The sequence below is a fragment of the Xiphias gladius genome, chromosome 15 (assembly GCF_016859285.1).
Source record: "Xiphias gladius isolate SHS-SW01 ecotype Sanya breed wild chromosome 15, ASM1685928v1, whole genome shotgun sequence".
Classification (NCBI taxonomy): domain Eukaryota; kingdom Metazoa; phylum Chordata; class Actinopteri; order Istiophoriformes; family Xiphiidae; genus Xiphias; species Xiphias gladius.
The window spans coordinates 29642345-29703292 of record NC_053414.1 but is presented as its reverse complement, the minus strand read 5'-3'; the positions used below and the strand labels follow the sequence as shown (position 1 = coordinate 29703292).

Here is a 60948-nt window from a genome sequence, read left to right as displayed (position 1 = left end):
TATATTTTCAGGTAGGCTACATAGAGACAAATACTGGTCGGTTTGCATGCCTCTTTCATAATTCAGATTATTTTGTGTGTAATTTTAATGCATTTCCAAGATCAAAAAGGCACTGTCTTGAATATGCTGTACATATCAGAGGGATATGCTATTATAAACACAGACGTTTGAATAACTTCTGATGAGCAGTTATATTTGAGATATATACAGTATTTAGAATGTAGGCCTACAACACTTAGTTTTCAGCTAATTAATGTCGTTTTATGCTCATGTCTTTTGAACTGTTTGTAAATCCCCATTTTTGTTGATGAGGACCTCTGGGCAGAGCTCAGAGCTAGAGAGAGCTACAGATGTTGGCATTGTCCCCAGAGGTTTTCTTGCAATAAACTGGTATCCATACGCATATCGTTTTCCCATGTCTTTATGAGCTGTGCTGGACGGATGAATGAATGCTTTGTTTAATTTAAAGCAACTTAACCCAATGGTAAAGTGAGACACGTATAGTATACCCAGCATAGTTTTCATTACTTATTGAAGAGGCTGAAAAATCCTATTTTATCTAAACACTTTTCATTATAGATTTATATGGTACCAATAATGATCTTTGCCATCATAGTCATAGTTGAAAATAATAGTGATTCAACCTTGGTATCACTTTCTAATAAGGCATCATTTGTAAAGTCTTTATAAGCTGTAACTTAGGTTTCTCATAACAGTTATTAAATGCTACTGCTTCATAGACAAGATGGATGTAATGAATCACTGGAGGCTCTTCCTGATGAGCTAAGAAAAAGAAACAAGTGCCATGTTTCAAAGGGTCAAATATCAACCATTTTTCACAATATGGCCCCCTGAAACTTGGTCTTGTTAATTCTTTTTTTTTTTATATCAACACTGGGTCACATGACTCCGTCAAAGAGGTCCTTCATAATCATGTACCCAAAGAGAATTATCACTCAGTTCTTCGTCCCTCTGCTCTACTCATTTTCAGCATCCTTCAGCTCGTTGTTTTGGTTTTTCTGGTTGTGGTTCAAGCCCACTGCTGTTAATGATTTCTTCTCCAGTTACAGCAGGCAGCTGTTCAGCTGCAATAAAGGCAGCAATAAAGCTCGAGTAAAAACCCACTCTATACTACCGGCTCAGCACCAAATGGCGAACAAGGTTAGCAACTAGCTTTTGGCCACAGTGAAGCATTTAGCAGCCGAAGCGTCGACGTTTGCCCAGGAATTGGTGAGTCCGGCCAAAACAGAGCTAAAAGGAGGGTTAATACTGGACTTGCACTACTTCAAATACTGTAAATGCTAATGTTGCCGCATGTACTGCTGAGTGTGTGGGCAACAAGTTACGCCATGACAACTTTATAATGTGGTAGAGCTGTGTTTACAGCTTGTTCGGTTGCCCCCAAGTGGCCAGAAAATTCATTAATACGCTTTAAAGTTTTAGGCATTTTTTTAAATTTCCATGAATAAACCCATTGGTTACGACTTACACATTTTTAGAAGTCAGAAATTATTAAGTGTCTGACTTTAGTCCTCAAATAAGGTAACCTAAGCTTACCTTTAGTGTGTCAACCCACAACAGTTCACATATATTCATATTTGTTCAATATTTAATATTAACATTACTTATATTTAACATGATACTGTACATTTCTAACATTTCTATAGAAGGCCTATCATCAGACTTTTTGCACAATAAAAGTTGAGCTGTATTTGTAGCCTGGTTTTTAAAATAATAGTTAAGAACAGTGACAAACTCTCTGAAGCTCTGCAAACTCTGAATGTCAACATTTCATGACGGAATTAAAAGTAAAGGTGAACATCGCCATCACCTCCTCAGCCAATCAGGCAGAGGCGTCATATTACCGCAGCCTCCCTCCTCCTCCTCCTCCTCCTCCTCCCTCAGTGTGTCTCACACCTCAGTGATCTGATCCGAAGCCGGCGTCTTTTGTCTCTGTGCTTGCAGTTAAACCATGTAATCCGCCGTGTACGGGGACATTGAGGCTCCTCGGTGTCTCCCGAAAAAAACCGAGCGAAACGGCAGCAACGCAGCGCGGCGCAGCGGCCGTGAGGTTTCCCCATGGAGCACGACCGCAGGAGTTCCGAAGTTCCGACTTAGTGGCGCCGAAGGAAACGACTGACGAGGCGGGTGAAGCCGTCTTTCCGCTGCGGTGGACGGGGTGTCTGCGGACCGCTCTCCAGCTTTTACGGCAGGAAATGCCCGATATTTTTAGACATGCCGACTCCTGCTCTGGCGAAAGTCTCTTCCAAGTGACCCATCGGAGGATCGTCCATTGTCTCTCTCAGCGAGGAGAGTGAACTGATCGGAAGAAAGGTAAAGGTGGGTGTTTATTCTGTTACTGAACAAAAAAAAAAAAAAAAAAAGTAACATAGAGCTGGAAGTCTTGCACAGCCTCAGCGCGGCACAGAGGAGCAGGTACAGCCCCACAGAGGTGGATAAAGAAGGTGACTGTGCTGGGACATGGCTGGTTGATGCTCTGGACTCATGAAAAAAAAAAAAAAAAAAGCCAGCTGTGCTTTCCCCTCTCCAGCTGTAAGCGGTGGGAGTTTTTCTTCATGCTGACTGATACAGTTTGAAGCCTAAAGTTGAGTTATACCCCTCTAATCTGTCGCAAGTCTATTTGTTTAGCGGCGTTTGCCGGAACCGACGTGCAGTTCGGCTGCTTTTTCACACCAGTCAGCCGCTCCGTTCCTCCCGCAGAGGCATTTGAACGTTGCACTTGGCTCGATCCTATCACAACAGCATATTTTTAAAGTTCAGGTTTAAAGGTCAAGCAAGACTTTGCCACTTATTTGGCCCAGATACCTCAAGCATTAACTGTTTACATAAAGCGTCTGGTAAGTAAGTACGTGTGCATGGCTACATAACCATCTTAGTCTTTACCTATATTGTTTAAAGTAATGCATTATTCTTCGAAATACGACTTCCATATGATACAACCCCGAGGGTATCATCGTTTGGTGTCATTTAAGGGTCTGTAAAAATGATAGGACTGGGGAGGGGGAAGACTAAACCACTGCACACTACCTTCACTTTTACATACAGCATCACCCTCCATGTTACTTTCTTTGCATCGAAGATACAAAAAATGTACAAAAAATCAAAAAATAAGATTACTGCCACTAGATTTTATAATAAAGAGCCTCGAAGTAAACGGTTATCACTGTCACTAAATTAATGAACTGACAGACTCGGTGGCTGCTGATGGACTCGAGCAGTGAAACGTTTTTGTCCCGACCCCTGGATTCCAAATCATAAAATAACAATAATAACGATGATTTAAAAAAAATGAAATAAAATACTACCCCTGCTCTTCCAAAAGTCAGCAAAAAGAGAAAAATGCACAACCTTCTACCAATTCTGCCCCTGCCCTTTCCCCTCTGACAATCTTGGTACAGTCCCTTTTTCTTTTGTTTGACAGGTTTGATTTTGAACTATCAGCGCCAAAAATTCGAATAACTTCTGAAACTATGCAGTGGCAGCAAGTCCCAGATTCTCCAGTTTCTCCAAACATGTAAGACCTGCCTGAACCTGACTGAACATCACGCATCTCATGCTCTCATTCTGCTGCTCAACTCTGCCTAGTCCCTCCGATTTTTCTAAATGAGCAGTTAGCTGAGGTTTATCAATATAATAAAGGGGCCAATTTGCTTATTTAAGCTTCTTCGGAATGTGTTTAAGAGATTAGCTTCAAAGCAAATCCAAGGGTTTTTGGCACAGAGAGCCCTAGTTACTTACTGCTGCGGGAAATGAATCAGCAGAAAGGTATTTTAATGAAAAATAACTTGCAGCTTCTCGGTGCTTGATTATGGTTATGAAACTGATATTTTTTCTTGTCTGCAGTGACCTTAAAGACACAGTGTTGCTGTCTGCCACCTTTCAGGTGCTTTTTGCTCTTATCATCCTAGAGAGATGGTTCTGATTGATATGCTTTAGGTGCCTGTGACTCATTTTGATGTTGGATTTTAAAGTCCTGTTGTACCAGTTTTTCCTGCAACTTCAAGACAAAACCGAGAACGCCACAGGTTTATGAAAAATGATGTCATCTTTGGTGGACAGGGGAGCCGCAACTCGGGTTACCGGTGTGAGAATAAACCGTCCTTGTGGGGGATGTTAACGCTGAACGCTTTCACAGGAGCAACATTGTCTGCTGTAAGCCTGCAGCAGGGCATGAAATCAAACACTCAGTTTAGCTGCAGAAGCCTCAGACTGGAGCGCTGGTTTTCCTATTAATGAACTGAATATCAGCTGTACACATGAATTCAGACTCAGATAGATGTGAGTGAGTTTTGTAGCCACCTAAACCTCATTATTGCCTAACCATAGTTTGTTTGGACAATATGGTTTCTGCTAATCCTGTCACATTTCAGGATTCAACGTAAGAGTAGAGGCCAGCTTATACGTCTGCGTAGAATCTGCTTAGCCGTGTACCCTATGCCGTAGCCTGACGTGCAGCTCCCTAGAAATGTAGCTACACGTTGTGGCGAAGCAGACCGCAACAACTGTGATTGGTCCGCTTGGTAGCATCGCATTTCCAGCTGGTCCCTCTTCTCCACCGGACAGAAAATTCACTCTCCTTCTGCCTCAGTGGGTTCAGTGGTTGTACACACCGTCTCCTCCGACCTCTTTTCAGTAAAAGTCAGTAAAAAGTTCAGCACTTATTAGCTCCAACTCCAACATGATTCGCTCAGTTTCAGGCGCCATTGTGTGAAGCGCACAAAGGAACTCAACACAATGCCGTAGAAAGCCCACCGCCAACCAGCTTTTTGGCAGTGTAATTGCAGAGCGAAAAAGACACACCACCACACAAGTATAAATCCTCAAAACAGCAATTTATACTTTATACTCACTGGAATACTACTCCAACCCAGGTTTGGTTGTGTCAGTGTTGTAATGTGATAAACGCTATCTGTTTAGAAATGATGCACCATATGTAATATCAGGAGAAATAATGTATGCGTAGGTATTTAAACTAGACCCCAGAAATGTAGGAGCCCTTAAGCAAGGGTGATTGAAGAACCCACAAGGCTGTTTAACAACACTTACAGCTTTTCTGGGGTATTCCTCAAACTCTTCTAACCATCTGGATGAAAAACGTTCCATCCGCTTTGCGATAAAAACCTTTAAGTTTCAACTTTATTCTTGATCCAAACAAATATGGTAGCCATATATGACATATATCCTTGCTCAATCTGTTCAGCTTTACCACTAAGTTAAAGTTTTGTTATGAGTTATATTTGTCTATGTTGATGTTGTATTTTAGTACAGAATGATGCATTTAAAGTCTTTCCCTTTATAAAACCAATAAATACTGTTTGAAAACACTCCAGACAATAAATAAATCCCTTTGTGTTGCTTGTCCAAGTTTTTTTTTTTTTTCCCCCCAAAGTGTAGAACGGGCTCGTTGTTGCCCCTTGTGGCCATTGGGGGAAAAACATCCGCTACAGCTGCCGTTCTCACCAACTGTCAAGCACCCGTGGGTGTTTTTCACCCCTCAGGCCTTAGAGGGCACTAATGAGCCCATCACCGCTTGGAAGACGCGGTACTACAAAACTTACTTGGACAAGTGACGCAAAGGTAAGCTTTCTGCTTTATCAGAAGTGTCGTCAAAGAGTGTTTCTTGGTTTTATAAGTGAAAAGACGTAAAGGATGAAGTCCCAATGAAGGCTCGCTGTAACCATGGATGTACCGACATTGATTACTGGATTACTTCTGATGCCGGAGAAAAAGCCTAAACCTTGCATCAGGTAATTTTGTGTTCAAGTTCAACTGGATTGTTGCTGTGAGACCAGTAATTACTCGTCCTGAAGTTATTACTTTTCTTGGAGTCTCCACTGGTTACCTGGCAACTGGTCCCGACCAAGAAATGACCCCCCCCAAAAAAAAACAGTGATTGAAAAAACTTGCTTGTGTTTGGAATAAACAAACGGGATGCAACTTGTTAATTACTGAGCTGTAGAGATGCTGGTGAGCAGATTTTGTTGCCTTTGGAAAGAGCCAGGCTAGCTGTTTCCCCCTGTTTTCAGTCTTTATGCTAAGCTAAGCTAAGTAGCTGATGTTAAACTTTTTATTTAACTGTTGTAAAGGAAGCAAAATGTTCAACTTGTCCTTTAAGGCCCTAAGCATTTTTGTTAAATAATTTTTTTGTTTTTGTGCATATTCAAAAAGAAAGTTACAATAAATTAAAATAGGACAGTTTAATTGCCACACAGTGAACCTGGGGATTTGGGGCCCCGAGGGTCTGGCGCCACAGGACAGTTGCCCACGATGCCTAGTTGGTAATCAAGCCAGGCTTTGGCTGCAGGAATTTAAATCCACTTTCCGGTGTATGTTTATTCTTTGCTTGTCTTCCATAGCACCTTCGTGACTCAATAATAACAAGCGCTGGTGTAATCATGGTAATTAAAATGCTTTCTGTCCATCTAGAAGTTCCCATTCTGTCTGTCCCTTCTTCTACTTCCTGCTCTTCTTTAAAATGTAAAAAGTAGAGACATGTCCCACATAGATCCCTGACTTGATCCAGTGTGCCTGGGACTAATTTAAAGGGGCGTAGCCCAGAGAAAACAGCCCAGGCTTTTCTCAGCTGACCTTTAGTGTGGAAAGTTGTTGCTGGGCGGCTCTGTTGCCGGGCACACTTTCTGACCATGATTTTAGTCCAGTGACTCTTATTATATGTGATGTTTGATTTGTTTGATGGTGTTTTTTTTTTTTTTTTAACTTGTGCATGTTGCTATTGCGAGACTCATAAAGCTGTGATTAGAGGTCGGGCTGTTGGTCATGTTGGTGTTTGAGTGACAGAACGTGCATAAACATTTCATTGGGAAAATGGATGTAATCCTAGCCTTCAGTCCTCGAGTCAAAAAAGCTGTGAGTTATCAGATTCCTGTATGTTATAAAAAGCCCAAAGACCATCCTCTCTGACTTACACAACATGGGCCGGTCAGTCGGTTCAGCCGAGCTCAACAAGAACCACTGACCCAAATTCTGCTCTGCGGCCACACACACACACACACACACACACACACACACACATACACGCACGCACGCACACACACCACACACACACACACACACCATCATCTGGCTTACCTCAGGGCAATAACATGGTGCACGTGTGGGAGTTCTTAACAGCAGTGGGTTTATACAGCTGCTTGCAGCCCCCTCCTCGAGCCCTGTTAGCGTAACAACACTCTTCACTGGATCTCACAACTGACACACGAAGCAGCACTTCATGTTGTCCTGACAGGTCAAACAAATAACAGTTAGGTTTGTGGATGTATTTTCACGAAGTGGGACAGAGAGACTGTTGGGGAAATTGAGAAATATTAGTTATATTAGTTTGGTGTTAGTTTTGAAGGACAATGTGTTTGTGCTGGTTTTTAAGGGGAATATCACTCAGTTTAAAGGGAAACAGAAAAATAGTAAGAGTATTCTGTGGATTATCTATAGTAATGGGGACAAAACTTAGCCAAACTATCTGCATGGCTCCCACCACAGTACACAAATGAACACAAAAAAAAAATGCATGAGAGCAATAATCGCCGATTGAAATGAAGGTTTTGCATAAAATTACACTCTATTTAGATGTCATGTTCATTTAAGACATGAATCCAGTACATATTGATCTTTTATTAAATATTAGTAAAGGAAAATTCCATGATTTGACTTCTGGCCTTAGCCTGGTCGTCTGGTCTTTTGACAGTAGGATAACATTTACACATTACACAGTGACAATGTTAGCCATAAAAACAGTTTGTCTATTTGTCTGCAGTACATTTCCTCACCCTTTTGCAACCATTGTGCTGAAAAAATGTGCTAACAGCGATGTAAACTATGATGTGCTGCCAATTAGAGATTGATTGCTGAAGTCTGGTCATAGTGTGCCCTCCACAATGAAGTAATATGGGACTGACATTTATGTTGAGGCAGTGGGGTACTGTTTCAGTTTTTAGCATATGCTAATACAGTGCTACAGAAGAAATGAGTTGAATGGTTTTTTTTTTGGGTGTAATTTGCAGAAAAATAAACATTAAAGGAATAGTTTGGACAATAAGATTGATTCCACTCTCATCACTGTATGTTCAACATGAATTTACAGCCAGCAGCCAGTTAGCTTAGCATAAAGACTATAAGAGAGGCTCACTGATCTTCTCATCTAACTTTATAAAGGGTTTAGAAGCTGTAACTGATGCCTTTATTAATGGTTAATACAACATTAACCATCTCAGTAGTTCTCCAGGAATATCCCTTATTCATGACTTATTAACATTTATAACTATTAGAATGTGAGAAATTCACGACCCACTTTTAAATGTTGGTCATATATGAATAGATATTCATGGGTTTCTCGCTTTCTAATAAGCCGCCAAGTCTGGATGTATAAGACATTAGTAATCAAGGGTTTTTGCATCAGTTCCTCAAGTCTGCAGTTACAATTGTTAATAAAGTGATACATAAATGGATTCTAAATAAATGTTCTTTTTTTAGAAGGCAATTGAATTTATTTTGACGGAACATCAAATGTAAGAATGATGCTGAAACAATGCCACTAAAACCACATATTCACAAATGTACCACATCCAGGTCCATCAAACACTGAAGCTATTCATTAGCTCTGATATAGGACAGCACAGCCTCACAGCTAGCCTGACACCCACTGGGAGAAAATTAGGGTCCCACCATCAGATTGGGCTTTAAAACAAAAATACCAAAGAGCTTAATGAAGTCCCTCTGTGGTTCTTTTTTTTAATTGTCATTATGTAAAACACAATGAAGTCTGTGTATGTATGGGGGGGTGTCTGGTTCTCTTACTGTGTCTCTTTATGGAGAATTTGCGAGAACGGGAAAATTTGTTAACGTGTGTTTGCATGTTTTATAGACATACAGTATGTGTGCACGTATGTGTGTTTACCTTAGGAACAGTGTTTCTCTGTGCTTCAGTGCCAAAGGGCTTGTCGGTGGGAGGGGCAGACACTCAGATGTGTCTTTGTTTACTTGCAGCTGAGGCTCTTACATTCACACTCCCACACACATATATACAACACACACAGAGTCACAGTGGTCCGTGTGCACTCAGTGAGGAAAACACTCTGACATTAGTGAATAGTTTTTGTTGGGGGGGTGGGGTTGGCACTGTCACCAGTAGAAGATCTTTTACAGAATCAACAGCAGAAGGAAACAAAGAGTCATCACTAGCTGATTTACTGGAAAACTATTCTGTAAAATTCATCTTTTAATTTTCCCTTTGTGCTTGCAGGCCCTCTGTTTGTTTGTTTCTGCACTTTCCTCTGTTTGTGGAAATGAAACCATCATACCAGACTATCAGCTCTACTTTTAGACAGTCAGGAAACGGGTACAGTCTCTGTCCAGGTCACCAGATCTGTAGATAAGTCAGCATATACTGTAGTTGACTTCACTGACTTTGTTGCTTTTTGTTAGGGCTGCGACCAAGGATGAAGTTTTTCTTGAGTAATAGATTAATCATTTAGTTTTCAGTCATTCTCTCGGGTGGCTCTAGGGATGGGAATGTCGGTCTATCCACCACTTTGGTCCAAACTGAAATATCTCAACAACTATTGGATGGATTGGCATGACGTTTGGTACAGATATCCACCATGCTTTGCTGATCCCTTGACTTATCATCTAGTGCCAACCAGCAAGTTAATGTGTGGTTTATGAGTGAAATAACTTGACAACTATTGGATGGAATTGGCATGAATTTTGGGAAACACATTCAATTCACATTCATATAAAGACTTTGGTGATCACTTGACCTTTCTGACTAGTACCATCATCAGTTCAATATTTAATACTTTGGTTTATGACTAGATACCTGCAAAACTAAAGACATCCTCATCATCCTCAGCTGTATTTTGTGTTCAGTGCTAATCAGCAAATGTTAGCATGAGAGCAAGCTTAACGCAGATGATGGACATGGTGAACTTTCTTCCTGCTAAACTTCAACATTTTAGCATTGTCATTGTGCAGTATGTTAGCATCCTGACAGCAGCATTTAGCCCAAAGCACTGCGACACCTAAGTACAGTGTCACAGAGCTGCTAGTCCGGCTTAAGACTCTTAGTCTTGTTCAAATGTTAGAAAATATAGAAAAAAATCCCCATCAGATTTTTCTTAAGTCCAACGTGACATCTTTGAATCACTTGTTTTGCACAACCAACAGTCCAAAACACTAAGATATTGAATTTACCTAGTTATAAAACAGAAAAAAGCAAATCCTTAGATTTGAAAAGCTGGAACCACAGAATATTTGGTTCTATTGCTTGATAAACAACTTAAATGATTCATCAGTTATCAGAATCGTTGTTGTTTTTTTTCATTTTATAATTATTAGGTAATTGATTATTTGACTAATCATTTCAGAACTACAGGTATAACAACTGTTGTTACATTACATGCCTTCAACAATTTATCACAGCCAAGGCTTGATTCACCAATGGGGCAAGGTGAACAGCCCGGGGCCCCAAAAGCCCAAGGTTCATTATGTGTCATTTATTTTTGGATAATTTGATTACTTGCAAGTTTGTTTCAAAAGTTGTATTTCATAAAATTACCGCAAACTAACACACACACAGAAAACCTGCAATCAAGTAGTATTCCAGTATAGGAGTACTGGCTGTTCCATTCTGTTCTGAGTCTCTGTCCATAATATAATGAGACCGCCATTTACACTGTATGAGAGTTGATGGAGACTTGAAGGAAACAGAGGCCGGAACGCAAATTTTCGCCCCACGACCCTACACAGGTTAATCTGGCCATGGCCACAGCTGGAAACATGAGACTCTGAAACACCCAAAGGACTCTGTATTATTTCAAGGGCCTAAAAAATACCTTATGCTCAGCTTCTGATGCCATAGTAATTATGAATTAATTTCAACATGGGTTAGGCTTTGTGTCACACCGGATATTCCAAAAGACAAAAATGGTAGCCAGAACACCAAGACTTATAGCTGACGTTAAAATTTCTCAGTAGTACTTCTTTTGCGCAAAAACAAGGGCATCATCTCAAATGTAGAAAACAAGCTCTAAATTATTCTTTACTGTGTCTTGTTAAGCAGTGCCCACAGTGGGCAGTTTGCAGTTTTACTGATGTTTCTGTTTTTGTAACTGTAGGTGAACAAAAACTTCCCTTCAGAAATGGTCAGTTTCACATTCGATTGTCTCAAAGTATGGTATCCTGACGTGACCCTCGAATCTTCTTTTCTCTCCTCCCCCTTGGCCCCTGATGGTGGGGGTTGGTGGCTTCCTTCCTGTGCGAGATGAAAGTGCATGTGTGGACAGACAAACAAACGGAGTATCTCCTAGTTCGAGAGGACTGTGAGCCCATGCCAGGAAGGGCAGGACTGGCCTAATAGTTTCAGCCTGGCTGGAAAGAAAGATGGAAGAGAGTGAAAGAGAGGAGGGTGGAGGGACCAATCATGCACAGACAGAAAAAGAGACAGAGAGATAAAGATAACAAAAAAAAGAAACAGAATCTGGCAATGGCAAGAGGGAAAGCAAAAAAATGAAATAAAGTCGAATTTAAAAAAAGAGGAGGCTATGATTAAATATCAGTTCGCTATGGTCTCTACTAATTTGAAATAAATGTCAGATTATGTAAGACCATTAAATTCCACCAGACTACCCCTCACTTTTTAACAGCTTAGTGTAGAGTTGAGGAGTGTGACGAAGGGTCGATTTAGAAGTACAGTGGCATGAAAAAGTTTGGGTACCCCTGGTCAAAATTTCTGCTACTTTGAATAGATAAGTGAGTGAAAGATGACCTGATTTCCAAAAGGCATAAAGTTTAAGATGATACATTTCTTTAATATTTTAAGCCAGAGTCATTTTTTATTTCCATCTTTTACAGTTTTAAAATAACAAAAAAGGAAAAGGGCCCGAAACAATAGTTTGGGCACCCTGCGTGGTCACTACTTGGTAATTCCCTCTGGCTGTTATTAGAGCTTCCAAACACTTTTTGTAACAGGTAAGAGTCTTTCAGGTCTTGTTTGGGGGATTTTCACCAGTTCTTCTTGCAAAAGGCTTGTAGTTCTGTCGGATTTTCTTTTAATGACTCTTCCATGAAGGTCATATTTGTGCAGGTGTTGCTGCACAGTAGAACAGCGCACCACCCCTCCAGAGTCTGTTAAATCTTCCTGAAATCTTTTGCAGTCAAACATGGGTTTTGATTTTCCTCTCGAGCAAACCTACGAGCAGTTCTCTCTGAAAGTTTTCTTGGTCTTCCAGAGAGGAATTTGACCTCCATTGTTCCTGTTAACTGCCTCTTCTTAATAACATCACGCGCTGAGGAAACAGCTACCTGAAAACGTTTTGTTATCTTCTTATAGCCTTCTCCTGCTTTGTGGGCGTCAATAATTTAAATTTTCAGAGTTCTAGGCAGCTGCTTAGAGGAACCCTTGGCTCCTGATTGTTGGGACAAGGTTTGAGGAGTCAGAGTATTTATAAAGCTTTGAAATTTGCATTACCTGTTTCCTTACGATGACTTTGAACAAGCCATAGTCCTAACAAGCTAAGTAACAACACTTGATAAAAGTTATCTGAGCACTCAGATCTCTTGGGTTGCCCAAACTTTTCTAAGCGGCTCCTTTCCTTTTTTTCACTCTAAAATTGTACAAAACAAAAATAATACACTAATCTTGTTTAAAATGTTATAAAGAAGGTTTCTTCTTTAACTTTATCGCTTTTGGAGATCAGTTCCTCTTCTACTCACTTAAATAATCAAAGTAACAGAAATTTTGACCAGGGGTGCCCAAACTTTTTCATGTACTGTATTTTACCAGAGTCAAGAGCCTAAAACTGTGTTACAATGGGTGGGGAAGAAGGGCAGCTTTGCTGGAACTGAAGATTGAAAAATAATTATTTATGTATGAGGACATGGGAACAAAATATAGGAAAGAAAGAGTGAAAATTTGAGAGAGGAAGGAAACGGTAGAGAAAGGTAATGAGAGGCCAACAGTTCAGCCAAAAATAAGCTGAGGATTGGAATGAGATAAAAAAAAAAAAAAACCACTGAGGCAACCATCTTAGATGAAGGAGTGAGGGAAAAGCAAGAATGAAGAGAGAGGAGACAGGAAAGTAAAAGGAGAGGTGGATGTGTAGAGAGCAAGTAGAGAGGGAGGGAGAGGAGAAAGAGAGGGAGAGAGTCACAGTGAAAGCCTTCCAGCAGACAAGAACCTCCAAAATACTTGCTGTGGGCAAAGCAGGAATTTCCTCTGGTCGCACCACATCTGAAGTGTCTGGACTGAAGTGTGCTTTTGACCCACAGAACTCCGGCCCCTGCAGACGCTGTCTCAGACGTAAGCACACACTCAGACGTAAGAGGGACCCAGTCCTGGGGACAGGAAGACAACATGGCCTTCAGCTCACCAACTGGGAATCCCCCCAGCAGCCTTACAGACAGGAGCGGTAGCTTCTTTAAGGTAAAGACTGATGATGACTTAGCTGACTTTCCAAAATGACTTGGAAATGTAAAACAAATGTTTTTTTGTTTATATCCAGGAACGGCTGACTCAACTCTTAGTGTTAAGAACACAATAAAACTACCAACAGGTTGAATGGATTGAATCACTAGTGTTTACTGCCCCACAAAACCGAAACCTAGTAATCTGGTCAAAATTTAGTTAAGACCAGAATCTGATTTTTTCTGGCATATGTCTGTCCGAATAGGCTCGTTTCTGAAATACAAACTCAAAAAAACATTGTCATAGCCACAGTGGGGACTAATTAGTTAGGTCACATGTAGCATGTAATACCATAGACAGCCAATAGTGACCAGCCAGCGGGATGCACGCTAGCTGATTAGCATACAGCGGCAGTGCTAGTCGGTCACATGAACCGAGCCTTGCTGCTTGAAGCGAGCTGTCGAGAGTGTTTCCCAGCTGTAACCTCAGCCTCTGACTCTAGAGATATGAAAATGATTTGCTGTGGTTGCGCTAGCTTTAATGTACACATTGTGGATTCATTTGTTACATTTATTTCGATATACAGTACTTATATTTACCAAAATCTGCTCCTGCACATGATCAACACTTACAGTAAATGTATTGATTAGCCTTTTCCGGTCCAGGAACCGTCGTCAGTGAAGATCACTTTTCTAATATCTCTGCCTTTGTTGGGACTTAGAGTGTATAGTTGTTGCAGACATTATTTATTTACCCTTAAATTACAAAAATGGCAATCTCAGCTCTGTGCCTCTCAGGAACTTTTACTTGTGCATTCCTAAGAGAATATGTTGATTCGTACACTCAGACTATTTTCTCCTGTGGACTTTTTATCTTCACTTCAATTTCCCACATTATTAATACTGACTGAGCACTTTCCTTTAGAGTATCGACTGACGAAACATTAAAATGGAGCCGTATGTTGACAGTTTTCCTTCACTTTCTGCCAATATATTGAAGGAGTGCTGGAAATGAAGAATGCCAGCTGACCTTGTTGGCAGCCTGACAAACACATTCACAGGAGTAACAAAACAATCCCTCTCTCTCTCTGCCTTAATGTCTCTCACTCTCTTTTATCTCTCTCCGTTCCCTGGTTCTTTTTTGTCTCTTTTATATCTTTCTCTTCCACTATCACTCACAAAGAACATACACACATATTGTCATCCATGTTGCTCAACTGTCCTTGCTCCCACCCAAAATTCAACACTTCTGATTCTTGTTTTATTAAAACACCCTGTTGCCTTCTTTCTGTGGAAGGGTCTATTGTGGAGAAATAATGAGCTACAGTAAATCTGTTTCCTCTCTGCTGCCTATATCAGCCTTTTATTATCTTTCGTATAGTGCCAGTCATTTACCATTAACTGTATACACTGTGTGTGAGCCCTGGTCAGTGTGATCCTGCAGGGTGGTTAGGTAGATTGACTTTAACCTGAAGAACCCAGCCCTCTGTGTTGGCAGGTGTCCAAGCTTGACCAATACACTGCACGGCCACTGCTCTGAGGCGCTGTACCTCTGACCTTTGACCTCCACATGAAAGGCGTCTAAACTTCGGCTGCTTAATATTCTGTCTTTTATTAAACTCTTTCTTTTATTTGTGACATTTAGAGGCTCCATGAGATAAACAGAAACAATCCCAACTCCTGCAGAGTTTAGTAACAATGCCCAGAGTCTTACTTTAAACCTGCAATAACTGATTTCTTTTGGCCAAATGGAAGCAGTGGAAATAAGCTGTGAACACAACGTTGACAAGTCATCAACGTTTAAATCGATACAGTGAGCTTGTTAGGTAAGAGTAGCTTATGTACACATCCAGCAGATATGGAGTAACAATCTCATTCATTTGGACTGGTTTCTCTGTCCACCTGGCAAATCTAAGTCCAGTATTCCCTCTCTTTAAGCTCTGTTTTTGCTCTCTACCAACTGCTGAGGGAAATATCGGACCCTTTAGCCACTAAATGCTCCACTATGTTCACCAGCGTTGCGGACCGGACTGCTAAACGATGAGACTAGAGCCACTATATAAAGCAGAGCGGAGCTGCAGATTCAGGTGATAATTCTCTGTAGGTTCATCACTACAAGCGACACCTCGCACATTGTAACGCTGTCTTCACATTGTCATTTGATACATTGTTATTATGAAAATATCAACAGTAGCTGCTTTAACAACAATAATAATAATAATAACAATGATAACAATAACAATAACAATTATATAGGACTTTTTTAAAAACATTGATTAAAATGTGCTTAACATTGTCTGCATACTTATAAACAAAGCACATCTAAACCACAGATGAATAATCAATACAATTTTAAATTAAAGCGTTAAAACAAAACACAGTGATGCCCACAGGAATAAGGTAAAGGAAAAGAAGAGGGTATCAATTGGGAAAATTAAAACCATGATTGCTAAAAGATAAAAGACAAGACATCACATAAAAGCACAGCTATAAAAGTCAGTTTTTAAAAGAGATGTAAAAGTGCGTACAGGCTCTGCAAGCCTCAGATCCTCTGGCAGGCTGTTCCATAATTTTGGGGCCCTGACCGAAAAGGCCCAGCCCCCTTTACTATTAATCTGGAGTTTGGCCTGCCCGAGGATCTAAGGCTGCGCACTGGCTCATGAGGAATCAGCAGGTCTACAATGTATGATATCTTGTATATATTGTTTTCATTACCTGCTCACTTAAATTCTAAACCCATGTATTTCCTGTAGGTTGAAGCAAATGGTGTTTGTTTTTTTGTCTCCCAACCCGGAAGTCTGAGTCTCTTGTTTTCAAAAATAATATTTAATGTTGAGCTGCACATTCTTTACAAATATCCTCAACATCAGTATTATTGTAAGAATTACAATTACTTTCACGGCATTTCACTGCACACTGAAAAAACGGACTAAATAAATCACAGCCAAGACAGTGCCCCACCAAAACAGGTTTGCACCTGATAATAGGAAAACTGCTGTTCTCATTGTGTTGTGGATGCTGTTCATTTATTTAAACTCCCTTTTTTTGCACAATCCATGTTAAATTTGGTTTCAGACATTAGAATCCTTAAATGATCTTAATGATAATGATCCTAATCTTCATCTTTTGTCCATCTGTCCCTCGTGACTGATCCGGATTTTGTAAGACCAAGAGGTATTTGTTATATTGTGCTGTATATAAATTACAGTACATACTGTATTTAAAGCAGCGGCAGCCTTGTGCATTGTTTCTTACTGTTCTGTGTAATGTCAAAGAGCAAGGGACCTAAAACTTGTGATGCACGCTATGTCTCAGAAAAAGCTTTCAGCTTTCACATGGCTGCATCTGCTCAGTTCATTCAGTTAGCACAGATGAATAAAGGAAACCACTTTCAAAGCTAAAAAAGACAGATTAAGAACACGACCGACAGTGATCTAAGAAACAAAAACTGAATGTTGTCTCACTTTTAATTTCCTTTGCAGCTTTTTCCATCCTCACTACCCCTGTGAAAGCGCTCTCTGTATGTGTCTGTGTGACAAAACCAAACACATAGTTTCCCATTGACTCCATCCATGGCTTTAACAGCAGCCCATGCAGAGAATCACTTACCTCTACACACACATGCACATGCATAGACACGTACACATAATCTTAAAGGAGCTGAATAAATAAACCTTCCTGTTTGTGTGTGTGTGTGTGTGTGTGTGTGTGTGTGTGTGTGTGTGTGTGTGTGTGTGTGTGTGTGTGTGTGTGTGCGCGCGTGTGCGTGTGTGTGCATGAGATCTGCATCCCTGCTTCACTCTGTCTAGCTCTATGTGATGATGAATGAAGCGGGAGAGGTTCATAAAAGAAAAGTGAAACATAGACATTTCTTGTTGAGTGCTTTCCTGGATAACAGTCATTTTCCTCTAAAAGTCATCAGTGTGAAATAAGGGCTGCCTGGGCGCCACCATTAGAGCTCCACGAGGCACTCTGCCCAGATCCAGTCACTCAGCAACTCTTGTGTTCACTGACCTTCATTTTATAGCTCAGGAATTTCCCATGTCTAGTCCTCCATTTTCATTCATATAATTCAATGCCGGACTATTAACAATAGGTAATAACTATCTTTCTACTTCTCTCAGTGGCTGGCTTAACCCTTTAAAGAGCCCTTGGGCAAAAAATGAGCTGCTAGGCCCCTAGCAACCCCTTGTCCCTTCCATATTACTGCATACGCATTGTATTCTGCATTCCTATAATGGAACACTTCCTGGCTCCAGGTTTTCAGAGTGGTAATTTAATTAAACACTAACTAATTTAGGATTATACAACATGTATGCGTATTGTGTTCCTTTTTCAATTTGCACATTAAAAAAAAAACCTTGAAATAATGAAAATAAGGTTTTTACACTTGGCTCAAGTGGAAAAGTTGGTGAATTGAGTGATGAGGAGACTGACAACAGAAATGCCATATTTCATCAAGTTCTCATCATGTTCTACATTTTCATGCCTCCGCTCCAGCGACAGCCATGGCCTGTCCATTCGTCTGTTTCTTGTGGCCGCAATATCTCGGGAACGCCTTGAGGGAATTTCTTCACATGTGGCACAAATGTTCACTTTGACTCAAGGATGAACTTATTACAATTTGGTGATCAAAAATTAATGTGGTAATATGTGGGCACCTCCAGTATTTGGGAGGGATCACACAGGCTATTTCCACATATAATCCATTAAGCTATTAATTCACGCAACTAAATAATATATCACAGATTTTTTTGGATAAAAGATATTTCATATCTAAATGAAAGGAACAGAACAAAAAAAATCTATCTATCTATATATATCTCGTATGCTTTTGGGTATCATGTGTTTGGCCTTGCTTCTGCCCAGCTTTCTTGGTGTATCCTACCTTCTGTGTGTTGCTCTGTTCACTCTCCTGTTTGTCAATGATGGACTTGTTGCTCATGTGTACGATCGCCAGATTCTCCTGTTCATCAGATAATCTATGGTGGATCATTTTGTTTCCACTCCATGGATTAGTTTCCTCCAACCGTCATCACCGCCATTTGTGCCAGTGGTCGGCATCAGCACTGGTGGTTTGCAGCACTAGAGCTTTTGCAAATACGGGAGAAGGAAAAGGAGGACGGCCGGGGTCCAGGTGAAGCTAAGACAGCTCTGGAAGAGAGGTGTCGTCGGAACTTGGCGCTATTCTCTTCTGTTGAGCTTTGGCTTGGTGTATCCTATTACTCCGTGAAATGATTTCCCCTTATCCATGGCTGGGAATGTCAGACTCTCCTTTCTCCGACCTGTCTTCCCTCTCCCGGTGAGAGGATCGCTTCCCCCTACCCAGCGAATTGAGTCTACCTGTGCAGTGGAGAGAGTCCCTTTTATCTGCGTTATTTACGCACTGTGTCCTGGGGTGAGCTCCAGGATTCCCCTATATACAGCTGGATCTCTACACCTGTCAAAATGGCCTGCTGAAGCTCCCTCCATTGCAAACAAGTCGTTTGTAATAAATGATCCAGTCTTATTAAAGAAAACAGACTTTCTGTTCCTGGCTGAAACCTGGCAGAGGGATGTATGGAGCTTGGACCTCTCATTGAGCTATGCCCAAAGGATTACACTTTCATCATCTCGCCCAGACTTTCTGGCTGTGGTGGAGGACTCGCTGCAGTGTTCAGGAGCTGCTTCGTATGTCACTTGGTGAGCACTGGGTCGTTCTCTTTGTTTGAACTTCAAATGTTTGAAGTTGGACATACTAACCCTTTTTTTGTTGTTTATTAATCTGTTTTAATTTACGCCCACCTGGCCGAAACAGATCATTTTTAACTGAATTCACTGACTTTTTGTCCTCTATCCTTAAGCTATCCAGATTTGTCATTGCTGGTGATTTTAACATTAACGTTGATGATTTTACTGACAGTTTTTCCTATAGTTTTATTAATAGTACAGAGTCTTTTCATCTCACCCAGCATGTATCAGGCCCTACACACAATGGAGGGCATATTCTGGACCTTGTTTCTACTTTTGGTTTGAATATTGATTATTTATTTTGCGAGGATTTGTTTATTACTGATCACAACAGTATTTTATTTGATTCGTCATTTAATCTGGATTCCTTACCTCGCTGCTGTATCATTAGCTCTTGCATCCCTAACCATCTTTCTGCTACAAAATTTTCTGCCACTTTCCATTTTAACTCTGAAATGCACAGTGATGTCAACTATTTGGTGCATTCTTTTAACTAACACTGCCTTTCAGCATTGGATAAAGTGAGCCCTATTTAAACTTTGATCAAATCTTTCCCATGGGTAAATGACAACAATTGCTATCTAAAGAAAGACTGTCAGAGAGTGGAAATGGTAATATGGAAATCCACCCGACTACAAAACCACTATCTTCATTTAAAAGAACTTTTAATGTCTTTAAATGATGTGGTAAAGGATGCCAGAGCAACCTATTTTTCTAATCTCATATCTAATAGTCAGCAAAACCCTGAAGTTCTATTTGAGACGATTAGTAATATTTTTACTCCTGCATCACCTGCTTTGGTCCTGCTGTGCTCTCCAATATGAACAGCTCTCTGTTATCTGGTCGTGTCTGTGCTCAATACAAAACAAGCTGTTATTCACCGACTTCTCAAAAAATCAAACCTTGATCAATCTCTATCCCAAAATTACAGGCCTTTCTCCAAGCTACCCTTCGTAGACAAAAATTTTAGAAAAAAGTGGTTGCTAAGCATCCCACAACTGCAATAAATGAGCATAATATCTTTGGTAAGTTTCAGGCTGCCTTCTGCCGCTTGCAATCAAAAGAAACATCTTCTCAGCGTCTTGAAAGATATTTTGATGCATGATGACAGGAAAATTTTCGGGTTTGGTACTTTTGGATCTCAGCACTGCTTTCGGTACTGTGGACCACCGTATCTTGACTGATAGACTTCAGCAGTGGGCGAGTATCTCTGGGTCAGCCTAGCAGTTGTTCTCCTCCTACTTCTCTGATAGGAGTATTGCTGCTTCTGTCGGCAGTTTCTCCTCCTCATCTGAAACTCTGTGTTGTGGTGTGCCCCAGGGTTCAGTCCATGGACCTATTCTGTTCTTCTTATATATGTTTCCCCATGGACAGTTAACAGGGCACTTTAAATGTATCTCATAGATGACATGTCTCATTCAAACCTCAAAAAATAGCCAAGTTGTTAGTTTTCAATACTTGCCTAGATGTTATAAAAGACTGGATGGCTGCTAATTTCGTACAGCTAGATGCTGAAAAAACTGAGATCTTAATTTCTGCCTCAACTAGTGTTGTCCCTAAAATAATGTATGGTATTGGGTCTCTCAGCTTGTCGGCCGAATCATCCATTAGAAATCCAGGTGTCGCTATGGACCAGGCTCTGACTCTGGACCACCATGTTAAGTCCTTTATTCGCTTTTGTTTTTTCAGCTGAGAAACATTGCAAAGCTCAGGCCCATTGTGTCTCAAGTGGAAATGAAAATCTTAATCCATGCTTTTATATCATCCCGTCTTGACTATTGCAACTCACCTGCCTTAGCAAAACATTCCTGGATCGTTTACATGTTGTCCAAAATGCTGCTGCTAAACTGTTGACCAGGTCCTCAAAAACTGCCTGAATATACACAGGCCGGCCCGCCCAGGTAGATTAAGACTCGCCCAGATCAAAACAATCAGTTTCAACCTAACGTCTTTTCAAAAAAAATTTTTAAATTTCACTCATTTCAAACTAACTAGTTTTTGGCCACACACTTATCTGAGTTGCGTGCGCTTCAATAACTGAGTGGGCACTAGAAGCTTCTCCGGGCGTAGCTGTCTAGCTAGTGTCTACCAGTAATTTGCATGTGAGGCATTTAGGAGACATCTGTAAATTGTAGGTGTAGAAAATAACCTGGGTTACACTCTCTCCCTCTAAGATGCATGAGTCTCTGCATGCCCATCAGTCACACACCACACCAGCCACCACCACAAGTAAATTCTGAACCTGTGGGAAACACTGTGATGTCTGCAAAATGGTAATTTCAAGTACAGTTGGAATCACCAGCAATATGCTGAATCACCTTTCTACGCAACATGAGCTTAAATACCAGGAAAGCCATATATCTGACACTACACACAAGTGCCACTGCTTCCCAACCCAGCAGCACGTCCGTTACCGAGGGTACATATCCTGTCTTTTAAGATTAGTAACGCCACACAGGCAGGATTATTAGATTTTTTCTTTGACTAAGAAAAAAAATATTCTCTCAATTCATCCATTTTGGACAATGAAAGGCAGGCTGTTGCTACAGCTAGCTCTTAGGCTACAGCCTGTCTTCAGACTGAGAGATAATTAAACAGTTGCATTCATACTGAAAACCTGTGTAGGGCTACTTTTTCCACACAGAAAATTGATCAAGAATCTTTAAGGGATAAAGAATCAGACCAATAAGCAGAATCAATAATGGAATTGGTGTCAATCTTATCAATTCCCCTTCTTGGCTGTGGTGACTCTAATAGATATCTCTGCCTTAACAAGGATTCAAACTGAGCATCACCTGTCTGTTTGAATTGTACAGTTTTCAGGTTCCAGTAACTCTGGAGGCAACTTTTCGACTTTTGTGGTATAATAGAGTTTGACCTGACAGAACGCCTGGGGTCTGAGGCTTTAACAGAGCCGGGGGCCTGTGGTCTGGCTCGCAGCCCAACTGGTGGAGAATAGTTGGAAAAGAATGCCCCCTACAGGCTGAAATGTTCAATGGAAGCATTGGTTCATAGGTGCAGAAAGTGTTCATAAAAAGTCCAAAACCTGGGCTTAAGAATATTTGTATGTAATTCTTTGTGTTTGAACTACATGGGTGGAATCAAGACAGCTCTGGTAATATGACATACATTTACCATGTGCAGTTGGTGATAACATCATTACCAGTTTTTGGTCTTCATTGCATTGTGCTCTGTGGCTATATTGTTTTGTCTGCACTTGTTGACCCAGATCATCAGTGCAAAGAACCCAAATTTCAACATCTGCTCAGTTCTGTTTGAGGAGGGTCTGAATCCCTGGGAGAGCTTTAAAATCTGGAATGAGGGAATGTGGAAAATGCAGAATAAAACAACACAAAAGCAATTTGTTTCTGTCTTCAACTGAGCAGTTTTTCGACTTGAGTCCTTTTTGGGGGTAATTGCATTTAACTGTGCTGATGTAGGAATGAATTCTGCCAGAGTGTATTCTCATCTCTCATGTCTTTCATTACTCCAGATAAGTAGTTTTCAGACTGTGAGGGGGAGTGGGAGAGACGTGAGGCAAAGGTATTGTGAGGTGAAAGGGACAGGTGTATGCCAATGTTCTAAAAAAACAACTGGAAGTTAGTTTTTGAAGTTTGGTCCAGTGATTTAGTCCACTTCTCAACACACTCAGCAGATGCAACAGCAGTGGATGTGACATACAGCCCATGAAAAAGATTAAGGTACTTCAACCAGATTTGTGTCCAAATTCACACTCCTCAGTCAAATCTGAACAAAGAGACGTGATACACATATTTTTGAATTCAGTGTGATTTAGATTTTTACAGCTCAATTCTCTGAAACCATTGGCAACATATTTACTTCCTGTTTACTTGTCTGGAATGTGGTGGGTGTTTCAGTTTTTCAATATGCTTTGTGAAATTGGTACTAGGGATTGTAAAAGACATTTCATATCTGGGTCATCACTATTTGAATGCCGAAATAGTTGTGGCCTAAAACTAAGAACAATACAAAGGCATAATCCTACACTTTTAGTATTAGATGAACTGTCATTACCACCCATTATTCTGTTGACTAATTACTAAACATAGTTTTAAATTGAACTTGTGACAATTCTTTCCTTCGCCAGCCTAAAACTAGTCCTGCATGGTATGGGCGATGCAATCTTACGAGCCCTCCTGTCCTGATTGATCCAGATGTTTCTATGGCCTCACACACAGGTGTGCTGTTTATTGTAGAAACTGTATTTTCAGTTGAGTCATCTTAAATAAAGACTCGTGTGTGTGTCTTTGCAGTACAACCTGGGAAATTTTTCAATCTAGTCTGAATGCTGTGGTGGGTCATTTTGTGACAGTGCTTTGTTTCCATGTTTCCTGCCTATAGGAAATGATGTCTACAAACAGGAAAAATGACTAACTGTTTCCCTGCCCTTTGTTCTAGATTTGACCAGTGCAGTCTGTCCGTTTCAAATTCTCAGTGTCTTGCTTTGTAATTTATGTTTGAGCAATGTTGTCAGTTTCGTTTATTGCTATTCCCCCTCCTCTTCTCCTTCTTATATTCCCTCATCAGTCAAAGCTTCTCATTCTGTCTTCTTCCAGCTGATAGACACATTTGCATTGGAGATCGGGGAGCTGAAGAAGGAGATGGTTCAGACCTCTCCGACTGTGGTTAAGGAGCCCATGGAACTACAGGGGTAAAGCTGTTTTTCACGCATTTCCCCTGCTCTTAGACAAAACTTTCATCAACCTGACTCATCTATTTTTTTTTTTCCTGATAATATCTGGAAATGTTGCCTTGACGAGGCAGAACTTATATTTCCATCAGCTTGTACTGCCTTGTTTTGTATTCTGTTAAATCTGATTTCCTTCAACAGTATTTGTAATGACTTTTTCACGTTGGACTTCATTTTCACCAGCAGATGGCATAAGTGTTTTCCTCTGTCTCTCTCTCTCTCTCTCTCCCTGTCATGCTGCCAGGCTGGAGAGTGAGGTGAGTGGTGTTTACCTGCAGTCCCCCCACTGTGGCGGGGTGGGGGGTGAAAGGGACTCTGGGTACGACTCCTTGCGAAGGAGGATGAGCGTGTTGGACAGGCTGAGTCAAACCCACCCAGTGTGGCTTCTGCTGGCGGTCAGTGAAGAGGAGGCCAGTCGCATACTGCTCAAACAGCCACCAGGGGTGAGGGGGTAACCATCCTGGGATACAAATGTTTATCTGTCATCGCCTCATATTGTCTAAGAGTGCTTTATATTTCATGACTTCTGATTCCTTTCTGGTGCAGGTATTCCTGGTCAGGAAGTCAGCTACTCTGCAGAGAAAGGTTCTGTCTGTGCGGCTGAAGGAGGATCCGTCAGGAACTCCCATCAGCCACTTCCCCGTCAGAGAGAGCCTGTACAGTAAGTAACATGTTTGTTTTAACTGACTGCACCTGGACTCAGGATACATCATAGATTACATCAGGATGTAATCATTTCGATACTGTCAAACAGAGAGGCAGTTTGAAAAATATTCCAAATCGACTTTCAGAATATGTTCAAGTTTTGTCTTACAAGATTATACCACTTAATCAAGTAGTCTAAGAAATTTAAAGCAATCATGTCAGCTATTTCCAAAATTTGACTTGCCAGAGAGGTTACAATGTACAGAATACAGTATATTAAAGGAACAGTTGTGTAAATAACTTTTGAGTCTCTTTATTATGTCTCGTTCAGGTACAACCACCTCTGCAGTCACACTGTACTGTAGGTCAAAGAGTTAAAAATGTTATTTCCTGTCCGCCTCCACATAATGTGCGAAAAGATGAACTCACACACAAACAAGAAATGAAAGCGTGTCTGAAGGAACATCAGTTTGGCACACACTTGTATGTGTTTGGGTGTCTGAGCATGCCATTGTGGGGCTTAAAACTGTGTTGATTTCTTAAGAAAGAATATTATTAATTTGCTGTTTTTTTTAATGCAACTGTCCCATGGAATTTCTGGTATAAAGTGATAAATATTTAACACATGATGTGGCTGCAGTAACGTATCCCGGCTCTTTTAATTTCTCTTGAGGTAGAAAGGATTTGCTGATAATGCCTTTATCTTTAGCAAACATCTATAGCCAGCTATGTCTTATGCCACATAGTTCTAGGTCACATGTTTGTTTGCATATCAGCAGGGAGTGACATTGATCAGGTTTGGTGACATAGTGACATAGTGTAGCAGGCTTTATGTTTTTGTCTCTCGTTATTTACTGTTTGTATGTTGTGATTTTAGTTTATGTCATGAACACTTCACTGAAAATGTGCACTGCAGTTGACATTTTTCTTGCTGTTGACATAGACTCTGCGATACAATAACTTTATTGTAGCGTTTAAAAATTGTGATCTTATTATCATAAAACAAAAATCCTAATTTAAATTGTAGCAATGCTTATGATATTAGATAATTAGTTCTATGAGTGTTGTGCTTCAGTATTGGCAGTTTTTTATGGAGCTGTGGCAGTGCCAAAGTGTGATGACATACCAGCTGTGGATTTTTCTTACTGAAATGACAGCACACAATGGAGGGGCGGGAGTGCCTTTGGCTTTTAGATCTGGGTCAGCTGCTAGCCAGCTGGCCTCTCGTACTGCAGACTTCTGTATCAAGCTTAGCATAGTTTTATAAAAAAAATACTAGATGCCAGTCCTTTTCCAAATCACTTTGTTTATTAACATGCACATTCATTCTAGAAACTAATCTAAACAAAGTTAAGAAGTATAAATAGTGTCTTTGAATGTGACTTTAGGTAGAAACTAAAAGCTGAAAGACAGCGCTGCAAACGAATTTCAGAGAGGCCACGCGCCCCAGCTCCAAACTTAAGTGTAAATTGCAGTTGTAGGGCCAGCCTTATGAATCAAACATTAGCTGCAGAGGTTTTTGAAGCATGCTGCTAATGTCTGTACCAAATTTCATGCCAATCCATACAATAGTTGTTGAGACATTTCACTCTAAACTGTGTCACTAAATTGAAAAGTCAGGGGAACACCAAAATAAGTAGGATACATTCTCTAGGACCAAGAGTGTCTTCCAAATTTCAGGGCAAGCCATCTTATACTTGTCAAGACATGTTTCGCAAATTAAAAAGTATCAACTTTATGGTGTCGCCAGAGGAAAAGGCAAAGGATCAAAGTCATTAAGAATCATAACCTGAGGATCTTGAATGCCTGCACAAAATTCCATGGCAATCCTTGCAGTAGTTGTTAAGATATTTCATTCTGGACCAAAGTGGCGAACCTACCAACCAACACTACCATTCCCATAGAGCCACGCTGTTAGTGTGGCTAACAGGATTAAGTCTAGTAAAAGCCATACTAGTGACTCTGTGATGCAGTACTGAGGCACAGCAGTGTTCAGAACTAGACGAATGCTAACACCCCCACAGTGACAATGTTAACATGCTGATGTTAAGCAGGTATAATACCATGTTCACTATTTACTTTAGTGTGTTAGCGTGCTAACAATTGCTAATTAACTCTTAACACAAAGTACAGCTGAGGCTGATGGAAAAGTAATTTGAAGGAATTTGGTCTGAAAACCAAAATATTGGACAAATTAACATTTTAAGCTGAAGATCACACTAGATGAAAAGTCAGGTCATTGCTAAAAGCATTCCAATTTATCCTGAGGGAGACATGAATGACTGCACAAAAGTTCATGGCAATGCCTCCCGTAGTTTTTTAAAGATATTTCAGTCTGACCAACCGACAGACTGACATGGCCATCCCTAGAGCCACGCCATTAGTGTGACTAGAGTCTTCCCTTAGATGACTAAGGGAAGGCCTGATGCAATATTTAAATTGATCAAATCAATTTAAATATTGCAAAAACTAAGTCAGTAAAACTAAAACAGTAAACTAATAAAACTTTGCATGGCCAGGGGTGATGACTAGGGTGTTAGGACGAGGGTGCAGCAGCTGGATAGCATAGGGGTACTATCAGTGCTTGGGGACTGGGAGCTTGGGGTTTGTATCCCAGAAAGAGCATTTTTCAAATGGTTGTTTCAAGTAGCAAACCAAGGTAGTGAATGTTGGTTCTGGTTTGGAAAGACGTGCAGGAAGCTTCAGTGATACACTTTCACTCACCTACATGATACAATGTGGTTCTCCCATCTGTGGTGGCCCCAGTCCCACCCAGTAGCTGTCTCAGCCACGCCCTGCGATAATGACACCATGAAAGAAATAAGTATTTGTTGTGAATTAACTCCTGTATAGCAAGTATACTGTATATCTTTGCTGTTGCTATAATATCTTGCTGTTGTTTGAATGTGCAGAAAGTAACTAATAGCAGCGTTAAACTATGGCTCGTTATAAGCAATGTAAAAATTAATAGATGGACCAGAATAAACTGAAATTTCATTTGTAATTTCATTTGTTTGCAGCCTTTTCTCTCGAGGGATCTGGGATAAGTTTTGCAGATCTGTTTCGCCTGGTGGCTTTCTACTGTATTAGCAGGTAAATGAACAACATTTCGTTTTTCTGTCTGGCTATCTGTCACATCCCCAGCTTCTCCGTGTTTTCTCTGTGATGAGGGGTGATTTGAGGATGCAAACTCCATGGATGAAAATAATGTTTGTTGAGTAAGCAGTCAGCTCTCAGTGCTCAAGGCTCTCACTTCTTGTTTTAGCTCGTGCCAGCTCGGGAGACTCAGACAGACTCAAACAACAGACACAGGAAATAGAGGGGAAATGTGCCACAAGCAATAATATACACAGCACCAGATTTGACTATAGAGATGGACCTCAAATCAAACAGGCATCTAAAATTTCACAAATGCTCAGCATGTTAAATCATGTTCAAAATGCTAGCATGTATGTGTTGTATATCTTTAGATATTCATATCTATGACTTTATAATGGAAACAAAGGGTGTGTCAGCATATTTATGTTAGTATGCCAGTGTTCAGATTTGTTTGCAATAAAAAAAATTATCACTAAGAAATTCCTGTTCTTATATTTCTAATTTCTCTCACGTCATGTTTTGTATTTTTTTCATATTTGTTGGCTGTTTTTCCTCAACTTAGGGATGTCCTGCCTTTCACAATCAAACTCCCGGAAGCCATTGCATCTGCCAAGACTCAGAAAGAACTGGAGGAGGTGGCTCAGCTTGGAGCAGGTATTCTCTTTTATTACTTTACAGGTTTGAAGTTCTATATCAACACTCATCTTGAGTGACCACGCTGGTGATTTTCCAAGTTTGAACTTAAAATCAGCTCACTTCTGACAATTTTTCAAAGCATACTACCATTTTTAGATTGGTGTCTTCGCTTATATCTGTGCATTAAATACGGAACAGGAGATGGCAGTTACCCAAGCTTAGCGTGAAGACTGGAAGCAGGGAGAAACAGTTGGCCTGGTAATATCCAGTGTATTAGTGTATCTTGTTTGATTAGTCAGTACACAAAAAGAAAAAGTAAAAATGACATTGCCATCTGGTTACGCACTGATTGATTCTTGGTGAAAAACAGCAACCTCCTGTAGTCTTATCATTACAGTGCAGTTGCCAGGTTTGGTACCTTTTCATCTGTAAAGTTACCTAAAAAAAAACCTGTGCTCAAAGACCTTATCTGGCAACCCACATTGCAATAGATGCTGAACCGAAGTGCTGGACTGGTGGATAAATTGTTGCTCATCGAGAAATAGTTACAACTGTCGTTTTCACATTTTGTTCATGTACCAATTAAACAAGTGAGATGCAGCTTGTCAGTTATTAAGCTTTACAGGTGCTTGTAGGAGGAAAGCGTCAGGCTACGTGCTTCCCCCTGCTTTCAGTCTTTATGCTAAGCCAGGCCAATCATCTCCCAGCTCCAGCTCTGTAGCAGAAACGTTACCAAAAAAAATCAGAGTGATATCGCTCTTCTCATCTAACTCTCAGAAAGGAGTTGAATAACCATATTTGATGTTGTACTATTTGTTAAACATCTTCCTCTTCCTGCTAATAGAACTGCAACCAGGGACTGTTTTAGAAACTTGTTGGTGCATTCGTAGAAACTAAACTTGGATAATTGACTGCCAGTCAGCCCTTTTTAATTAAAGGAAGAAATCATTGTCATAAGGTCCGTGCTTGCTTATACATGTTTTATGGATTTGATTTGTCAGTGACATACTGTAGCTCAAGAATGTGGTGGTTCTGTTAACTCCAACTGTCAAATGTCAGGGTGAGCTTCAACATACCACGAAAAAGCACCTCTGTTTGCAAATGGGTTGCCAAAATCACCTGTTTACCATCAGGTTACTCTGCAACCATGACATAATTTTGACATATACAGAAAACATGAAAATGTATAATAATGCTCACTCTGTTCACTGCAAGTTGGTTTTCATACTGAACTGGCCTATTCTGAAACAAATGGCCAGCTAGGAAGGAATGTAACAACGTATACTTCAGAAAAAGGTTAGATGTAATGCTGCTGTAGTACAGAAGACTGGACTAAAAGTAGATTCATGGTTCTACTTTCTTAATATATCACAAGTGTTGCATGGTGCCTGCCTGTATGTGCTATAACATGCAAACAGTCAGTCAAGCAAAGCAAAGAGAGATTAAACAACCAGTGTTTGCGTACACAGGTTTAGTTTAATTCCTGCTGACTATTCGGGTCTGGTTTCACAGCAGATTTAGTCACTTCATCTCTGTCAAGTTATTCTAGGCACAGCTGCTGTGAAACTGCAATGAGTCAGCTTCCTACAGTAGAGGCCTACGACATAGCTCAGTGCTTAGTGTGGGGGAGAAGGGAGTGGCGAGTTGAAAGCTACAGTAGACTGTGTACAATCTGAACACACACATACCATCATACCACATTCAAACATATATGAAAACACACAAGCTTTTCACGTATGACTGGTAACATAACTTGCAGTAAACTGTTACATAGCGACTTACAAACATCAAGTGCTCTCATTGTATTTGCATGCCTGCATTCCTGTGAATGGAAGTGGGTGTCAGTCTGCACTGTAATGCCTTGTGCATTGCTGCTCTTACATTTGTGTACTGGAAGAAGCAGAAAAATCCTTTAACTCTGAGCCTGCCTCTGAGCCTTTCTAAGCAAACTCATGGATTCATCAAGGGAAACTCCCCTTCTCCATTGGAAGCCTTGATCTATGTTTTGGAATCTGGGCACGCACATGTGAAACACAAACACGTGTTGCAAACAGCTTCAGGCATTTGAATATCGCAATGAATTTGCACCTTATTTGCCTCCCCAGGGGGCATGGAGGCTGTTGTTACGCTAGAGTGGCGGCTACTGAGCTTATTAAGTGATGCTTTTATCATGAATATTTGGTCAGTCATGGATACCTCTTGTGAGGGGAGGATCTAACTTTTTAGCCATGCTAGCAGACTGACTCTAGTGGTAGCAATGTCGGTTGGTTGGTTGGTTGGTCGGTCTACCACTTTGGCTCAGAACAAACATCCATGATAGTGTGCATTCTCAAATGTTTGCCTCAACTTCAGGTCTTTGCTTGAATACGGCTTACAGAAAGACATGCCTTTATCCCTATTTCTATTTCGTATTTTATATGTACGGCAATTATGTTTTAGTAAGAACCCTGATCTGTTTTCATTTAATCTGCTGTTGAAAATAAAGTTTGAAGAATCAGAAAGTTCTTTTAGCAAGGTCAGTCAGCATTACATGTGTTATTCAGGGTGGGTTGCCTGGTGCAGTCCTGCTCCGAACTGTCAGGTGCTCATTGCTCACATGGACCAGTGAGGACCAGACAGGCCGATTTCAGTCTCCAGTCACCGAGGTATTATAAGACATCTGCTACTGCTCTACTAACAGTCAGCTGGACCCTGCCTCTTTATTGCCCCAGGAGTGCAAGAATTAATGTTTCCATTTTTAGGCTACAAGAGCGGCCATCACTGGGCTTATGCTGCAATCATTGCCTATATATTTTTAGGTGTGTATGATTTGTTCCTGTTCCTTTCTGTTGAGTGAAATCATTTTTGTTTTAACTACAAAACAAAGATCATCAATATGAAAAAGGAAAGATGTAGAAAATCATATAAATAAGGTTTGCATACAGTAATAAATGTTCCTAAAACTACTCAGCTAGGGGAGCTTCAGGGCGAATACAGCCCCATGTAGAAATATGAGAGAGGAAAACAGAGCAGGAAGAAGGAGTGGAGGAACTGGAGCTGTGTGCCGTGTGGTGTATTGAGTGCCCTCCCACTCTGTGGGAGCATGGGTAACTCCCTCTGTATGTCTCTGGGTGTGTGTCGGCATCCAGTGAATCAGACCCAAGAGACACGGAGCTGAACTCACTGCGCTTCCCCCACCAGCAGGACGGAGGACACAAGCAAGCAGAAAGACGGATAAAGAGAAAAAATAAGGAAAACTTTGAGTAAACATATTAAGTGTTGGTGAGAAATAGTTGAGAATACTGTCTTTGTTCTTTTACATCTGTTATTTAACTGATCTTTTCATTTGAAGACTCTTAATCCCAGTTGTTGTCCAAGGATATTGGCTTTCTGGGAAATTTGAATTGTCCTCGGAGAAGTGTATGTTTAGCTTAAAGTTAATGTTTGCCTCTGAGTGTTTCTGTGTCTGTGTATTACAGGCTTCTGGGACTCTTCCTTGTGCAGTCAGCGGCGCACCTCCCCCCATCCCTGTCGCCCTCTGAGCCGTACCCTCAGCCCCCAGCGAACCAACAGGAACAGGGAGGTCAGGGGGTCACAGCAGAGACACACCGGGGCTTACTGCGATAGTGCGCCCCCAACCCTACAGTCCCACGCCCCTCCACCTTCCTTTCATCTGGAAGGAAGACATTCCAGTGGTCCTTTGTGCTTCCTTAACCCACTGTTTCTCCAGACTCATCGACACCACCACTGCGAAGAGGATTCTCCTTCGAATGCTGTCAAGTCCAATAACGACCTAGAGAATGTGGGAAAATTTTCCGTGAAGCCGATAAGCAGCAGTGAAGGTAGCGAGCAACATATACACAAGATCAAACTGAACGGCAAATCAAGGCCCCCTCCCCCCCGCCCCCCTCCCCCCCGCTCAATGCCACGCCGGCGCCCTGCCCCACCTCCACCTGGACCTCCAGCAGCTACCACCAGGCCGAAGAGCATGCCAGAGGCCATTGTTGTGGCTGCTAGGCAACACCAGTCCCCCAGCAGGCGCCCAGCACCCGTTCGACCACCAATAGGTGCCAAGCACAGCAGCCTGTCCAAAAGTGGCAGCACACCAATCCCTGTGCCTTTAAACCCACCACCGCCAAGGCCTAAAAAGCCTGATCTGGAAGCTCACCGCTGCCACATTGCCCTGGATGATGACACCATCGCCAAGGCCTTGTCTCGTGCCAAGCTTTCACCTTGCCAGCCTCCACATGCTGACCCTGCTGATGTACTACTGGAGAATAATGCTGGGAGTCCATCCAGTCCTAATGAGAGGGGACGCCAGCGGCTCAGTGACATGAGCATGTCTACTTCTTCCTCTGACTCACTGGAATACTCGCAGTCTCCTGGATTCTCCCTGGGCCTGGCCCCCAGCCCGTCTCGACACCTTAACCATCAAGACCCAGTGGAGGACAGCAGTGAGGAGGATGAGGATGGGGAAGAAGATGAAGAGGAAGACTATGGGGTCGGCCTGGAGACAGATCTAGAGATGCGCCTCCGTCCATCCTTTAAAGCGCGGAAGCGTGGAAAGGTTGGTGTGAGCCTGAGTGGGGGGTCCTTTATCATCCCCAGGGCCTTGAAAGGACGCTTTCGCAAGGTGAGTGGCATGCTGAGCTCCCTCATGACACCGGAGAGACGGGCAGTGAAAAGGATTGCTGAGCTGTCCAGGGACAAAAGCTCCTATTTTGGCTCCTTGGTTCAGGACTACATCAGCTTTGTTCAGGAGAACCGAGGCTGTCACACATCAGGGATGGATTTTCTGCAGACTCTCAGGCAGTTTATGACGCAGATGAAAGCTTACCTGCGCCAGAGCTCTGAGCTGGACCCACCTATAGAGTCACTCATACCTGAGGACCAAATTGGTAAGTCTGGCAAGAACATTGAGAAACTTTAAACCATGAAGTTGATTATAGCTTTTGAGATTTGTTGGTTGCACAGTGGATTTGTGTATCATGACTTGGTGAAACATCTGCTCATGCATGTGTGGGCACATGCGTGTCATGAATTAGTCATATCCCATATCTGACAGCATTCAGTTCTCTACACGTTTTCATTCCAGTATAATTTGAGAAGTAAAACCTATTTAGTATTGGCTTCAGAAAAGGATTTCAAAATGACTTCATTTACTGACAATGTTCAGCGAGTGCCCAGGGTTGCCATTGTCTTGGGAATCAGACATACTAGTTGAAGTTTGCCATATTAGTCTGCCTCATTATAGGTGTTGAGTTACAGAAATGCCATTGTGCTGTGCCCCAAAGAGTTATTCTTGGCCTCTGTTCGTTGGCATAAGCTCACAGTGCAGTTGAGGCTCATTTTGAAAGGCAGAAATTTTATTTAACTGTATTTTTTATTGGGGCTGGGTATTGATCCTCTGTACTTTTTTGGTAATCATCAAAATGTGTCAGTAGCACCGTGTATCAAAAGCTGGCCTCAGATGTCTGGTGAAATTTGTACTAATATTCTTTTATCAGATGGTTTCTGCAGTTTCATTTAGGCAAAGTTCTTATACAGCTGCTTGTGTTGACATTTGAGAACTTTTGGTTTCTGCTTTGGATATCCTATTCCTTATCCAAGTGGAGTATATCAAATTTGTTGATATTGCCAATTGAGGTCATGTTGATAGTAAAAATAAAGTTTGCAGACATGAGCAGCACCATCAAAGGGTTGTTTCACTCCAAACAGTTTATTGTGTACTAGGGTGCTATATGCATGAATATGTAAGTATGTCTTTGCACACATCTCACATCCCTTGTTCATTGTAAACAATAACAGCAAAGCCTTGTTCAGAGATAGGGAAGTAGACCACTGGTTGTGCCAGCAGACCACAGATATGCACATAGAGCAACTCATGCTTACAGATGTTCTCTTTCGAGAGGGGAAATATGAAGAAATGTAAAGATATTTTATACAGTGGGCGAGGAAATGAACGTAGAGTTTATCTGAGCTGGAATTTTACGATGTGTTAGCAACACCATAATGAGAGAAATATAAATGTATATGTGAAATAGCTGAGTAAGTTTTTGTGTGGTTAGAGGTCTGTGCAGCCTACAAAATTACAGATATTAATTTTCCCTCGAAAATCAAAACAAAATGGAGAACCATGAGTGGTGGGACAGACATTCTGATGTCTGTTCTCCTCTCCAGAGTGTTTACAGAGAGATTGAGAAGAGTGATTATTTTATGGCTGGAAGTCTGACGTCTTAGGAAAGAAATGTTTCAGTTTAACTCTGAAGTTTGACTTAGGATTGTCAGCACACAACCTGACGTGTGACCATAACGGGATAAGAAAAAACAAGGAGCACATGAATGGAGGGGAAAGGCTGTCATCTCTGGGTTGTAAATCACTAGATTGCACAAATGTAAATATTGTTTTCATTTACATTTCTTTGAGTATTCTTCTTTAGTTTTTTCAGTGTATGTATGTGCTTGCTTGTGTGTATTTTGGTGTGTGTGTGTTTGTGTGTTTCTCTGTGTACATACACAGTATATCACACACTCTCCCACCGTTTATTGCAGTTGGAGGAAGCTTTTGAACAGGTTGTAGCCTAGATAAAGTTCAATAACAAACATGGCTTAATATACAAAGGAAATGAGCCTTCCTGGAAGGAATCAGGAAGTCCGCAGTAAGAAAATGTGTGTGCATCTGGGCCTACTTGTATACACTACAGCATGACCAAAACAGTGTCCTTAATAGCCTCTGTACTCGTCCTTGTGTACACATGAGGATCTGATGGAATTGTCCAGCCACTGTAAACACCTCAGGCATGCTCTTAACTCTTAGAGTTATTTGTTTTAGCAGCATGCAATGAAGGACAGCCGTACCCTTACCTCAGGGGGCCCACAACACTTCTTGTACAGACTGTGGAGGATTGTTTCTGTTTTAGTTATGCTCCTCTGGTGTTTCTCTGAATCACAGAGAAGGCAAAAATTTTTCCACAATGTATTTTGTTGTGTCTGGTTCATTGCATAAGCATGACATAAAAACTGCCTGGAGCCCGGGGATGCCTGTGAGGCATAAATAGTTGTGTCAGTGCTGCCAGTGAACAATATGACACAATTATGTCAATGTGATACACTGGACATTGTTGAGGTAGACAGGAAAGTATTTGAAGCCTATAGACGTGGGTCAGAGGTATAGATGGAGCCATTGTAAGATCCAAGTGATCCAACTTTTTACTGCATGCAGGCTGAATGAATAGTATACTTGTGAATGTGGTAGAGTTCCATGCATGATCGGGTTCCAAGTTCGTAAAATACCTGGATTGGTCAAGGTCAGACTCCAGCTCAGACTCTAGCAAATCAGCCATTCTTAAACTCCTCAAAGAGCAAGACACTAAACATTCAGGTTGCCCTTTAGCTTAATTGCAAGTATGTATTCTGTCTGGTAAAACCTAACTTTTAGGTCTTTGAATGTCTAACTCTGAGGTAAGTTATTTATCAATTTTGTTTAAGTTGGAGAAAGCCAGGGATTAGAAATGATTCAAATTGTATAAAATGCAAAATTTTTATAAAATGTTGTTTAGGGCTGCAAGTAACAATTATTTCCATTATTGATTAATCTCCTGATTATTGTTGACTGGTAAATGACATATCAGAAAACAGTTAAAAGTGCCCATCACAAGGAGACATCCTTAAATGCCTCGTTTGTTGGACCAACAGTCCAAAACCCCAAAATATTCAGTTCACTATCATATTTACAGAAAGTTCCCATATTTGACAAATCTGGAACCATCAAATGTCAGGCATTTTTAGCTGAATAATGACTGAAACAATTAATCGTTTATCAAAATACTGCAGTTGCTGATCAATGTTGTTTTGATTGACTAATTGATTAATGGACTAATTGTTACACCTCTGATGCTGTTTTACAACTTACAAAATTGATTCTTACCATATGTATATGATTCAAGAATTGTTGAATTGTTGGTGGTATTACTGAAGAACAGATACAGAATAAATGCACACAGAAGATTATCAGTGGCTACTACCGATCTTATGCAGGAATGGTGGCTTGGTTTACTCCACTTTGAGTAATGTTTGCTACAGTTAATAATTACCTGATCTTTTTGAATAAAATGAAACTTCAGACTGAGAGGAAGGGTAGAGAAGTTGGAAGATCATAATAGATGGACTGACACAACGTTGGTTTTGGTCTTTTAGGATTTAATGACAATTAGAACAAAATGAAGGAAAGCCATCCTTATCCTTTAACAGGCCCATGATCACTTCACTGTAATGCTCTGTAACTGTATTTGCAGTGCAGTATAAAGGACATACGGTAGTTTATATCACTGACCAACGATACTTAGATTTTGTGCGGTTAGTTTCATTTTAGGGTTATCGATCAAATTATGGTTTGTCTTGGGCTGTTTAACCTACCGAATGTAATTTAATAATAATAAAGCAATAAAGTCTCTGAAAAAACTGAGTTATACAGACTATAGTAACTGAGAAGCACAGTTTCAGTTTCTTAGTGATGTGTCCTGTCATTAGTCTTACACAATACACAATGACGCACTTTCAGTTCTAAAATATGACTCATTTCTCACTTGAAGAATTGCTAATTTACTGGTGTGCTTTAATAATCAAATGTCTGTTTCTCTTTTATCTGTGGCTTGTCCGTCTGTTTTTGTGTGTTTTGCTGTCCTCTTACACAGACCAGGTGCTAGAGAAGGCCATGCACAAGTGTGTCCTGAAGCCTCTGAAGAGTGTGATTGAGGTGGCTTTACATGACTTCCAGGTCAGGATTTTATTATGTCAGATGTAGGAGTTGTTAGACTGTGGAAATTAAAAAAAGGGGAAAAAACATGACTATTTGGCAGCAAAAGAGGAATCTCTGAAAACTAAACAGATGTCTTTTTTGTTTTAAATTATTTCATAAATAGAAAAGAGATTTTCATTGCTAGATAAGAATCACACATACAAGGCATTGTGTATTGTAAGAGAAAATGGACTTACTTACCTTCAATTTTAAGAGTGGACGGACTACTTGCCCCTATCCTCGCTTATTAATAATACATGAATTCAAAAAAAATACATCCCTAAAGGAGGAGATTGGAGCTGTTAGATATAGTTTAGTGTAGTAATTAGTGAGCTAAGCTCATTGGCTGCTGGCTATAGCTTCATATTTAAAGGACAGATATGACAGTGATATTGATCTTCTCATCTAACTTTATATGGAGAAAGAAATTAAGCATATCTCCCAAAATGACTCCTTTAACCCTGTCTGTGTTTTTTTTCTCTAGGTAAGCAGTGGAGCTTGGCAGCAGCTGAGGGAGAACCTGGCACTGGCTAAGACCAAGAGGCCCCAGGAGCTGGGGGTGGATGGGGCCGTGCCCCCTGATCCCGTATCTATTGAGAAAATCCGCCACAAATTCTTAAATATGAGGAAGATGTACTCCCCTGAGAAAAAGGTGTCTCTGCTGCTGCGTGTGTGCAAACTCATCTACACCATCATGCAGGATAACTCAGGTATAGAAAAGTGTTAGATGAACAGAAAGCCTGAGACTAAAACTAATTTTACAAGTAATATAGTCTATTCCTTCAACAAGTTTTTGTAAAACTCCTACTTCAGTCTTAGTTTCAGATTCTGTTAATGGTAATAATCGTTGCTCCATCTGTCTGACCTGTGTGACCACCACACCTACCTGCCTCTCTGCTCTCTGTCTACTTCCTTCCAGGGAGGATGTACGGTGCTGATGACTTCCTGCCCATTCTGACTTATGTGGTGGCTCAGTGTGACATGCCTCAGCTGGACACAGAGATCCAGTACATGATGGAGCTGCTGGACCCATCTCTGCTTCAAGGAGAGGGTAGGTTGTGTGGATTCGTTCAATTTAAGTGATCCATGTCTTTCTCAATTTAAAACATTAAAGAATAGCTATCAATATACAGTGCAATATCACATACTTTGGCCTCTACCCCTCCGTTGTGTGTGTATTAAGTACGAGCAGGAGTCAGCATGTGGTTACTCTAGTTTAGCTAATAGAACTTAGCTTCCCCTAAAACCACAAATTGCTGTTTTTACATTTCTGTTTGTGTATGTATTAAACACACAAGACTCAACCTGGTTATTAGTGAGCTTTTGAAAAGTTGGAAGGCGTGTTTTTTCACTTCAGACGGGCCCAGAGTCTTTGTGCTAGGCTAGGCTAACCACATGCTAACTCCAGATCTGTTCTTAGACATGAGATTGACATTGATATTCTCATCTCACTCTTAGGAAACAGTGAATAAGTGTATTTTCTAAAATGTTGAACTATTCCTTTAAAACCTTACAGCAAGGTTGAACAGAAACTCTCCTTTTACCTGTGTAACTGATGTGAAACTGAAGGGGGAAAACACATCGCAAGCACCATAGGCTCTTGAGCTGTTTTGGTTACCAGAAGACTGTATAATGTTGGATATTTCCCTCATGAAGTCAGGCACATTACAGTGTGGTGAGAGCTTTACTTGAGTTCCACCCTGTTATATAACCTGGTCAAAGGAAGGTCAGTGCAGGGGGAAGCATTGAACTGTGTGTCAGCGGAAGGTATACCCCCAGCTGTATAGTTGGAAATGGTTGATATCATTAGGGATCAATTGTGTGGGTCACATATTAGAAGTCTTCACCATCAGAGGAGTTTTTTTTCCCAATAGGCACAGTCCCCTTTGCATTGTTCAGGTTGTTGCAGAGATTGAGTAATGTAAAGTTGCACAGTTGCAAGAAAAAGTATGTGAACCCATTGGAATTTCCTGGTTTTGTGCATTAATTGGTCTTCATCCAAGTCACAAGTATAAAGAAACACAATGTTCGTACACGAATAATACACAAGCAATTATAATCTTTTTTGTCTTTATTGAATACACCAATTAAAAATTCACAGTGCTGGTGTAAAAAGTAAGTGAACCCGATTTAATATCTGTTCGAAACTCCTTTCGCAGCAAAAACCTCAAACGAACGCTGCTGGTAGCTGCTGATCAGACCTGCACAACATTCAGGAGGATTTTCTTCCTCACAGAACTGCTTCAGCTCAGCCATGTTCTTAGGATGTCTGGTGTGAAGGGCTCTCTGAGCTCATTCCACAGCATCTCTGTTGGGTTAAGGTCTGGGCTCTGACTGGGCCAGTCCAAAAGATGTTTAGGGTCATTGTCTCAATGCATCACACAACTTCTGCTGAACTTCAGCCGGCGGACGGCCACCCTGACATCATCCTGTGAGAGACCATGATAAACTAAACTTTCCCCTCGATGATGGCGAGCCGTCCAGGCCCAGACGAAGCAAAGCCCCAATCACGATGCTCCCTCCGCTGTACTTCACCACCCAGTCATCTTAGCTGGTAGCCCACTTCTAGGGAGAGTAGCCTCGGAACTACATCGTCTCCATTTCATATCAGCAGATAATTGTGAATAGCAAACTCAATATTTTTTTTTAGTCATAGTAGCTCTAACCCAAACCTCCAATCTGCTTTCACTGATTGGACTTGACGTTTGCAAACCCAAGGTTCACATCATTTTTCCAACCTGCACTGTGAATGTTTGAATGGTTGATTCAATATGGGTAAGAACAATACAATGATTTGTGTGTTATTAATTAAAATAGATTGTGTTTGTTCATAATTTTAACTTGGATGAAGATACGACCATATTTTAAGACAAATTTATACATGGGTTCACTCTTTGTAACAAACCTAAAGAGAATTGTCACACAACTCTGCAGTTCTCTTCAGCTTTAGCTGAAAAAAAGACACAATAAAGCTTCTACACAGCTTTATTGTGTCTTTTAAGTCATTTTGGTTTTATGACTCGCAGTTAATGTTTCAATTCACTCTCACTGCTCTTACCAAATTTATTTTCCAGGAGCAGAGAGCTGTTTTCATTTTTTTTTTAAAAAGCTTTGGCAAACCCACTAAACGCTACCTGCCCAGCACCAAATGGCAGAGACAACATTAGAGACCAGCTGGTGAACAAAGTGGAGCACTAAGCAGCTGAAGAGCCTGATCTTTTTCTCAGGAGTTGGTGGAGATTAAAAATGAATCCTGTTTGCTAATCCATTTTCTATATCAACTCGATAATGTTTTTATATGTCAATTTTGTGTTAAGCCCTTGTTGACTTTCCCCTAGTGCCCCATAAAAATAAATTAATGTAAGCTTAAAGCTTAGAAGATGAAATGGCTATGTTTTGCACAGTCTAATCTTATTTGAGGTGTGGTGAAGAAGTAATGAGAAGAGTGCAATTTTCTTTCAGTTAGTCCAAATAGATCCAAATATTCATCTATTTCATCATATAGTAAGATAATTTTGAAAAATGTATCCAAACTTTTATCACCTCTTGCTTGAATGTTGTCTTGGTTCTGTCGAAAGTCTGTTACAGAAGCAAAAAATGCCACGTTGCGTTGTTTTTAGCTATTTTACACTGGTTATGTGTTAGTTTTGAGGCCTGATTTTAAAGGGAAAGGATGTCATTTTTGCTAATTCCACAAGAGGCATTTACAGGATAATGGTAAATGCTAAAATGTTGTATAAAAGTTGCACAAGCAGAGAATCAATAATTTCAGTTACACAGCAATTTCTCTCTAAAATTAGCTAATGTTAGCTAACATTAGCCTTTACAAGCCACTGGTCAGACCAGACTATGTAAGGCTTTAGTAACAAAACCTCTGAGTGTATTGAACTGAGCAAGCCTGTGCTGTCTTGCTTACAGTATGAATCCAACTTTTAATTTGGAAGAGGAAGAATGTGGCACAATCGCAGTTTTACCGAGCACTCACAGTAAGGCACAGACTGCTGTGTGACGTAATATTTCACTGCCTTTACATGAGTCAGAATTCAATCTAAAGCTATTTAGACTGTCAGTAATGACTGAAAACAGGACATGATTATTACTGCTGCAGTATCGTGGTCATGGCCACCAGTGTTTTATGTGGAAGACTTTTCGAGTTTCCACTTGTTTTTTAAGTTTTGTGATTCTTTTTTTTCTTTTCTTTTTTCTAATAAGACAGGCCTTTTATCAGCTGAGTTGACTTTACCAGGACGGTTCAATGAGTGAGCTTTAGAAACATATGCATGGGAAGGGAAGCCCTCATGACATAGGAAGGAAATTCCACTCCGTGTTTCATTTGAATGGGCTGGAACAGGTTCAGAGGAAAAAGGAGGCGGAACCTTCCCAGAATTAAATATTTTCCAATCAGCGGCAACGTGTCTGGCGTGTCAGCTCATTTAAGGACTGCTTAAATGTATGTGGTGTATTACCTTCTTTGAACTTCAATTAATTATTTGAAAAATATAAATTCTTCCTTTGATATGAATACCTGAAACTGAATTGTGAAATGCTGAATAACAGCATTCAATGCGACATTAGTGTCAATAAATCTCTCTCCGACCTTTATTGAAAAGTCTGATTCATTTCTGTTAAAGGAGAAATGAATCAGATTAAGGAGGAAGTGTTTGACACTTTCGACATCAGACTCTTTACAATGTCAGCTGGTTTTCATTTCTAGATAATAAGTGTTTGGCTGTCCTGTTTCTTTTTCTCTCAAAGTTTCAAAGTTATTTCTCTCCTATCTACCCCAGGAGGGTACTACTTGACCAGCGCCTACGGGGCCATGGCCCTTATCAAGAACTTCCAGGAGGAGCAAGCGGCCCGGGTCCTGAGCTCCGAGGCCAGGAACACTTTGCACCAGTGGCACCGCAGACGCACTGCTCAGCGTTCAGTGCCATCTGTGGACGACTTTCAGGTATCACACCTGACCTGAGCCCAACTTGAACAACCAGGCAGTGAGTCTAAGTTGTACCAATTCCAAATAAAGCCAAACTTCTCATGCGGCTCGTGCAGAAAGCTGCATGGAATGCGTCAGTGAAAAGGGATATGTCTACAGTTTTCTACTAACATCACAGAATGTGGATTTGGATCGGTAGTTTTTTATTTTTGATAGAAAGCACCCTCTAGTGGAACATTAAACAAACTGCATGTGATTTCTTTCTATGGCTGTACTGTAACTGCATGTGTTTTTTCTGCCTGCTTGCTTCACCCACCAGTAATGCTTGTCTTGTTTATTGTGGAGATTTCTGTCTGTTCTGCCAAATTTTAACACAGTACTTAATGTTTCTCTCTGTAGAACTATCTCCGTGTAGCCCTGCAGGAAGTGGACACAGGCTGCACGGCCAAAACCCTGGTCGTCCACCCTTATACCACCACAGAAGAGGTCTGCTCACTCTGCGCTTACAAATTCAAGATCCCCGACCCTGAGAACTATGCACTGTTTCTGGTCACTGAGGACACCACCCAGCAGCTGGCCCCGGACACATACCCTCAGCGCATCAAAGCCGAGCTCCACAGCCGGCCCCGTGCACAGATCTTCCACTTTGTCTACAGGACGGTGCCTAACCTTAACCTCTGTATCCCTGCTGTCATGCAAAATGGAAACTGCCTTCAAATTGAATAGTGGAGGAGAACATAACAGCTTCCTGCACTCAAACTATTGTAGTTGGTATTCTTGTGGTGCTTGTAGATGTTTGTTTTGTTGAAAGATTTGAGGATGTTTGAAACAGATGTGCGGAGCAGACACCAAACCGTATATTGGCATATTGATGCAGATGTTAAATATGAGAATTTTGATGCCATGCAAATGACAGGGAGATTTGTTTTTATGAGAAACAACAAAGTGATAGGATGGACTCTGGAAAGTGCTGGTGTTTTAAGTCTAGCACCTCAGAAATGGGGCTCAGATATAGGACGAAAAGGCAAAATTATGATAACACTTGTTCAGTTTAGGTTTTTTCGCAAGTTATCAACAATTCAACCACTTAGAGTTGACTTAGCCTGTATCTGATTTGGTCAGAGCCTACACCGTTCAGCCACAACATTAAAACCAGATGCTAGTTTTAATGTTGTGGCCTGAATGTGTATGCTGAGCAGAAATTCTTGGATCGTGTATGGAGACTGATTTGCAGGATTTTTGGTAAGGGAAATTTTATATGGAGATGAAACGTTCTTCACATTGTTGGACATGCATAACATCCTCAAAGCAGAGGTCATACAGTAAAATATTGCAATTTATGTAACTAACTTTTGCCTTAACTGCTGTTATCCCAGGTGCCTTCAAAAGGAATTGAATATACTGTATGCTACTGAAAGCTTTCAGCTGCCATCCAGTGATTAGTCATCTTTCATCAGAATGACCTAGATTAAAACTTCATGCTAAAACATTAATTTAAAAAGTAAAATGAACTATTGTAAAAGTTCTGATTTTTTTTTTTCTCTCATGTTTTTTTGTTGTTGCAATTGCTGGTCAATTGTAGCCTGTATTTCTGTGTAGAAATATTTTTATATTCAAATGTTTCTTTTTTTCATCACTAAAGTGACAAAGATTTTTATTCTGATTTAATATTTCTGTACTGGACTCATTACTGGACTTGGATTTATGCCAGTTATTTCTCAAAAGTCAGTTCACAACAACACTGTTTCTACTGTTTGTTATGAAAAGCTCCAAGCTGACTGTGGAAAAATAAAAAAATTTCTCCAAACAAAACTACTTGCAGGCTCAGACATAATATTTTTGATAGTTTTGATATATTATTTTTGAGAGAAAGTGTCAATTCTTGGGCAAAAAAAGGATTTGACTGGCTGTATAAAATGTAACTCACAAACGAATGCCTATAAAATACACATATTCCACGCTTAAACTTTATACGTATCCAACACAAATTAGATTGATTCTCAACAAATACATTAAATAATTTTCGGAACCTACTACTGAGGTCTAAACTTGAGGTCGTAAGATACAAGGAATGTTTGTGGGGCATATTTATTGCTTTGATGTGTTAAGTTGAATTAACTCTGTGTAAAATGTATTGTTATTTAACAGTAAAATGTGACTTTGATTAGCCTTCAGCAGCATCAGGAATTGTCACAACACTGTCCATCCCATGCCTTTGATTACAGCCATTTGAAACTGGCCTAAACAACAACGTCACCTTATTGTATTATGTGAAGGCTTCCAACGAGCTAAATGGCTTCCTAGTACTGGTAGTAAGTTACTACGTTTCAGACTTACCTTTCTGCAGTCCTTATGATAAGTAATAATGTATTTGGTGACACAATGGCCACTTATTCTAACACTAACATGTAACGCACCCATGTTATAGAGCTGTAATGTTGAGCCATGCATCCCACCATGACAGCAGTTCACTATGACGTCTGCCTCTTGACTCTTTCTCTGACACATAACACATCATGCGAGTCTCAAAATACAGCAATGTCAGTACAACTTCTTATTCAAAGTATTTACCATGCAAATCACAAACTGAATCCTCAAACTTGACTAAGATATACTCAACAGAAAGCATAAGGATACACCTCTTTTACTAGATGTCCCTTTGATTAAATTGGAGCTTATATTGTATATCTAACCAGCTCAGGTCAAGTCAATTTTATTTATATAGCATCAAATCATAACAGAGGTTATCTCAGGACACTTTCCATATAGAGCAGGTCCAGACTGGACTCTTCACAGTATTAAAGTATAAAAACCAGGTGTATTCATTACAGTATTTTTCTGAAAGCTGTCATATGTACTGTTATATAGCATGTCCACTGTAGCACCATGTAAGAAAAGAGAGGTTGACAATAATTAATGATGAGGTAAATGTCACAGCCTTTGTTCAGACTCAAAATCTTGTTAATACAGAGTGAACATGCTCAACATAATACACGTAAAATGGTGGGATGCATATCACCAGAAAGTTTTCTACAACTACAAGCAGATTGTGGAGGGGAAAAGTCTGCTTTTTGGTTTTGTGACTGAGGTCTGGAACTAAGGAATGCTTTGTTGACACATTCATAGCATGGGGTCAGTCCTGTCGGTCTGATTAAGGCATCTTATTATATATTGGTCCTCCTCCCTCACAATCACATCTTGAAAATGATAGAGGTCTGGCTTGGGGAGTAGGGAAAAGTAGGCTTCATAAACCGCACCTGTACCAATTTACCATGGCGGGTGCACAAATGGTGTTTGTTTACCTGTAAACTTGTATAAAGTAATGACCCTGTTCGGAGGAGATTCATCTGAACACCAACATAATGGTTGCCTTGTGGCCAAATCTGGCCCTCCAACAAAAACATTTGGTCCCTTGATGGAAGATGAAAGGTTCATGTTTGTAGTTTACATCAAAACTTTGACGTGATTCTTCACAAAATCGACTGTAGGTAACACTGTACAGTAAATAGAAGGCTCATGCAAACCGCAATATCGAAGCAGACATTGTTTATTGTGTGGAAAATTACACCTTTAGTCTCATAGTAAAACATACAGGCCTACGTTTTTAACAGCACCTGTATTTCGATGTTGGCCCCACATAAACAATGCTGAAAAAACTGGCGCCTGGTTGGTCCTAGTTACTGACCCCTGCTGTAAAGCATCGGCTGCCGAGGAAAACAGAAATGCTTGTTGCTTTGATGGTGGCAAATAGATCCTGAACATGGAACCTTGTAAATCCCGACTTCAGAATGAATGACTCTTCAGCGATTACACTGGTATTCCTGAGCCTTCTGCTAACACGCAGAAAACGTATAATCTGTAATGTGAATTAAACTATGTTTCACATGCTTTTGAGGCTGCAGGCAAGTTGCAACAGGTTCCCCAGCCTACTAACGTTGGTTAAGATTGGTCATGTTAGATCTTAATTGACAGTATAAATACATGGGGATGTGGCTCCATGATAATCGCACCAGATTTTTTTTTTTTTTTTACTGATTTGCAATTTTTTAAATTAGTTTTTGGTAAACACAAGATACAACAACAGAATCGATACAAAAATATATCCTCAAAACAAAAAAGGAACAAGAACACGTCCCACTCAACCTGAGGAGGTACATGTGGGATTTGAAGTGTTGAGTCCATCCTTCAAAACATCAGGACTCGCGCATTCGTTTAGTGAAGTATGCAGGACGCAAAAAGTTAATTTCACATCTATTTATTAAAATACAGCCGTGTCTTAAAGATTGAGGTTGCTCACAGAGCTCTGGACCAGACCATGCATCCCTGACAAGCATACAGCATGTTGAGACCTGTTTCAGCCACAGTCTCTCCCAGTTCAGATGTGGAAACAAAGTACGGAAACTCAATTGAATCAAGTATGAGTATTTATTCGCTGTCTGCAGAGAGCGGAGATCAATCAGGTCAGCACAAGCAGCAATACCAGGAAGAGATCTGACTTGAGCTCTATGTGTGTGTCTGTATATGCTGTATGTTTCAGTCAGCCCAATGTGGCGTAATGTAAAGCCCGCCTTGTGGTTTGTTGCTTGTTCCTGTTTCATATCGTCCGTTGGGGTCATGACCGTTGGGGTCATGTCATGTGTTTCTGCGTTTCCTGTTTATCAGTGAAGTGTGATCTCTTCTTGGCTTACATGTAGCTGCATATAACATAAGGCACAGTAGAAAACACAACGAGTATTGAATACCCACAAGCATTCACATCAGTTCACCAAGTCTGAGTGACTTTTCTCTCCCTGGTCCAGCAGATATTAGGTTTAAACATAGTAAATAACATTGTCGGCACGGTCATCTTCTTATTGGCTGAGACCTCCATTGCTCCTCAGGTATGTGCCTCCCTCATACGGACATTTCACTCTGGACATGCTTGACTCTCCCAATTTAATGGCTTATCTGTAGAAAAAGAGGTAGAAAAAGACGAGACACTACACAGCACCCAAGGACGGTTTTTCAAATTGTCATGCCGTTTCCATATAAGGGGTTGTTTGTCACATATAGACAACCATATATCTTTGGGTGCATTCTTTGCAGAATAACACCTCTGTTTAGTACCAGCCCCTGAGTGTAATAAGCACCACAAGCCACTTTCTTTTAGTCTCATAACAAGATAATATATAAAAACACATAAAAATAACCCTTCAGAAGCAAGCGTAATCACGGCTAGTTAACCAAAACACACCGTAAGCAATTAAGTGAGAGAAAGAAAAATCACACTGTTAAAAAATGAATAACAGAAAAGAAAACATTGTTGGTTCTGTCTAATAGGAGACCAGAAATCCCTTTTTAAATTAACTGCACCTGTGAGCTCTTTTTGTCCTGTAATTGTGTACATCAACTACTGTTGTGGCTTTTCTGATAGATTCATATGCCTCATGAATGATCCCTATATTATAGTGTAATAAAACTAATTTTGCCTATATTTTATTCTTCCCAGTAGCCATAATCTTACCTGGTTAATATTGGAGAAAATATTTGCTAAGTTTTTACAATTCATCACCGTCATGGACAGCACGGACCAGTGGGGGGAACAGGCAGAGACGTGGTACTGAGGTCTATGCTGCCGTGCTGTTGGCTCAACCACCCATCTCCTTGAGTATTTGCATCCGTGCCCTAACCCCCTTATTTTGTAAGTAAAGGCAAAAAGCCTGTGTTTTATTTCGTAAGCAAAGTAATTTTGTGCCACTGTTGGTGTCTAAACATGTTCAGAGCTGGTGCTCGGACAAGGCATGTACATATTTTATTTTTGGAACCAGTGTCGAGGATTTTGGTTTATTACATGCTCACACAGAGCATGCAGAGAGATCTCTGCCACACAAGGAAGTCAACACATTTTTGTAGAGCAGTACAAACAACTTCATGCAGGATACAGATGATTAATTGTCAACATGATACTGTAAAGGTTGTGTGTATTATCCTAGGCCGCAGGCACACACACACATTCATGGAGAGAACATAAGGAGCTCTGGGCTTGTACAGATAGTCACGGTTTTTTGTTTTTAATGAGGCGCAGTACCATCCCGTACAAGGAGCTCATCGTTCCAACAGAAGTTCAAGGGAAGTTCAGTTTTACATCCTTACCTTGGACACTTTTCAGCTGCTGAATGTAGACAGAATTGGCAGACTGATACAAGCTTTGTTAAAAACAGGATGTTCTCGAAGCAGAAGTATAGTTTTATTTCAAACATTAATATGTAGATATATTGTATGAAATCAAGCCTGCATACAAATTTCCATTACACTTCATCATTATTATGCATTATGACACCAATAACTGAGCAAATGTATCATTTCTTTCACACCAGTCCATGTGGAGACACCATATTGTTTAGATATCTGAATGTTGTCAGGAGGTTGGGATGTTGCCAAAGGGCTGGCCGGAGGCCAAAGATAACAAGAACAACCTTTTGGTGGACAGTCCCCTAAATTACTAGAAAACAGAAGCCACACAAGAGGGAGTGTCCAGCAAGGTATTTAAAGTGAGAAGGGTCTAACGCAGAGACAGCGTTTGTGTTCGTGAACCAGTTTCGGTTGACTGTATGTTGCCTCAGGTTACAGTAAATCGAAAGTGTTACACCAGCTTCTGCCTGCCGTCGCGTCTTTTTAATAGGTGAGTTACCGGAAATCGCAGTAGAGTCGTTAGAAATTAAGAGTGGTTGGAAGGTCTGGAGCTTTACTGGCTGTCTCGTCTGCGCCTCCGCACAGGAAGGGCTGTGTGCTCGTGAATCTTCGCGGTGAGTCCGTTACACCTCATACTCCATCAGTTATTTCCATCGGACAGCCACGATATTAACACAGTTAGCACCCAGCAAAACTGTTTTAGCATTGAAGACTGTTTCGCAAGCTAGTTGAGTCCTCCTGTCTTAACTAGCAGCAGCTCTTCGGAAGTGAGCACTACTTTCGTGTTCCAATGTGCCTCCCCATTTGCACTGAACTGAAGTTACAGCCACTTAACTGAGGTTTTACGTCTCACTAAAGAAACGTCTTTAGGTCAACAAAATGGTTAACGTCAAGTTACTATATTTTACAATGGCTTTGTCATAGCAGGGCCTTGGCTCAATTTGCTGTAGTTAGCGTTAAAGGAAATTAGATAATCTGCCTAATCGACGCATAACGGTAGTGTTATTAATACAATGCAATGTTATTCAATATGTTATTTTTCGTGTAAACAATATACTGCAATCGGAGGGATAGTGTTACTCGTGTCTACACGTGTAAAGATAAAGATAAAAATCCTGTTGGTCTGTGTGGAGTTCCGCTTCCCCGAATCTCTTAGTGGATGTTCTGAAAAGTTATTGAAACTCGAAGAAATCCGCAGCATCAGTCCTCATTTTGAAATGAGGAAATTAAATCAATGAAATGACACCATCCGTATCAAGGAGGGTAATGCGTGATGCAGGAATTAGCGCATCACATCGTTAGCGCTGAGCACACATCTTCGTGATTTATAATAAAATGGCCATTATCAAATACTGGTGTTGAGTCTGTCCTTTCCTTAAGATTAGACAAATAGCATTTAAAAAAAGATGAAAGTTTTGCAGAAGTCAGATTTGAAATGTTGTACAGTGAAAATGACTTTTGAAAACATATTATTTAGTGAATTTGCTGTATTTTTTCTATAATTACAGATAATAAGGCCAAGTCTAGGACCTGACTCAAAAGGGCAGCCATTTCTACATCTATACAAGGTAAAATGATGATTGTGATTATATTTCTGCATCAGTTTACCATTTCTGTTCTGTATAGACTATGTGTGCCAAGATATATTAAATATGTTAAGAATATACTCTGTGTGTTACAGTATAGACCAGAATGTATTCAATGCAGAATGTAGATCAAATGCATTTGAATGATATTAAAATCCAATCACTAGGCTTGCAGTTAGTAAAAGAAGTGTTGTGAATAATCTGAATTAAGAAAATGATTGCTATAATACATAGTTTTTAAAAAATATAGCCTTGGAAATAATGGTGTCAGGATATTCCCAGACTTGCCCAGGAGGGCCACGAGAGTTGGGTGATTTCCACAGGGTCTGACACCATTATTTGCGGGTGAATATGGAGGATGTGACCAAATATGGAAAGTATCACACCATTATTTCCTGAAGATGTGAAGTTCATTTTTGAGATAGTAGGTGGAGAACCCACCAGCAAGGAGTAGCAAACTTAGGGTATAAAAGATGATGTCTAGCTATGCTTTCATCAGTTGGTTTCCGCAGCTAACTCGGGCTTATCCCTTGTGAAAGAATAAACTCTATTGCATTGAACTTTGATAATCTCCAGTGAGTTTTGTGAACCTTTTGAGACTCCAGTAACTCATCACCTTCACTGAAGTTAAGTGTTGGAAAAGAGGTCCAGAAATACACTCTGGCCCTGATCTGGGCATCTTTCCCTCCAACAAGACCACAAAGTTTGACACCAAACCTTAGATATTTTAATCACCAGTATATTTACTGATAAAATAAGCTACAGTAATGCTTGAAGCACACTAAACCACAATCTACACCGCTGTGACAGACACTTAAAACACCACATAACATTTTGACAGTAATCAAAAGGAAAGATTATGCATTTTTCCCCCCTTTTCCCCTTCTGTCATACTTTTGAAATGTATGGCAACAGTGGTAAAGTAATTAGCAGTTATGTTACAATGCTGCTCACCAGGGTGATGTTGTAAAAATAAGGATAAATCTTTGCAAACACTGGTTGCATTTATTCAGTTATGTGTACGCTCAAAAATAAGCATTGAAATTTATGCTAAAATTAAGTTTCTGTATTTTGAGTATGAAATTTACATGTAGTGTTTTGCACTTGGAATGTAAGGGTTTATAAAAGTAAGAATTTAGCAAATCATTTCTGCCGCATTAGGAGTTTTTAATTTTGTGAAAACTTAGCCAAAGCAATCATATAATAACATACTATTTTTTATGGGCCAAAGCAAACATGTCATGGTTGGCTGTGATTGTGCAGGAATCCATTCCAGTTCAAATTAATCTCCTGCTTCTGTGGTAGGTAGATGAATGATTTGGCAACATGCCATACAATTGCGGCTATGTTTAAAAAAAGCTTGAATTGATAAAAAAAAGGCTCCATAACAGACTGTAGTTGTCAATGGAAATGTATTCATATAGGGGAGATGAATTAGGATTTAATGCAACTAGCGTGAGTTGAAGTTCTCTCTTTCAACCCCTCTACAAGAGCCTAAGCACACAGATTTTTTTTTCTTTTTGTCGTTGACACACTTTTACTTCCTCATATGATAAAGAAAGAAGGTCCTTGTAGTGAAGACAACTGTTGTTGTATTGCACAGCTGAATATTAACTTATACCTTTTTTTTTACACTCACCATCTTCCCATCTTTTCAGGAACCTCTGCCTCTGTGATGGATCTCCAAAGCGTTCTCAAAACCATACTGAAGAACAAATATCAGAAACTGAATGAAGCATATTCTGAAAACTCACTCCCTTCAAGACTTTGCTATCGGGAGCTCAAGCACGACTACGCATTATCTAACTTGCACCAGCATGAATTTAGATACGTTGACAATTCTGACTTACACACTTGGGTTGTTTTTACAACTGTCCCGCTCACAGATATTTTATCATGTGATTGCAAACATAACAGCAGCAAACGAACAGTCATCACGTTAGGAGTGAGTGGAGTTGGAAAAACCACAACAGTGCAGAGCTGTGCTCTAGAGTGGGCTAAGGGAAAAGGGTACCATGATATCCACCTACTGTTTCCTCTCACATTCTGGGAGTTAAATTTGGTAAAACGCAAACTGAACATGATTGAACTTCTACAGACATTTTACCCAGAATTGAAGGAGCTTGACGCTTCGAGTCTAAATGAAAACAAAGTGTGGTTTGTCCTTGATGGACTGGATGAGTATAATTTCCCGCTAAATTTCAGCCTTCCAACACTGAGTGATGTTTCTGACATATCCACAGTAGATGTTCTTGTGACCAGCTTGATCAGTGGGACTTTATTTCCCAAAGCTCATGTCTGGATCACAACTCGGTATGCAGCAGCAACACAAATCCCTGATTGCTATTTGCTTAAAGAGACTGAGGTACAAGGGTTCAGTGATGAACAGAAGGAGCAGCACTTCAGGACAATTATTGGTAATGATGATCTGGCCGACAAAGCCATCAACCATGTCAAAATATCAAGGAGTCTGGACTTCCTTTGTCAGATACCTCCAATCTGTACCATCATGGCAAATGTTTTGAAGAGTCATATAAAAGCAGATCAGGGATTTAAAATCAATCCTTTGAATCTTACCCAGATTTACACAAATCTGGTCAAGGCATCAAACTCAGAAATTATTGCCAAGCTGAAAACCCTGGCAATGCGCCGGATGTCAGAAGGTAATGTAATGTATGAGAATGACCTTTTGCAGAGCAACCTAAGTGCTGAGGAAGCGTCAACTTTCTCCAAAGAATGTCCACTTGTGTTGAGAGAAGACAAGGGGCTGCATAACACCACAGTGTTTCGCTTTGGTCACTCAAGCATTCAGGAGTACTTGGCTGCATCTGCCAAACTGGACGACATTGAAGCGACTCCTCTCCTGTCTGTTTGCTGTCAGTATCTGGTGGATGAGTTGCTGCAGAGTGCTGATGGAAAAACTGATGTCTTCCTACGTTTCATCTTTGGCCTCATTAAGGAGCGTCATATGTTGGAGCCCAATGATCAGCTGTTTCACTATACAAAGAAGAAGATCCTAGAGAGCATTTTGTCTTACAGCGCTGTGAGTCTGTTCCACTGTCTGAGGGAGTATGACAGTCAGGCTTTACTGAATGACGTCAAATTCTTTCTGAGGTTTGGGTTCTCTCCAATCCGTGAATTCACACCAATGCATTGGAAATTCATGATCCAAAGGACCATGGCTTTTGAAGGGATGAGGGAGAATTTTGAGATGCAAGTGCCTACAAGATGTGATGAAAAACTCCTCAGGCTGCTAGCAGATATTTTGAAATCAAAGAAAGCCATGTAAGTTTTTACTAACTAGATTCAGCCTCTATCATTTTTTTTATATAAATAAATTGTTTGGACAGTTATGCATTTTTTGTTGAGTTGGCTTTATGTTCCAGCAGAATGAATTTGAAAATAAATGTTTAAAACAGTCTCCGCACCCAAATCACAAAAAATATAATTTTTTTTTTACATACCCATTGTGGTATGCAGATAGTTACAGATGTATACTGACATATCTGCTGCTGAAACTTTACTACAATTTAAGTGAATTTTAGAAATTCAGCAGTAATCTCTCTTACCAGAAACAATGTCCTGGGTACTCTGAATAATCAACAGACCTCACTGTCAACAGTTTTTATAGAGAGTTTCATCAGTAGAAAACAGTTCCAGTAACAAATTATTCACAGTGAGGCCTGTGGATTGCCCCTAGTAACTGGAACATTGTTCAAGGTGTGTTTAATTCTCAATACAATTTTTCAATGCTTTGAGCACCACAATTAAAATTCCATTTGCTTCTGCTTTTGGGGGATGGCCATCTCAACAAAATGAAACCAAAACTATTTGTTTGGCTAGGGGCCGATACTATTAACTATAAAAGAAAGAAAATATAGAAAATATGTTTTCTTTGGTGTACTGACCCTTTACTTTGACTGCATTTACATGTATATTAGGTCAGCAGTCTACAATTGTCCTACTGTGTGGTAGAAAAAAGTGGGGGACCAAGTATAAAAACTGCTATGATTCCCACATTTACTACTCAGTATTGATCTAAACATTCTCAAACACCACTTAAACTGACAGATAGCACTTCTTAGTCAAAGTTTTCATTTTGTATCCTCATTCATTTTATATGTGCTGGAAGACAGTGCCGAAACAAAAGATGTGTCACTGTTGAGATCCATACAGACTGCACTGTACAGTACATAGGGGAACAAGTCAGTAATGAGGTGAAAATGAATTTGCTGTTATATGCTATAATTTGTTTTGTGTATTGTTTATTAAAGGATAAGGCTGGTATTCTAAAGTTTTCTTAATATCAACACATAGACCAAAAGCAAGAATTTGTTAGCCCATCTCAATAGTTTCTGACTTCCCTCTCTTATCTGTCGCACTAAGACCCAAACATGTTAGTTTCTCTTGATGGTGTAAATCTTTAAAAATGGCTCATAAATATATAGTTTCATTTTTAAACAAGGCTCAGTTATTTCATAAAACAGCTGGACTGTAGTTTTTAGCTACTTTTTAGCAGTATTTACTCCAAACAGGAGTAAATGTGAATTTATTGAGGACTATTTTCAGCTTTGTATTAATACACGTTATGCCGAAGGCTACATGCAACGTGATCTGAACTAACACGGATAAAAGCATTTCCCTCTTTACAGAATAGAAAACCAATAAACTATCTTCACATACTGTAGAGGCATTGACTTTGACCATTTTTTGGCGTAAAGTATTTGCGGCATGATCTGTAAGGGTTAAAAGACTTGTATTGATAATTTCTCCATTCTCCTTGGCCAAGCTTCAATAAATATTTTCAGCATAAGATGTATTGGGCTCCTGAACACTTTCCTGATGAGTTGACCAATAATCAGCAAAATCTCCACAACAGGAACATGTCAGCTGGTGTAACAGTGTGGCTAATTGATGATAGTTTTTGGATAAAGATGAAGGTATATGACACAGGAATAACTATATATTAGCCTTTTTTTCTTCACAGGCTATACTTGTTAGTAGGATCAGTTCCTTGTCAGTTTTGGTCTTTTCCTAAGATTTGTTGACCAATGAAGATATAGAATATTGCCAGCCCTATCCTTTAAGGTGTTGCATAATTTGTAACGTGTCATTAACTCCAATCTCCTTGCAGGCTGCGATTCTCTAACCTGACAGACAAGTGTTGTCCAGCCTTGGCAGCAGTCCTGAGCACAAGAGAGTCATACCTGAGGGAGCTGGACCTGGGATACAACAGCATCAGTGACAGTGGAGTCGGGACACTGGCGGACGGGCTGAGTGATCAAAACTGCCGACTGAAAACACTCAGGTTGCAAGGCTGTGGAGTGACCTCACAAGCCTGTATATACCTGGCCACAGCCCTGACACGGTCCCTGAAACTGCGGGAGCTGGATCTCAGCAGTAATGAAATAGGAGATGAAGGACTGCAACATCTTTCAGATGGTCTGAGATCTCCTGAATGCCAGTTAGAAACACTTAAGTAAGTGCTGGGAAATAAACTTGCATGTTCACTCCCTTTTTCTTGATACAAAACTGATATCAAAACAATGAAAGTGTAGAATCCTCGTTTGACTAGCATAGCATTTTTATTTGCACATAGATGAAAATGACAATAAAATGACACAGATAAGACCCTTTTTAGTACAGGTGAAACAAATTAATATCAAAGGAATAGGTCAAATCACAGAATTAGGTACAAAACAAAGGGACCTTGACATTTAACAAGAAAAAGCACAAAGAAAAATAAATGTGTTGATTACACACAGTTGGCTTTTAAAAATCATTGTTCTACATATTTGGCATTTCTGATCTGTTGCTGTATCATTTTTGTCATCAAAGACTATCACAGTGCAACATTGAGCAGAAGGGCTGCTTTCATCTGGCCTCAGCTCTTCAGAAGAACCCCAGCTACTTGAGAGTGTTGGATCTGAGCATCAATAATATTGGAGACAATGGGGCCAATGAGCTCTTTAAAAAGTTTGATATATCACAGCTGAGAAAGCTGGAGTGAGTATGACTTAATATAAATGCATTCATCTCTGTTAGCATACATGTATTGAAGTCAATTATTTAGTGACATTTTGTATCTGTGCATTTCACTCTGGCAGGATGTACTTCTGCGGCCTCACTGTGTTAAGCTGTAGAAGTATTGGGGAAACTCTGAAGAATGAAACCAGCAACCTGGTGGAACTCAATTTGAGCAACAACAGCTTGAAAGATGCAGGGTTTGCGCTCATCTGCAAAGGCATGTGCACATGGTGTAGCCTGGAAAAACTCAAGTAAGGATGCCTTGCTCTCTTTGATTACTTACTGACTGATACAAAGAGAAATAAAAACACCGTATAGCCGAATTCTATTTTTCACTGCTAACTTCAGTAAGTTTGTATGAGTGTTAGAATTTTTTCTGCAGCATTCTGCTAAAAATGCTCATGTAGTGATCACTTAATATACCTAAACTATTGATTAATGACATTTTCTCTTATTTTCCCTTCAGCGTTTCAAGATGTGGGATCACTGGTAAGGGTTGCGTTTATTTGGCGAATGTCCTGTGGTCAGTCTCGCAGCTCTACTTTGAGTGGTTTCAAAAAACAGACTGGCAGGCAGTCAAGCTGAAAGACCTTGATCTCAGCATGAACTGCCTCAGAGACATTGGAGTCAAAGAAATTTCGGCTGGACTGAAGAATCCCTACAGCCACCTGAAAACTCTCAAGTGAATCATTTCGAAAACAGTATTCTTCATTACAGTATCTTTTAAGGTGAGTTGGAAGGACAGTATGCTATAACATCTTGTTTTGTTTCAGTCTGAGCCACTGCAGCCTGACTGATGACTGCTGTGCAGAGCTTGCTTCAGGATGTGCGTCAAAGGAGAGCATTATCAGTGAGCTGGATCTGTCTTGCAATGAAATTCAAGATAAGGGAGTTAGGAAACTCTGCACGGGACTCAGAAGCCCTCAATGTAAACTTGAGAAGCTATCGTAAGTTCTTTATTTATTTATTTATTTATATCACCTCTCAAAGAAGCAACTCTTCTAAATAAAAATGATTTCATTATTTATTTTCAGTCAAAACAGGGGTCCAGATAAATCATAGCCGTGTAGTCAGTGTTCTTACTCAAAGTAACCAACGGTAATCACCATAACAGGACTCTCGACAGCTTGTGCTGTATCGTCCGCATTGCACAGAGGGTCCACATTGGACCCAGTAGTGGGTTCAAATATTTAAGAGGCTATAATCAATATTTTTGTAATAACAAAATCAAATGCCTGTGTGAAGACAGTCATACAAGGTGAAAGAAGGTTTGCTCGTAGTGATGAACCTACAGAGAATTATCACCCAAATCTGCAAGTTTCCTCAGCTTTACGGAGCTTTACAGTGAGATTCCGCTCATTGTTTAGCTGTTCGACCCGCAAGTTTTATTTTTTTGCCGGTTTTGAGTGTTTATTCCTTCAAAACATGTTTTATAAAATTGCAACATATTTGTATGTATGTTCTCTCCAAATGTATTTTCCATGCTAATTTCTAGCTCTACTACCATATTTAAAATGAATGCTAAAGACACAGGTAATCCACCTGAGCTATGGGTGATGTTTGGAGTTTATGGAGCCCTGCATTATATGCTATGTGTCAGCTGTATATCATGAATATAATTATTCAGAATATTCAAACAAGTTGTACGAAGAAGTAGTGATGGGCGATTAAGGGAATTTGACATACTGATAATACTTTGATAGCTATCATTTTAACATCTGGTTGTATTCAACCGGTGTGGGCAATGTTGCAAGTCAAAGAGTAAGACTGCTTAAAGGCAATACTGGATATTTACGAGATTTTTGAATCAATGTGATGAAGTGATTTGATTTGTCTGCTACTTAATCTGCTGGTTCGTCAAAAATAGACGAAAATGTATTATATCACAATATATATCAATAGAATAATAAAAAAATAACATATAACATGATTTAGTATTTTATCCCTATCAGTCACCCTGATGTGGAAGGGTCAGTTGGGGCTGAGCTACGGAAATATTCACCGACAAGACAAAACATGAAAACCAGTTACCGGTTTTAATGCTTTGGCCGCACCAAAGTTTAATGGATTCTTCCCAGCCCCCCCTGGTGCAAATTGGTTCAGTAGTTTTTGCATAATCCTGCTGACAAATAAGCCAACAAAAAACCAAACCAACAAACAGACAAAGGTGAAAACATAAGTCAACACAACTGAAAAATAGGGTGGGTATAATTTGAAATGATTTTATACTGGAGATGATAGGATGCTTGAGCTCTGACACAGATGCCAAGATAATACCTGAATAATTCATTTTTGTCAGCTTACTTTGAAACATGTTTTTCTACAAAATACTTTTTTTTTATTTAAAAAAAGCTGAAAATCTAAAATGTTACTCGTTGTCCCAACAGAAGTAGCCATACAAGAACTACAGGAAAATTGAATACTTTCTTAGATTGGCAAAATTTTGATTTAAATCGGGTTGTATCTATTCGGAGGAATAAATCGACAAGACTTTGAATCTGAACAGACAACTGATGCTTTCTGTACATGACAGGTGATAATGCTGCAGTGCCACAGATACATTCTGGTTGGTACCAATAACATATTGAGGTTCAATACCCAGCCCCTTGGAACAGTTTGTATAGGACAGGTGGCAATTATGGTTAATGTTCTTATCTCAAGTGTGTCGCTTTTTTCACAGTGGTTAATTATACATCAACCAAATGATACGTTGACCACAATTTAGTCAGGATATCTCCAAGTACTTATTCGCAACCTCAGTTATGTACATATTGTTGGGGTAAAGTGAACTGCTGGACCGGAACATCTCAAGTTTTCCCTTTTCTTTCCAGACTGCGGACCTGTGGACTGAGTTCAAGGAGCATTCAGTTCCTGACCACTGCCCTGAAGTCAAACCCCCTACATCTGGCAGAGCTGCATCTGATGGGCAACAGTCTGGAAGACTCAGGAATCAAAGTGCTTATGGAACTGACAAAGAACCAGAAATACTCATTACATACAATAGAGTAAGTACAGATATTGACAGGTATTGGTTTAAAAACTGCATATGTGTTTTCAATTATTGATCACAGCAGGTATCCCTGTCTCAGTTCTGCAACGTCTGTCTTGTACCTTAGTTATTATGAAGCGGTAATATAAATATATCTGTATTTTCTGTCAGTTCTGACTCCAATGTTACTTGGAATGTTACTTTTGTGTTTTTTTGAATTTTTCTTGTTTTTCAGTGTCTCAGTAGATTGAGGAGAAAAACGGAAAGCCGACCTAAGGAAGTGCTCAATCTGGCTCACATTTCTTAGACCACATACCATGGTGGGGACGTCCTTGGATTTCAGTGCATATTGTAGCAACAATATCAAGTGTTTTTCATTCCACTTTTCCTTCATTCTTTTGGCTTTATCTACTCTCCTAAAAGATTATTTGCAGAAAATATGTGGATAAACTCAATGTATCTCTTAAAACAATTTAAAATGTTTTTCTTTTCTTTTTTGTTACTACTTAATGTAATGTATTAATGGGTTTTTTTTAAAATATATATTTCTTTATGAATTCATGAATAGTTGAAGTAGTGTTTTTTGTCTAGTCATACTAAAATGTGTTCCTATCCCTACAGTATTTTTGTTATATACCACAGGCTATTGTTGGATGTAATGCAGAACTTGGAATATTATGTAATGTAAGCCACCACCAAATAAACTGGTTTCCTTTTTGTTCAATGCTGTGTGGTGCTGGTTCGTTTCTGTGTTATAGCAGGGCTGCATCTAGTGGCCAAGCCTCGTAATTTCAGTAAATGACGCGTTTGACGCCAGTTGACACAGCGGTACCTTGGCTGCGTCCGTGTCAGTACAGCACATCAGGCAGCATCTCCTGTGTCATCGCACTCGACCAGTGAACGCACCTGTAAGGAAAAGGTAGGCTGAAGGATGTTTTTCAATGTACAACACCGTAACAGACAGGATTCATTTTGTCGACATCCTTTTATAGACAAGTTGCAAAGAGCTGATGATTTCAGGGACGTTTGAAGTTACTGTTATGTAAGTGAATTATACTGAGACTCGGAACTGGTTCAAGTTCAAACGCTGCTTTGCTGTCATGGTAATTTGATCAAGGCGAGCGTTGCCAACAAGTGCAGAGAGGTGGGACTGGTACCGTAGCGGGCTGCTTGGGCCAGGCCTGTGTGGCGCAGTTTCAGCGGAAAAGTCTTCCATCCGACAGTCATGCGGGAATCTCCTCTGTCCATCAACACTGCTGTGGAACCGTCTGCAGGGTTGATGCTGGGACATGCAGACATTTCTAAAATGCCCTCAGCTCCGCTGTGAAATGGTCACTGCACGTCTGTTCATTGTGACGTTGTCTCATATAGATGTCCTTTACTGACATTTTTACTCCAGGCTTTTTATCAAGAGATTCATACAAAGTAAAGGAGATTTATAGATGGAAACAGTCACGTCAAAAGCCACACATTAGTCAAAATGGTCGTAAGATTAGCAGGTGCACTGGCTGTCGTCATCTGATGTTTCTGTGATGTATGGGGTTGCCTTTGAAAATGCGGACAAACACAAACCTTTTTGTGTGTTATCTCGTGGTGTGAACAGAGCACCAAGCAGTCGAAGACGTCAGTGTGTGTGTCTGTGTGTGTGTGTGTGTGTGTGTGCTTGTGCCCCGCCTCCCCTCGCCAGACCAAAATATGCTCCAACAACGCGCAACGTGGTGGTGATGATGATGATGATGCAGTCAGATAAAAGTTCAGTCGGCGCCGGTTGGTTAAAATCGTGCCGACTGTGCGCGCGCGCGTCACTGTGGGAGAGTGATGCAATACTCAACAATTGTCGCGAGCTTCATCGGTTACCTAAGTCTTTAGCTAGACTACAGGAGCGCTATATTATTTGGTGGTATGCCTCTGTTTAATTAGTATGATTTTAAATATATATACACAATTATATATATATATATAAATATATATGTATGTGCGTATATATATATATATATATATATATGCATATATATTTACGTGTTTTTTAAAATAAATTGTTTAAGGAAAGCCATTATGAGAAGGGAGTAATTCCATGTTCCAGTTTTGCCTAACATTGACTTTAATCGTGATAAAATTATACAAAATCAGCTAAAGTTATGTAGTTACAACGTTTCAATGCTTATTATTAAATTAACTATTACGATTTCTATGCTGTCTTGAGATACC

The 60948-nt window shown here is 40.2% G+C and overlaps 3 protein-coding genes across 7 annotated transcripts in view; all 3 read left to right on the top strand.

The window, feature by feature from the left end:
• The first annotated feature begins 1918 nt into the window (after positions 1-1918).
• On the top strand, positions 1919-43769 carry LOC120800181 (ras and Rab interactor 2-like). 2 transcript variants are annotated; one of them, XM_040146079.1, is made up of 13 exons: positions 1919-2340; positions 13303-13456; positions 23745-23839; positions 24123-24321; positions 24425-24539; positions 27544-27616; positions 28185-28276; positions 31717-33135; positions 36931-37013; positions 37519-37744; positions 37954-38085; positions 41822-41985; positions 42367-43769. In XM_040146079.1, exons 2-13 carry the CDS (start codon positions 13388-13390, stop codon positions 42691-42693), a joined length of 2994 nt encoding a protein of 997 aa, XP_040002013.1. In that variant the 5' UTR covers positions 1919-2340; positions 13303-13387; the 3' UTR covers positions 42694-43769. The 2 variants fall into 2 exon arrangements, with proteins under 2 accessions (XP_040002013.1, XP_040002012.1); XM_040146078.1 differs by having other exon boundaries at positions 1919-2334; positions 42367-42693.
• A 4702-nt stretch (positions 43770-48471) lies between these two features.
• LOC120800767 (NACHT, LRR and PYD domains-containing protein 12-like) lies at positions 48472-59464 on the top strand. The gene is made up of 10 exons (XM_040147098.1): positions 48472-48752; positions 49647-49706; positions 51383-53009; positions 54859-55203; positions 55563-55730; positions 55832-56002; positions 56218-56433; positions 56525-56698; positions 58583-58756; positions 58976-59464. The coding sequence occupies exons 3-10, from the start codon at positions 51400-51402 to the stop codon at positions 58989-58991; spliced, it is 2874 nt and encodes a 957-aa protein (XP_040003032.1). The 5' UTR covers positions 48472-48752; positions 49647-49706; positions 51383-51399; the 3' UTR covers positions 58992-59464.
• A 93-nt stretch (positions 59465-59557) lies between these two features.
• The window catches only part of LOC120800768 (elongation factor 1-alpha 1), a 6599-nt gene continuing 5208 nt past the window's right edge, over positions 59558-60948 (top strand). The window contains exon 1 of one of the 4 annotated variants that reach the window (XM_040147099.1): positions 59558-59659. The gene's annotated coding sequence lies outside the window, so the exon portion shown is untranslated. Of the gene's footprint in view, positions 59660-59691; positions 59783-60551; positions 60641-60870 lie in introns of those variants that run through there. The other 3 variants (XM_040147102.1, XM_040147100.1, XM_040147101.1) reach the window with 3 other exon arrangements.

Excerpts from the sequence above, each read along its gene's own strand:
- LOC120800181 (XM_040146079.1), top strand. The coding sequence starts at position 13,388 with ATGGCCTTCAGCTCACCAACTGGGAATCCCCCCAGCAGCCTTACAGAC. Across the intron at positions 28,277-31,716 it reads GGTGGCTCAGCTTGGAGCAG|GCTTCTGGGACTCTTCCTTG; the intron begins GTATTCTCTTTT and ends TGTGTATTACAG. Across the intron at positions 37,745-37,953 it reads CATCATGCAGGATAACTCAG|GGAGGATGTACGGTGCTGAT; the intron begins GTATAGAAAAGT and ends ACTTCCTTCCAG.
- LOC120800767 (XM_040147098.1), top strand. The coding sequence starts at position 51,400 with ATGGATCTCCAAAGCGTTCTCAAAACCATACTGAAGAACAAATATCAG. Across the intron at positions 55,731-55,831 it reads TCACAGCTGAGAAAGCTGGA|GATGTACTTCTGCGGCCTCA; the intron begins GTGAGTATGACT and ends TCACTCTGGCAG. Across the intron at positions 56,003-56,217 it reads TGTAGCCTGGAAAAACTCAA|CGTTTCAAGATGTGGGATCA; the intron begins GTAAGGATGCCT and ends TTTTCCCTTCAG.